General features: G+C 45.2%; 1 protein-coding gene and 1 non-coding gene across 2 annotated transcripts; both read left to right on the top strand.

The window, feature by feature from the left end:
- The first annotated feature begins 18,351 nt into the window (after positions 1 to 18,351).
- On the top strand, positions 18,352 to 18,433 carry TRNAS-AGA. The gene has a single exon. It is a non-coding gene; the product is annotated as a tRNA-Ser (tRNA).
- A 16,226-nt stretch (positions 18,434 to 34,659) lies between these two features.
- On the top strand, positions 34,660 to 67,556 carry LOC124646992 (avenin-3-like). The gene is made up of 4 exons (XM_047187008.1): positions 34,660 to 34,850; positions 37,628 to 37,860; positions 60,494 to 60,568; positions 67,516 to 67,556. The coding sequence occupies exons 1-4, from the start codon at positions 34,660 to 34,662 to the stop codon at positions 67,554 to 67,556; spliced, it is 540 nt and encodes a 179-aa protein (XP_047042964.1).
- The last annotated feature ends 4,533 nt before the right edge of the window (positions 67,557 to 72,089 follow it).

Genomic DNA, 72,089 nt, shown 5'->3' with positions numbered 1-72,089 from the left:
AAGGATTTTGTTAGCAATAGCTGCATTTTTCGATTATGAGATTTGGCGGATGGATGTCAAAACGGCGTTCCTTAATGGAGACATTGAGGAAGAGTTGTATATGGTACAACCCAAAGGTTTTGTCGATCCTAAAAATGCTGACAAAGTATGCAAACTTCAGCGTTCAATCTATGGACTGAAGCAAGCATCGAGAAGTTGGAACCGACGCTTTGATAAAGTGATCAAAGACTTCGGGTTTATACAGTGTCATGGAGAGGCCTGTATTTACAAGAAAGTGAGTGGGAGCTCTGTAGCATTCCTGATATTATATGTAGATGACATATTATTGATCGGGAATGATATAGAACTATTAAGCAGTGTTAAGGGTTATTTGAATAATAGTTTTTCAATGAAAGACCTTGGTGAAGCATCATATATATTAGGCATCAAGATTTATAGAGATAGATCAAGACGCCTAATAGGGCTATCACGAGTACATATCCGGACAAGATTCTAAAGAAGTTTAGAATGGACGAAAGTAAGAAAGGGTTCTTACCTATGTTACCAGGGCAAGGTATTGAGTAAAACTCAAGGACCGGCTACGCGAGAAGAAAGAGAAAGGATGAGTAACATCCCCTATGCCTCGGCAGTAGGATCTATCATGTATGCCATGCTATGTACTAGACCGGATATAGCACATGCTCGTTAGTTTGACTAGCGAGATATCAAAGTGATCCGGGAATGGAACACTCGGACAGCGGTCAAGAATATCTCGAAGTACTTGAAAAGAACTAAGGATATGTTTCTTTGTTATGGAGGTGACCAAGAGCTCGTTGTAAACGGTTACACCGATGCAAGTTGGAACACCGATCTCGATGACTCTAAGTCACAATGCGGGTACGTGTTTATATTGAATGGTGCTGCGATGAAGTCTGGGCAAGCTCGAGCGGTGCACGGTGGCGAAGTCTTCAACAGTAATCGAGTACATAGCGGCTTCGGAGGCTTCATCGAAGCGGTATGGATGAAGAGGTTCATTGTAGAGCTCGGTGTGGTTCCTAGTGCATTGGACCCATTAATCATTTATCGTGATAACATGGGTGCCATCGCCAATGCACAAGAGCCAAGGTCACACAAGAGGCTGAAGCATATCAAGCTGCGTTACCACTCGATTCGCGAGTACATCGAAGATGGAGAAGTAAAGATTTGCAAAGTACACACTGATCTGAATGTAGCAGATCCGTTGACTAAAGCTCTCCCTAGGGCAAAGCATGACCAACACGAGAATGCCATGGGTGTTAGGTATATTACAATGTAATCTAGATTATTGACTCTAGTGCAAGTGGGAGACTGAAAGAGATATGCCCTAGAGGCAATAATAAAGTGGTTATTATTTATATCTTTATGTTTATGATAAATGTTTATATATCATGCTAGAATTGTATTAACCGAAACATTAGTACATGTGTGATATGTAGACAAACAAGAAGTCCCTAGTATGCCTCTTAAACTAGCTTGTTGATTAATGGATGATTAGTTTCATAATCATGAACATTGGATGTTATTAATAACAAGGTTATGTCATTGTGTGAATGATATAATGGACACACCCAATTAAGCGTAGCATAAGATCTCGTCATTAAGTTATTTGCTATAAGCTTTTGATACATAGTTACCTAGTCCTTATGACCATGAGATCATGTAAATCACTTATACCGGAAAGGTACTTTGATTACACCAAACACCACTGCGTAAATGGGTGGCTATAAAGGTGGGATTAAGTATCCGGAAAGTATGAGTTGAGGCATATGGATCAACGAGTGGGATTTGTCCATCCCGATGACGGATAGATATACTCTGGGCCCTCTCGGTGGAATGTCGTCTAATGTCTTGCAAGCATATGAAAGAGTTCATAAGAGACCACATACCACGGTACGAGTAAAGAGTACTTGTCGAGAGACGAGGTTGAACAAGGTATAGAGTGATACCGAAGATCAAACCTCGGACAAGTAAAATATCGCGAGACAAAGGGAATTGGTAATGTATGTGAATGGTTCATTCGATCACTAAAGTCATCGTTGAATATGTGGGAGCCATTATGGATCTCCAGATCCCGCTATTGGTTATTGGTCGGAGTGAGTACTCAACCATGTCCGCATAGTTCACGAACCGTAGGGTGACACACTTAAAGTTGGATGTTGAAATGGTAGTACTTGAATATGGAATGGAATTCGAATATTTGTTCGGAGTCCCGGATGAGATCCCGGACATCACGAGGAGTTCCGGAATGGTCCGGAGAATAAGATTCATATATAGGATGTCATTTTATGTGAAATAAAATGTCGCGGGAAGGTTCTAGAAGGTTCTAGAAAAGTCCGGAAGAAACCACCAAGGAAGGTGGAGTCCACATGGGACTCCACCTCCATGGCCGGCCAGCCCTAGATGGGGTGGAGTCCCAAGTGGACTCCACCATAGGGAGCCGGCCACCCCACATGGGAGGTGGGAATCCCACCTTTGGGTGGGAGTCCTAGTTGGGCTAGGTTTCCCCTCCTATGGAAGGTTTTGGTTTCGGGTCTTATTCGAAGACTTGGACACCAACACTTGGGATCCACCTATATAATGAGGGGCCAAGGGAGGGGCCGGCCACCCCAAGACCATAAGCTGGCCGCCCCCTTGAGTGGCCGGCCACCCCCTCCCAAACCCTAGCTTTGCTCCTCCACTCCATATTGCCCGCGTAGCTTAGCGAAGCTCCGCCGGACTTCTACACCGCCACCGACACCACGCCGTCGTGTCTGTCGGATTCAAGAGGAGCTACTACTTCCGCTGCCCGGCCGGAACGGGGAGGTGGACGTCGTCTTCATCAACAACCGAACGTGTGACCGAGTACGGAGGTGCTCGCCCGTTCGTGGCGCCGGAACCGATCGTGATCAAGATCTTCTACGCGCTTTTGCAAGCGGCAAGTGATCGTCTACCGCAGCAACAAGAGCCTCCTCTTGTAGGCTTTGGAATCTCTTCAAGGGTGAGACTCGATACCCTCTCGTTGCTACCGTCTTCTAGATTGCATCTTGGCTTGGATTGCGTGTTCGCGGTAGGAAAATTTTTGTTTTCTATGCAACGTTATCCTACACCTAAGGTTAGGCTCCATAGAGAATGATGTGATCATCAATATCTATGTTTAACATAAATGGGTTCTCTCTCTAGGAAATATCTTGAATAATATCCTAGGGTTTCTCTTAAAGATGATGATTTGAGCATATGGATGTATATCCAAGGTTTAGCTCAAAGTTGACATTGCTTCTCTAATAAATATAGAACTCTCTCTCTTTTCTAGGTTTTGATGTATTATAATTTGCATAGAGAAGAATATAGCAAAAGGAAACTAGGGAACATTTCTAGAGTTGAGCTCCTTGTCATGATTCCAAGATTGAAGTAGAATGATTACCATGGTTTTCATGGTAGGAGCATAGGTTAGTTTAAGACATGAAAAAGATAAGTTAAGAATAGTTTCTCCATTTTATTGTTACTTAATTTCCAATTCAATAGATGTTCATATGTTATGCCAAGAAATACCATGTTATGATCTTTGATAAGATCAAATAATTGATCATTGATTAAAGTGTTGTTGTGTTGGTTTTAGTTCCATTTGATCTAACCCCTTAGATCAAATCATTTTTACCCAAAACAAGGTTTTAGCAAAGGTCACATTGAGGTTTATAACGCTTGACTTGATGAGCTACTTCAATTCCATCATGGTCAAGCGAAACTTCCGTTACTGTGACATGTTTTACTTGAAAGCGCGAAAATTCCCCGGATTTTCTATGCATGAATGCAATGCACACATCTGTTTCCTCTCTTTTCGTAACCCCAAATTCTGGGATATTACACCTGCCGCCTCCGGCTGTGGCGGCAGGCAACACGTGTCGCCTGGCACGCGTGCCACCACGGCGTAGGTGGTCCTTTTTGATAATAATTTTCTGAGATGGTCCTTTTTGACAATTCACTCGGTCAGCTGGTCTCTTTTGTCAAAATATCTCCACATGCATGTGTACAGGTCCATGTGACTCGCGCCACATGTTGATGCGGCGACGAATCAATTTAGATTGGATCTGGCGGCACGTCTATACGCAGATGGAGAAAATTTTCCAACCGGTCGCTGCCTCCCGCGGGAGTGGAGGCCGGCTGAAATCCGCGCGCCGGCGCACGGGTGTTGTGTGTCGTGCCGCCCGTGGCTGGTGATGCACGCGACTGAGCCTACGCGATTGGGTGGTTTCCGCTGCGTCCAGCCGCCATGGTTGGCTGCCGATTTCTGAAGTGCACCCGGGGATGTTTGAGGCTAATTTGATCTAATCCCTACATTTGGCTAATTTGTCTAATCTACGGAATTTCAAAATTCGAATGTAGGGATTTATTTGGCTAATTTGATCTAATCTATAGAATTTAAAATTTTGAATTGATCCAAGATTTAATCTATAGAACTGATCCAATTTTTGATCGAGACCAGGTGCCGCGTCCACGATGAGAAGAGATTGATCTCCTCGGGGACGGCGCGCAATGCGGAAGTGTGAGAAACCCTAGGATTTGCCGGATGTTCTGCGCGCTGCTCTGGTCGATGCCCCGGAAGAAGCTGCGGATTCGAGTGGAGCATGCTCCAGATCGGTGGCTGGTGGAGCTTGGATGCCGCAAGGATCAAGGAGTCGGAGAGCGACATTCAGCGGCGGCTATCGTCACGAGTTGATCCCATCCCAAGTTCTTCGCCGCCGTGAGATCCCCTGGCCGAGCTCTTCCACGGCCGTGATGTGGCTCGGTGTCGCGGCCATCTACGAGAAGCTCCGATGCAGATTCTCACCTGGAAGCGGCCCCGGCCCCGGCGGCTGGTCCGCTGTGTGGCCGCTCAACGACGACAACGGTGATTTGCATCTTGGACAGCAGTGGTTCCCAATGCCGCCGTTGGTTGGTCGTCTCCGCGTGCCCCGATGGAGGTCCTCTCACTACTGTACGGTCTATATTTAGGGGCATTTCAAAGTGCCCCAATAGGTAGGCAAAGTGCCCCTAATTACTTTTAGGGGCACTATGAAAAGTGCCCCGGATGCTTGTGTCCCTAATTAAAATAGGGGCACTTTGAATGAAATGCCCCAAATACATTTAGGGGCAGTTTGAATTTTGCCTCTAAAGGTTTTAGGGGCAGTTTGAATTTTACCTCTAAAGGTTTTTAGGGGCAGTTTGAATTTTGCCTCTAAATGTTTTTAGGGGCAGTTTGAATTTTGCCTCTAAAGATTTTTAGGGGCACTTTTAGATTTGCCTCAAAAGAATTTCAGAGGCAAATTAAATTTGCCTCTAAAGGTTTTTATGGGCACTTAGTGTTTTGCCTCTAAAGGTTTTCAGGGGCACATTGAGATTTGCCTCTAAATGTCTTTAGAGGCAGTTTGAGATGTGCCTCTAAATGTCTTTACAAGCTAGTAAACAAAATGCCTCCAAAACTACAGGCATGACAGTGGTTATATTACAGTACTAATAACATTACAGTACTGGTTACAACAATATCCTTCATCATATAAGATTTGGTCAAAGTCAGGGTATAAGACAATCACAGTGGTCACATTACAGTACTAATGCATAAGACAATCACAGTGATCACATTACACTACAGATGCATAACTTTGCAGTTTTGGAGGCATTGTCTTGCACAGATGCATAAGACAGTATCTAAGCAGTTTTGATGTAACTATGCAGTAATTTGATGACAGTATCTAAGCAGTAACTTTCTGACTTCCACCCTTCCTCTTCTTAGCAGTAGGTGCAACTGCTTTCAACTTCTTCTCAAGTGCACTTCGTGATGCACTTATTTGTGTATTAGGAAATGAACATATTAGGAAAAGAACCCTGAGCTTACCTGTTCAATGTCAGAAGCCACGACCGATTGTGTATCTCCTGGTGAGCCAATTGGGACTGGATCATCCTCGTCAACATGCCTTATTGTAAGAACAAATCATGGACATTTTATGCTTAGTAGTCTATCAATCCAAGTTACTTTTGAAAGATAACAAAAGCAATGTTGGACTGTTGGTAGCAGTTATGTGGACAAATAGTTTTGTTGAGATTTAAAATTAAACATTTGTAGATTTGATTGTCACATACTCACATTGCTATACTTGTTAATATCTAATATTACAAAGTATGAGAAATTGCATGAGGAAGAACAGTTGGAGTGAGCATGGAACAAACATACTCAATATGTAGCAAGAGTACGATACATGCTTGTTAGAAAGAAAAGAACAGTTAAATCGTGTGGTACACGTGATAACCTACTCTCAAACAAAAAAAACAGTTAAAGGGTGCAAGTGGCAATGCCTTTTAGTGAATCAATAGCTTTGAACTGACATGAGTAATAAATAAATAAATTATTCATATATCTAAATATGTTAAAAAGAAGAATTTAACTATGAAAAATGTCAACAGCAGGCAAAAGTTTGAAATATATAAGTTAAAGCAATAAAAACAATCCAGAACATCTCGCGGAAGCTGCGTTCAAAACTAAATCAAATCAACTAGTCCTGCAACCTAACCTATAGACAATTGTTCACACCAGATCACTAACAAATAACAAACTACCATGATTTTACCAATACTTGAAGAAAAATTGACAAGTACAGGTCTAGCGTGCTGACCAGACTAGTTAAGTAACTAAAAAATGTCCAATTCTGGGGCTGTCAGGTGGTTCCACAATGTTTTATTTTTCTAGATTGCATTGGTTTTTCCTGTCACGGTGTGTTGGTGTCACCTGTAACATTAGAATGAAATGATCTTATAAATTTTGAGCTACCTCGGTGTTTGAACAGGCTGCCGTTTCGAATTTTGCAGCCACTGATGCATCAGCAATGTCTTTGCATCAGGTCGTTGTATCGCATCCTACAAGAGCTTCTTCAAGTCAGAACAAGGAATTAGAAAAAATAAATGAGCCCTCTGAAATAGCAAGGTACAATATAGAACCTTTTGAAAACATTGACGCAGAAAATCAGTACTCTCAGGAGAGAATCTGTCTGGTATTGGTGGATGCACATCCTGAATTACATGAGTAAAATAATTTTTAGGTAAATAGCACTCATAGCTGAATGAACAGTGTCTTTCGAAGGGAAGAGAGATGAAACAACTGCAGCTAATCAACCTGAAAAATGCGAAACAGTGCAGGCATGGGATGTAGTTCATAATATGGTGGAGAACATGTCAGTAGCTCAATAACAGTGCAACCAACACTCCAGATATCCGATGCAGCACAAACACCAGACATTTCAATGACCTAATGCAGAAAAGAGATGATGAAGAATGAAGAGAAGTCAAATTATCAATAATAATATGATATAACGGCAAGAAGTTCAAATCTAATGGAACCTCAGCCAACAGTTATAACTTCCACATACTAGCCTTGCAATAGTAAGTATAGTCAAAAGTTAAAAGATTTGATCAATTTTGTCGGGTAACGCCTGCTGTGATGGTACATATCAGTGGTATTGATTTTACTAGTATATGTTATAGTATTAAGGATGTCAATAACACTTTGTGCAATTTAGGAAATTTATTACTCCCTCGATCCATCATATGGGTCACCAATTTAGTACAAAGTTGTAATAAACTAATCATGGATCGGATGGAGTAAGCTTTTTTTTTCCTGGTCTCCTAAAGCAGATCTAGTGGATGAAGTCTTACTTTTGCACCATACAATTGCTGGTTCTGTGTCAAAATTAACGCCATAGAAAAGGAAATAGTAGTGTAAATCGCTCAACCCATCTGCCACACTAGCATAATTCAGTTCATTGACCTCATAATCACAGTTTCAACAAATAAAGGGAATTAGCATACCTCGGGGGCCATCCAGTATGGGGTTCCAACCACTGAATGTGTTTTCACATCAGCTTCAGTTAATTTAGTAGCAACTCCAAAATCAGCAAGTTTAACTAGGCCCTAAACAAAAAAAAATATAGACAGATAACAGCTTTAGAGGTAATCCCCGCAAAATATGACTTTCAAGTTTGATCATGCACCTCATCAATCATATTACATATTGCCATGCAAATATATTAGTGGCTAACTAGCTATTCCTCCATGTCACTGCAACTGTGGAAATATGCTTGTGGCTATTAGATACACACATACTAGTACTGTATTTTATGTCTCTATCAAGTGGAAGAAGTACAATCCAATTACTGCAAATATACTCAAGTTGTGTGCTTCCTTGATTATGCACATAATATTCACTATACAGCAACAAAAAAATATCATAGGTTCCAACATGCCAACATTTGCATCAAGGAAAGGAGGAGTGAAATAGATGTTAAAAAATCAAGGTACTTGTAACTATATGTTAGGAGGGATAAAAAACAAGGGCATTATATTAGTATCCAAATATAATGCAAATATCATAACTAGGAACCCAGTGTGCTTAACAGAAGCAGTTAAGTAGCAGGCAACCCACCTTGCAGCATCTGTGCTACTAGACAGCCTTGTATTCACTAAATTTAACTAAGATCTACTAGATACCGCATTTCATGTAACTGTGACTCGGGCGGGGCGCTACACGTCAGCTGAGAAGGCAGAAGAAGCAAGAAGGGAATCCTCACCATGATGATGTTGAGATCCTCCTGCGGGATGTTCTCGAGCGAGACCTGCTTGATGGCCACGAAGTCGCCGTTCTCCAGGTCGAGCCCCTTGTAGACGCGCCCGTACGCCCCCTTCCCAATCTCATCTCCGAGCATCTGCAGACACCCGCCCACACACAGAGAGTGAGTGAGAGAAGCATTCCCCCGAAACAAAACGAAAAATTCTCAGCACGAAACACCAATTCCGCCGCATGGATAGAGCTACCAGTCTGGGGCTTGGGCCTAACACATGGCAGTGCAATAATGGGAGGTTAACAGGTACACCACAGGGCCGAGGAGAAGAGATAAATTGCAAATATTTGGTTTATTTTTGTTACAAGAATTGATGAAAATGTTGATGATTATATAAAAGGCAGCTACCAAACATCCCAATCAATTTCCCAACTAAGAAATACAAAACTTTGTGGGATAAGAAGACCCTATCCCTGATATAGGCTCAAGAGAAATAAGGATTACAATGACGACACTTACTGTTACTACAGAAATAAAAGTATCAAACATATCTTTCTGCAGCTCTTGAAATTAGTAGAAAGATTTTCTATAACTGAATGCTTGCCTTGTGGAGATGAATCTAATATGTTTCTAATAAATAAGCACAGCTTAAGAATAGCACAACATTTATGGTCTTGAGCCATGTCAATACTAAGTACACAGACATTCTTGGGTACATGAGGGATCACCAGGTCAGACAATATTCTACATTTAACTAATTTTATAGTCATACAGGTACAGAAATATCAGTCTGGAGGTTACCCAAAAAAGAAGAATATAAGTATAGAGTTGATTTAGCCATATGTTTAAGTAGGATTATTTATTCAGCGCACATGGACTATGGAATATATTCGGCAGTAACTAAATTTCGCACTTTCTATAGTGGTAAGAGGTTTGATACACACCAAGTGTTGGTCTGCGGAACTAATAGAGTAGTGTATGGCCCTGCAATTTCTACGAGCATGAATATTCCCCTTAAACTCAGAAGTTGCGATTACAACCTAATTTGATCGACTCAGGAGTTTGGATTAGTTTTCCAATAAAATACAAATCGACCTAACACTCACGAATTGTAAAATTTTAAAGCCAGGCCAACAACCTCTGACTGAATCTTGAAGTGCATCAGGAATCGAAAACCATTTCTAAATATTGCTGCGCAGCGAATCGAAAATGCGTGATGGGAAAATTGATCTCACCTCTGACCTTGTTGCAGAAGGGGCAGGCCTGGTACTGGTAGAGCACGACGTTGTGCGGCAGCAGATCCGCGGGCAGCCGCTCCTTGTCCTGCACCTCGGTGGCCGCCACGGTGCCGAAGGTCAGGGAGAAGGATACCGCGCCGGCGATCCCGCCCTGCTGCACCCGCGACGACGGCACCAGCGACGGAGGCGGGGGGTTGTTCCCCCAGCGGCCGCCACCCGCGGCCGCGGCCGAGGCGGCGGGGGAGGCGGTGGCGCCGTGGAGTGCGCGCGCGGAGAGGAGGAGCGAGAGGGAGGCGAGGGAGTGCGCCACGCGGAGCGATCTCATCGTGGCGGGAGGGCTAGGGTTTCGGGGCGGCGGCCTCGTCGGCGTCGGGGGGCTGCTTTGATTTGGGAGGTCGTACGTGTACCTGGACGGAGCTGCAATTTTAATTTAATCCCCAAATCAAGCATTTTTACCGATTATTTTGGTCCTTGGCGTGCCGCGAAATTACATTTCAGTGCTACGTCTGCAGGTGAGAGGAGCTGGTTCACACGGAGATCAGGAATAAGTTGAACTGGAGGGGCCTTGGTGCTTTTTCTCCTATTCTTCTTGCGGAAGAAGAAAGAGATGGCGTAAATTAAAAGGTCATCACGGGCTCGAGTGGCCAAGACCGGATGAATGTGACAACAGGTGCACGCGGCCAGCTTTGGAGCACATGCCCATTTCTCTACACATCTTCACCCATTTCTTGCCGTTAAGAGCAGAGCCGGGACAAAAAAAATATATTTTTTCCCGTTTATCTTTTTTCTTTTTATTTGACTCGTTACTCTCTTACTTGGACCATTGTTAACCGTAATTACACTTAATCTATACTCAAATTTTAGATTTGGTCACTTACCGGTCGGTCACTTATCCTCACACTACTCCACCCTCAGCAAGCTTAACTCATCGGTTCTTTCCTGCTGTGCTACCGCGAATGTAGTTGTACCTTGTTGTAAATACTACCATCAGATAATAATATAGCATACCAATGTGAGTAATATGAATATCTTTAAATCTTTAAACCGCAAGTGGACAAATAATATATGCATACCTATTAGAAAAGTGTGAGGAATTTGAATATGAAATAATTTTATTTTTATTCATTTATTAATATTATTATCAAATAATATATGCATTATTCATATAATAGGACCAAATAATTAATATCTTTAAATCGCAAGTGGACAAATAATATATGCATAACTATTAGAAAACTGTGAGGAATTTGAATATGGAATAATTTTATTTTTATTCATTAATTAATATTATTATCAAATAATATATGCATTATTCATATAATATGGCCAAATAATCCTCACCGCCGCCGACCGCGTCGACCGCCGAATCCGGGCCACCGTCCCCGTCGTCTCCGACCGCCTCCGCTGCGCGCAGGAGGCATTCACCTCCGCCAAGGTGGCCGGCGCCGCTGACCTGGAGGCGTTCTTGGAGGATCTCAAGGTCGTCGCCCTCGAGGCCAACCGGCTCCGTTGAGGCGTTCTTCGGAGCTCGTTGCCGCCGCCAGGGGGCAGCAGGCGGCGCTCTTCCTCGAGGCTCTCCATGCACGACCCGGAGATGCTCCGCCGCTTCAACCATTGCCGCCCCTCGCCCGGTAGTTAGGCCCTCTTCTTGCCTCGAAGAGAAGGTGCAGGTCCGTCTCTTCTGCCCGATTCCCCTTTATTCATATTTCTGCTGGATCTGCCTCGATCTGCTCATGCCCTTAAATGTCGTTCAGTTGGAATGAAATCTTGAGCGGGACTTGTAGCTTCGTGCTTAGGAAACAATCTATGCTTGTTAGGATTGGAGGCAGTGCAATATTCACCTGAAAAACTTGTACGGTTCTAGCAGTTTTCACTAGTACTAGTTTCATGAACAAGCAATTGTACTGCCATTTTTGTGCATTTCCTGAACTGGTGCATGTGTGCCTTTGAGTGCTAGTTAATAGGCATTTTGTTGAATATCTCTACTGCCATTGATAGGGAATTATATCACTATGATGATGATATGAATAGGCATATGTTCCTTTCAATGCTTGCATACTCAATTTTACTCAAATTGTTCCTGAAAATTTCCAAATTATTACCGCCAACTTGCATACTATATATATTTTACACAACTTGTTCATGTCAAATGATAAGACTGTGTTCCTGTCTGCTGATTGCAATTTTATCTAGCTAGTACTAGTTGAGATTTAGGTGAATGGCTGGTTTGCAGTAGGTGGTCTTGATTAATTGCCACTGCTGTCCCTTTTGATCCTGAAATCTGTTGTATAGGCAAAACCTATAATACATTGTCTGATGGTTTCCAACCAAAGTAGTCTAGGTATTCTATGTTGATAATTTAGAGGATCTGGTGCTTGCTTAATTAAGTTTTCCCTTATTGTGCTTCTTTTCTTGAAGTATAATATGCTTGATTGGCTACTATCATCTATCTAATGATGACTTTAGAGTGGCACGTGGTTTTGGTTTAGACAAAATAATGCTACACCATTTTGATCAGCTCGTGCTATTTAAGGCAATGCTTTGGCTACCTAATTGTTAATCATTAGCTGCAATTCTCATAATTGGTGTACCTTACTGTAAATCTTTGTTTAACAGCTATTCCCTTCCAACAAAGTTGACATTGACGAGTGCATCAGACCCAGCCGAGTAACTAACCGTCAGGTAATTCATTTTTGTGTGCCTGCCTTATTGTTAATCATTAACTGCAAGTCTCATAATTGATGTCCAATCCAGAAAATGTTTGTGTACCAGAGTAGGGCTATGTTGAGAAGGACAGTTTTGGTTAGTATTTTATATGGCATGATTTTTTTCCTTCATTGCTTTCTCTAGTCAACAGAGAAGGACAGCAGCCACAAGGAGAAGCCCTTGTTGAATTCTTATGTTTTTCATGCATTTGAATGCAATAATTAGATGCTGACAAATAATTTGTTGCTCTTATGTCAGTACATGCCTAGTGAGGCTGTGGATGGCTACAGGTACCCGGTTTTTGGAAAAGCACATCTTTCAAGGAATGGACAACCCCTAGAAGGAGAAGAAGAAGATTTTATTGACTGCATCTACAAAATTGAATGGGACCTTAGACATGTATCATTTCAACATGGTTGGACAGACTTTGCTTCTGCTGCTCACATTGGAGTTGATTCAACTGTTTTGATCAAGATATATACAATGCAGGAGTACATAGGTCTCAACTTTGTTCTAGAGTAATTCTTTTTTCTAGAGATTCTAGAGGAAGCGAGACAAAGTGAAGCGATTGAGTTTTCTTTATACTAGCAAGGAAAGGCGCGGCCGCGCCAGGCTGACAATTAATGTGAGAATTGATTCAAGAATGCATGGTGATAGAGCAGTGCAGCGATGCAGTGTTGTGATGTTTTCGCTCTATTAGATCTTTGCGGCATACAGCTAGATAATTGATGACCAAATCCCTATAAACTATGCAGGGTAAGGAAATGGTATAGTTGTAGTACTTGGTTCACTTGAATGATACATCACCATATAACTTACTGACATAGTGCTTATTTTCCCTATCTAGCTCCAATTCTATCCAATATCCAAGGAAAGCTGCAAGGCTGCAACTGGTATACTAAACTGCAGGTGTAGGACACAGTGGCAGCATAAATAATCATGTATTCTTGCCATCTATGGTATAGGACTGTAATAATCGCCGTGGTTCTGCACAAAGGGCATCACTTATTGAGAATTTCAATGATACCCAGCTTCTTGACATCAATATTCATAGACTTTGCACCAATTTCTCAAAGGCTGAGTCCTGCTATACGTACGATAAATTCCGTCCGATTCCTGTACGATCGGACTTACCACAGGCTGGGCGACTAGCGGTTTGGCTTTGGGCGCACTACTACTGGGGATGGAAAAAAAATACCAAGTCTATTCTCCCATGAAGATAAAAAAATCTCAAATAAGCTCTGGCTTTCTTCCTCCTCTGACCTCTGGCTCATCCCTTTCCAGCGGTAGAGGCGAGAAGGACTGCTCAATGCGTAGCACATGCTGCCGCCGGCGCGTGCCCTTCTGAAATTTTCACTTATCACATGAGGGCATTTCCAATGGGGCGACCATTTGGGATGTCGAAAATGTCCGCGCGCAGTCCGTTTTCGTCGGCCTAAATGGTCGAAATCGATCGCGCGTCCGTTTGCGTCGGGTAGCTCCAGCGGCACGACGCATTTTTTTTTCGATTTTGCATTTTTATAACATGAAAACATAATTTACATAATAAAAGAAAGGAAAATAAAAACCCTAAGAACGCCTGCGCCTACTGGTTCTCGTCGTCGCTGTCGATCACGACGAGCTCCGGTACCACCCACGGCCAGTTGGGAAGCGGCGGAACATACGCCGGTGCCGCCGGCGGTGGTAGAGGTGGAGGAGCCCAGGCCGGTGGTGGAGGTGGAGGAGCCCAGGCCGGTGGTGGAGGTGGAGCAGCCCACGCCGGTGCTGGAGGTGGAGGCCCCCACGGGTTGTACGGCGGAGTTGGAGGCGGCGGTTGAACCGGTGGCGTGGCCGAGTCCTGGAGCGCCAGTCGTAGGGCTTCTTTCCTCCGTGAGGCCCGGCAGCATGATGCCGGTGGCGTACCAGGGGCAGCGGCGGCTGCACCGGTCGGTCCACCTCCGAGACGAGGACCCCGTCGTCGTCGCCGTCGTCGTCGTCCTGTGCAGGCGCTGGCGCCTGCCGTGTTCGATGACGAGGCGCCGGTGGACGGTCAAAGGGGAAGTCCCTGTCGCCCAGGAAACCCGCCTTCCTCCTCGGATCCTTCTCAGACTCGCGATAGGTGCGCCAGCTGTCGGAGTCGATGGCGTAGGCGGGATCAACGCGGAGGTCCGGCGGCAGGTACCGCCGCCTGCGCCAGATCTCGGCGCTCCTATATGGCTCGCGCGCAGGCACGGGCGGGACGGGCACCCGGAGGTAGCTCGGCCGCCAGCCGCCAGGCATGTGCACGTCTCTCCAGCCGTCGCACGGCGTCCAGTTCGCGTGCATCAGCCGCACCACGTTGACGGGCAGTGGCACCCCGTGCCGCCACTCCTCCTTCTTGGTGCCGCTGCCGGACGCCTCGAAGTCGGTCTTCTTCTTCCCCATGGTGCTGCGGCGGCGCACGGCAGTGGTGGTGGGAATGGAGATGTGGGCGATGGCAGGAACGACGCCAGTCGACTTTTAAGGCCGGTCGCGCGCGGGAAACGATGCCATTGAAGGCGGCGCAGAAGCCCAGCCGCCGCCCGCAAATGTGCGCCGGGTTTGCGTCGCTGCGGACGGCCCGGTCACTATGCGTCGCCCCGCTGGACGTGTTCTAGACGCATTTTCGGCTTGGGCAGACGCAAACGGACTTGAGCGACCGTTTACGTCGCCCCGTTGGAGATGCTCTGAGATTCTCATTGTAGCGCTCTCTAGCACTTTTCTCTTCCTCCATGGCGGACTGATCAATCGGCAATCGTGGCAAGAATAAGCTAAATTGCTTTAGATCGAGATTCAGGAACAGCTTGGCAGTATTGAGGGTTTGAGTTTGGGCTGGACTTAGCCACTGGGGAATTAACTAGCACTGGTGGAAGGAGTATCGTACACACATCGGACGGGAATTGTCGTGTGTGAAGCATTTTCGTTTCTCAAAGACGCTTATGCAAAATCCCAACTTTTCATCTGGTCTATACCTCTATGACCAACTCCTCGTGTACACAACCAGCAGTCGCTTCCGCTGACTACACAAGAAATTTATCATTCCAACATTATTATGACAACAAAATTTCTCGAATACTTTACGAAAATAGAACGACATTGTAATAGATGAAAAGAAAATCTTCTAAATCTTCAGGTTCGCTCCATCCAAATCACTTCATGTGGAGCTCATCTTTATAACTTATGTGTATCATCGCTCAGTGTCTTGATACGTTCAACATTGCAAACTGATACAACACAAGCTCATTGCATTGGATCTATAGTTTTAAATTACCATTCGTTACTGTTTTCCATTAATAAAAGTATTTGACTGCAGAAGTCCACAACGACAGAAACCTTTTTAAGCAGAGCCACAGCTAACTTTAAGGACCGTGAATGGATAAAATCGTTGCACGCAATCCACAATTTTTTACTTGCTTAGCTATTTCAAATTGAGCTGACAAATGAAAGAGCGAAAAATTGAAAAGGAACCCATATATACAAAATGTGTACTATTAATCTAAGAGAACACTTGTAGCCCTCTACTGTACTCACAAGTAAAGAAGCACAGGCTGTCAGCCACCAAAAGATGACCCTTTTGGGTGTTTAAGTCCAACCCATATATCACGCGCCAAGAGACCAAATTAAAAAAATTAGATATTTGGATACCTGAACAAATTTTAGTCTACGAACAAATGCATAACATGTACACTAAGTGAATTGTTTTGCAAATTGAACAAATAAAGTTCAAATGCCAGCGACAATGGGACAATATATCTTCCAAAATCTGGTTGTAAAGTGACGAAGCAAAAAAAATAGTGAGAAGTAGAATTTCGATTTTCTGAAACCATGCACTAATGAAAGAGATAAAGAAAAAAAGCAGGGTTGTCATCAGTTTAGTTAATCCAAAAGCGAAGTAAACATATAGCTTAGGTTAAGAACCAGTTGCAAATACATATATGATCTGATATCTGCAAGTAAGTATCTCTCAGTCATGTTCTTTCAAATGTGATTTAGAAAACGCTAAGTCAGCATAGTTTGTGCTCAATTAGTTTGCACTCTTTATTTGTTGCCACCACGGGGTTGATGCACAAGATGGTCGAAATGTTCACGGTATATGAATATCGATTTTAAAACATGCTTGCAGTTAAGGAGAGAAGATCAAGCTTCAGATAATGAAACACTAAATGAATGGCAATTATTGCCTTAGATCTTAATTTGTTCGCAGCAGAATACAAAAGGAAAGTATCAGATCACAACTACTAATTAGGGTTTAGGCAGGTGAAACTAATCACAACCTTTCCTGCCATGCAAAAGAACTACCCATGCTGTAAAATAGATAACATGAAACCAATCCTTTCTGCTCCCACCAGAAGAAACGATAAATCATTAGATTGATCAAATTTTCCCTCTATCAAAAAATTACACTGAAACCTGCACGGAAAGACTGGAGTTTTCTCTGAAAAGAAAGAAGAATTGTTCTGCTACCAAAACAAAGCACAAGAATGTAAAAAGAGATAGCTAAAAATAAATCCATTAAATGTGCATGTACTCCCCCTTAGGCTTCCATATTATCTAGAAAGAATATTTTTTGTTCTTACTTGAACGGTGATTCATCCCTCATGTAAGAAAAATCAGTATAAATGGACACTTGCACATGACTAAAATCACGGAAACTTCTTAAATTTAAAAGTTCATGCCAAGCTTGGTTTCAGCAAAATCCATCTTATTATGCTTGCACATATTCCAGATCCTCTCGTAAAGACAACCATCTGGTTTCAGCTAGCTAGGAAATATAAATTACTTTTACGCAACCAGAAAGACATTGTCTACATGATTTGATATTAGAACATACCTCTTGTTGACCAGCCAGAAACACCGTGTTCTGATACAGCAAACTCACAATGTACATCTTTGTTGCCAACATCTCAAAATTAACATTTCAACAATTTATAAATCTGAGGCTTGTCTGTCCGTGTAAACAGAACAACCACATGTCAGCCAAATGACTTAGCAGCACATCAATCTAGAAGAATAAGGTATACCCAACTAGTACACTGAGGGTTGTTCTAGACTCTATTTTATTTCTATAAACTAACTAACTTTGTAGTATTGTACAAGATACTAAGATAAACTAGTAGATAAATCGGTCACTTTCAAGACTCATGGAGTCCCATTTTTACGTCAATGATTGTAATGACGTATGGGTTATTAATACATATCACATTAATATGGATTTGCGTGACTTGGATCATTTCGATCTTATTAAGTAAATGCGGAGATTCATTTTGCATTTTTTATTTGTCGAAATAATTAAGTTAGTTTGTACGTGTTATATGTAAATTATTCAGATGATCTCTACATTTTCTTTTGCTGAAATTATTACAAAAAATATATCCATAGCATGTACACATCCTAACAAATAATTGTATTTTATCCATATTAATCTTGTTCCCCCTATATATATACATATATTGTAAATGCTAACCAGGACTAGAATAGCCCCATTCTGATTACATCTCACATGTTTCTCCTAAGTAGTCACATATATACACTTTTGTTTTCCTTTCTTCCTGATATGCTTGTTCTCATCAATGCTTGAAGGGAGTCGCAAGACACACTCCTCCCAAAACCTGCATTCTTCGACTTGTGCAATAGATAAGCCATCCTTTTCCCCCGTTTAGCATTCCGCCGCACCTGCAGCCAACACCCTAGGCGATCGCATCCCCCAAGTGTGACATTGTCTTCTAATATCTAGATGTATTTGTGGCAGCACGTGCCTATATGCTGTACTTTGAGAAACTGCAGCATATAAAATGAGACTTATATATAACTATCAGTGATATTAACATATTGTGGTCGTGCCGGAGTGGTTATCGGGCATGACTAGAAATCATGTGGGCTTTGCCCGCGCAGGTTCGAATCCTGCCGACCACGATTTTTAACCGTATTTTTTTTTGTTGATGATGGGGCATTTCAGCTACCAACGAATTAGTTAGAACCCTCTCGCTGCTCTCTACACTGCATGTGTCAACCGACTTTTCTACTACAGTACATATAGTTAAGCTATCAAAAAAGTACATATATTGATATTTGTTCATCCGCAGATCATATAGTTACCCTCACACACACAAACACACAAAAGAGAGGTAAACGGGAAACGTGTTACTCCCTCTTATTTATACTAGATGATATCCCGCACGTTGCTGCGAGTTTAAAAGGCTAGACATTAAGAGTTTTGGTAATTGATTTTCTCATTGCAATGATGATTAATATGGGTAGCCTCGGACCACACATTGAATGCTTGATCAACCGAGTTCCCAAACAAACGTGGATTTGGCACTCGAAATATATTACATATTTCTCGTGGCAACACGGAAATAATAGAATGCCAAATCAGATTTTCAAAAAACCTAAGCGCAATAATTTGTCAAATGGTAGTAGAGTAGGTATATGAGAGATATATCAACCTTCTATCATGTGGATTACCAGTGCTTGATTACCAGATTTGACTTTTTCATGTAGGCTACTCCCTCCGTCCTCAAATAAGTGTACTTCTAGGTTTAAAATTTATCCCAAAAAAGTATACATCTATACTACCAATGATGTTAATTAATGCAATTAGCTTCTCGTAATCACTCCCCTGGTCCATCCTCCAATCCCCGTTCCTCTTCTCCACCTCAACCACCAATCATCCTTCATCTCCTTCAATTAATAGGTTGGAGACTCATAAAAGATAAGAGAAAACTAAGTTGTCTCACTAGTGGAAAACAGGGCTTCCGTGGGAGCCTTTTGTCGCGGGCGCGCCTGCACCCGCGACAAACGGCCTGGCCACGTCGCCCCGAAACCATGTGGAGCACGCAGAGGCTTTTGTCGCGGCCTTTTGTCGCGGGCCGTATTACGACCTGCGACAAAAGGGGTAGGAGCGACGTGGCCACCCCTTTTGTCGCGGGTCGTAATACGGCCCGCGACAAAATGTCCATGCCTATATATATAGAAGCAGCCAGCCACCCCCCACCTCATTTTTTCCTTGGTGGTGAAGGTGGAGGTGTATGCTAGCTCATTTTTTCTACATGTGCACAAGAGGTGTTTGATGGAATGCTTGTGAGAGGGATGCCACTTGGTTTTATTTGATAAGATTTCTCCTCTTTTTGATCCTAAAAGGTTAGCAACTATTTTCTCGACTATATATATATGCATAGTCCGTACAATACTAATTTTAGCAAGGTGATTGCATCGATACATATATAATTGTACTTATGATGCGGATGAGTCATCCATGGATGTACGGTAACCGATGTGCTCCCGCTTTCGAGAGAGGGCGTGAATTCTTTCCTGCTTGTGGCCGAGGCCAACAAGTCGAAGCAAGGTTTTATGTGCTGTCCATGTCTAAAATGTAAGAACGAGAAGGATTACTCTTGCTCAAGAGATATTAAGAGCCACCTGCTTCGGTTTGGGTTCATGTCCAGCTATAATGTTTGGACCAAGCACGGAGAAGAAGGGGTTATGATGGAAGACGGCGATGAGGAAGAAGATAATGATGAGAAGTACCGATCTATGTTCTCTGAATGCTTTCATACCGGAATGGACGACAATGAAGAAGAAGGAGGTGAAGAACGAGGCATCGGATGATCCCGTTGATGATGATCTTCGTCGGGCCATTTCGATGCAAGAAGAGATCGTGACACGGATAAGGAGAGGTTGCGGTTCGACAAGATGTTAGAGGACCACCACAAATTGTTGTACCCGGAGTTGTGAAGATGGGCATAGAAAGCTGGGTAGCATATTGGAATTGCTGAAATGGAAGGCAGAGGTCGGTGTGGTCGACTCGGGATTTGAGAAATTGATGATAATATTAAAGAAGTCTGTTTCCAAGAAATAATGAATTGCCCGTCGGTACATATGAAGCAAAGAAGCTTGTCCGCCCTCTAGGATTAGATGTGCGAGAAGATACATGCATGCATTAATGATTGTATCCTCTACCGCGGTGAGAAGTACGAGAATTTGAATAAATGCCCGATATGTGGTGCATTGCGGTATAAGATCGAAAAGATGACCACTGGTGATGTTGAGGGCGAGCCACCCGGGAAGAGGGTTCTGCGAAGGTGATGTGGTATGCTCCAATAATACCACGGTTGAAACGTTTGTTCAGAAACAAAGAGCATGCCAAGTTGTTGCGATGGCACATGGAAGAACGTAAGAAAGACGCGATGTTGAGGCACCCCGGCGATGGTCGGCGGTGGAGAAACATCGGGAGAGAGTTTCCGGATTTTGCAGGTGAGGCAAGGAACTTATACTTTGGTCTAAGTACGGATGGCATGAATCCTTTTGGGGAGCAGAGCTGCGATCACAGCACACTGGCCCGTGACTCTATGTATCTACAACCTTCCTCCTTGGTTGTGCATGAAGCGGAAGTTCATTATGATGCCGGTGCTTATCCAAGGCCCAAAGCAACCGGGCAACGACATTGATGTGTACCTAAGGCCATTAGTCGATGAACTTTTGGAGTTGTGGGCCAAACCAGGTGTACGTGTGTGGGATGAGCACACGGAGCAAGAATTTGACCTACGAGCGTTGCTATTCGTAACCATCAATGATTGGCCTGCTCTCGGTAACATTTCGGGACGGACGAACAAAGGATACAATGCATGCACACACTGTTTAGATGAGACCGAAAGTAAATATTTGGGAAAAAGAAGAAAAGTTGTGTACCCGTTCAATCGTCGTTTCCTTCCGCGCAAGCATCCCTTAAGGAAAAAAGGCAAGCATTTCGATGGCGAGGCGGACCGCCGTCCGAAGCCTGTCCCCGTAGTGGTGCTGATATATTTGACATGGTCAAGGATTTAAATGTTATCTTTGGAAAGGGTCCGGGCAGTCGACCTGTTCCGAAAGACGATGACGGACACGCGCCCATGTGGAAGAAGAAATCTATTTTACGGGAGCTAGAATATTGGAAAGTCCTGGAAGTCCGCTCCGCAATCGACGTGATGCACCTGACCAAGAATCTTTGTGTGAATATTCTAGGTTTTACGGGCGTGTATGGAAAGACAAAAGATACAACGAAGCACGGGAGGACCAGGAACTTCATAAAGGACGAAACGGCAATCATCCGGGGCGGTTTGTAGGGCCTGCCAGCTACGCTCTTACCAAACAAGAGAAGGAGATCTTTTTTGAAGCCCTATTCAGTATCAAGGTTCCGTCCGGTTTCTCGTCGAATATAAAGGGGATAGTAAATATGAAGGAGAAAAAATTCTAGAACCCGAAGTCCCATGACCGTCACGTGCTTATGACACAATTGCTTCGATTGCATTGAGGGGACTTCTACCAGAAAATGTTCGACTAGCCATTGTGAAGATATGTGCATTCCCGAACGCAATTTCTCGGAAGGTAATGGATCCAGAAACTTTGTCGGGATTACGGGAAGATGTGGTCCAATGTCTTGTCGGCTTCGAGTTGTTGTTCCCACCATCCTTCTTCAATATTATGACGCACCTCCTCGTTCACCTAGTTGAAGAGATTAGAATTCTCGGTCCTGTATTTCTACACAATATGTTCCCCTTCGAGAGGTTCATGGGAGTCTTAAAGAAATATGTTCATAACCGAGCTAGGCCGGAAGGAAGTATCTCAAAGGGCTACGGAGCCGAGGAGGTCATTGAGTTTTGTGTTGACTTTCTTCACGACCTTAAGCCGATTGGTGTTCCTGAATCTCGGTATGAGGGGAGGCTGACTGGAAAAGGCACACTAGGAAGGAAAGCAACGGTGTGGAGGGACAAGATTTCTTTCAATCAAGCACACTACACGGTTCTATACAATTCCAGCTTGGTGGCTCCGTACATCGAGAAACATAAGAATGTTTTACGAGAAATAAACCCGGGCCAGCCCGAGTCCTTGATTACACGTCAACACATGAATACCTTCGGCGGTTGGTTGCAAAGACATCTCATTAATGACCCATCTACGGTGGAGCAGCTGTACTTGTTGGCCGAGGTTACCATCTTCAAACATATGTACATTCCAAGGGTACGAGATAAATGGGAATACATTTTACACGATCGACCAAGATAAAAAGAGCACCAACCAAAACAGCGGTGTCCGCTTCGATGCAACAGTACGAGAATGGGCGGACCACCACATATTATGGATACATAGAGGAGATATGGGAACTTGACTATGGTCCCACTTTTAAGGTCCCTTTGTTTCGGTGCAAATGGGTGAAGCTCAGCGCTATACATATTGACGATAAGTACGGTATGATAACAGTGGATCCCAACAATCTTGCGTACCTGGACGAGCCTTTTGTCCTAGCCAGCGAGGTGGCTCAAGTTTTCTACGTGAAGGACATGTCTAGCAAATCAAGAAAAAGAAATCAACAAAAGAATACATCAACCGAGGAGCCAAAGCGCCACATAGTTCTTTCGGGGAAAAGAAACATCGTGGGAGTGGATGACAAGACGGACATGTCGGAAGATTATAATAAGTTTAAAGAAATTCCGCCCTTCACGGTGAAAATTGACCCAAGCATCTTGCTAAATGATGAAGATTCTCCATGGCTACGGCGTAGAAGATCACAACACTAGATGGCGATGTAATAATGTATTCTTCATATATAGTTCCCAAGACAATCTCTACATTTATGTAATAATGAGAACCCTTTCCCCAACAACTGTTAGAGGAGACGGAGTCTTTCACGGGCTTGCATGGAAATTTTTCCGAGGAGCAGCTTCCGAAGATGCCGTAGGGCGTGTGCACCAACGACATCTTCGAGAAGCTGCGCCACGGAGATTTCCCAACCCTTTCCTTCATCCATGGGAATGAAACTGTGCTTGGCTTGTTGATGCTGCTTGGCAAGGCGTATCGATGCTCCTTTTATAGGCACGGCACCGCTTCTACTTTGTCTTATTCCTTCGACGGGCCGTCGTGCGCTACATGCTTTATCTCATCGAGCGGTGCGTCCACCCATGCGTCCTTATCCTGCCGACACCTTTAGTCGCGGTTGCAGCCACCAACCGTGACAAAAGGTTACCGACACATCCTTATCCACTGCCGACAGCTTTAGTCGCGGTTGCAGCCACCAACCGTGACAAAAGGCCCTCCTAGATAAGCCTCCCCCGATCTTTTGTCGCGGTTTGAGCCTCCACCCGGGATGAAAGTTTCGCGCGCCACTTCGTTCCCGCCTATTTTCTTCCCGCATTCCCGCCATTTTTCCACTATATATATGTAGGCTTGGACTCATATCCGCAAACCTCATCACTCTCTCCCATGGCTTCCATCGTATGTCTAACACCCCGGGAGGCGGAGGCGCTTTGCGCCTCGAACTACCCCTGCCCGCCCGGCTACCGCGTCCCAACCGGCTGGTTGCTCGAGCGTCGGAGGCGTACCGGTCCCTCCTATCCCTCTTGGTGTGCCACGCGAGATGGCCATCACGAACCACTACTATTTCGAGCTCACGCCCGAGCGGCGGAGGAATCCCCAGTGGCATCCCGACTACAGCCCGACTTGGGACAGCTTCTTCATCAATCGGCGTGAGAGGGCGGTTGCCAGGTACGAGGAGGACGGCCCGCCTCCTTCGAACTTCAACGAGGCCGGCCGTCGGATGTGGTGGCGCGGCCGGACTCTCCAGAGCGTCCCGGCCTATCGTGGCCCCCGCCGCGCTACCCTCAATCCCAGCCCACGCGTGCTCACCCGCCGAGGTTGGACAACCGCGACCCCGATGCTAGCGATGATGACGTCGGCGACTATGATGACTACAGTGGCGAGTATTATAGGGCTAGGCACGACTATGATTGAATGGCTCCAACATTCGAATCTGGCCATGTATCTTAATTTTCAGTTGAGCTCTGTACTTTAATTTCAGTTCAGTCGTAATGTAATAAATTTCGTGTCAACCACTTTATTAAACAAACAACCGTCAACGACTTTATAAACTAAATTTGAACTAATAGAACCGACAACGACTTTATTGAAATTACAATAAAATAGATAAATTACTAGTCTAGTCTCAGTCGTCGTCGGAGGTTGTCTCCGTCCAAATGTCATCCCACCGAGGGTCGTCTTCGGTCCAAGTTGTATTCGGGTTCTCGAGCTCGAAGTTGGCGACGGCCCGACGGTGGCGCTCGTTGGACCTGCGTTGTGCCCTAAGGATAGCGAAGAACGCGTCGGTGTTCTCGACGTCGTTGGGGAAGCTGCGCCCTCCACCGGCGCATCAACGCGCTCGTCGTGCTCGGCGATGGCGATCCTGCGCTGCACTCGGCGGTGCTGCGTCGACGGTCCTCGTCGTCGACGAGGCACGGCGGTGGCGCGAGGAACTCTGCCTCCTCTAGCGATTCAACATCCGGGAAGTTCGTGTCGCGCCGTGGCCGCCGAAAACGCCACGCCGCCGCGTCGTAAGCGCGCGCCGCCAGCTCCGGCGTGTTGTACGTGCCGAGGGTGAGGCGGAAGCCACCGGTGCGTATCTCGGCGTAGAACCTACCGCTCGGACGCACTCGAACGCCACGGAAACCGGACGCCCCTCGACGACGTGGAGGCATCCCGGAGATGAATGAGCGGAGGAGGCGGTGGCGACGTGTGGTTGCACCCGCACTCATCGCTATATATAGCGCACGCGGGGCATGGCACGTGTAAGCCACGGCTACACACGTCGCACGCCGGCGTCGACGGGTGAGGCACGTGGAAGCGGTGGCCACACGTCGCACGACCGGCGTCGGCGGGTGAGGCACGTGGAAGCGGTGGCCACACGTCGCACGACGGCGTCGACGGGACGCGACACGTGTGGCACGGCGGCGGTGCACAGGGGTGAAACATACCCGACTATCAACGTTTCATATGACGCGAGATGTAAATAGGTATATGGATGTCATATTCATGCTCATTACCTTTTTCTGATCAATATTCATATATAAAACATTTGTATTTGAGTTACCATTCAAAAGTTATTGAAATAATACTTTTATTAATTTAAAATACAAAAAATAAAGGGTGAAGAGGCCTCTAGATGGGCTGATCCGTGGCACAGCCCATCCAACGGCTCTAGGCCGTTGGATTCAAACGGCCAGAGCCGTTGGATGGGCTGTGCCGCGGATCAGCCCCAAAGGCCTTTGTCGCGGGTGGGGGCTTGACCCGCGACAAAAGACCCCCTTTTGTCGCGGGTGGGGGCTTGACCCGCGACAAAGGGGGTCTTTGTCGCGGGTCAAGCCCCCACCGCACAAAAGGGGTAGGTATAAGAGGGGCCGTCGCGGGCGGAGCCGCCACCCTCGACTCCTGGAGGCCAACACTTAGACAAATTTGCGCCGCCAGGCTGCCCAAATTCGCCGCCGCCGCCGCCGTTCGCCGGCGTTCCCTCGTCCTCCGACGCGCCGCCTCGACCTCCTCTGCCACGCCGCCGCGCTCCTCCTCTGCTGTGCGCCGCCTCGACCTTCTCCGACGCCGCGCCGCCTCGACCTCCTCCTCTGCCGCGCCGCCGCGCCCCGTCGACCCCCTCCGACGCCGCCGCGCCGCTCGACCTCTCAGGTAGCACACCACGCCGCGCCACGCCGCCGCCGCCGTGCCATTGGCTGCGAGCGCGCGCGCCGCCGCCTCGGCCATTTTTTTAATTTTTTAGTTTTTAGTTAATTAGTTTTATGTAATTTTAGTTAATTTTAGTAGTTAGTAGTTAGTTTGTAGTTAGTTAGTTAGTTAGTTAGTATAGTTTTAGTTTTAGGTTTAATTAGTTAGTATAGTTTTTGTTACTTACTATATATAGTTTTAGTTTTAGATTTAGTTATTATAGTTTTAGGTTTAGTTAGTATAGTTTTAATTATAAGTTTTAGGTTTAGTTAGTATAGTTTTAATTAGTTTTAGGTTTAGTTAGTATGTATTAAGTTAATTAGTATATGTATTAACTTAGTTAGTTTAGTTAATTCTTATATTTATGTATTTAGTTAGTTAGTATATGTATGGATTTAGTTTGTAATTTAGTATATGTATGTACTTAATTAGTTAGTATATGTATTTTGTATAGTTAGTTTATAATTAGTATATGGATTTAGTTTGTGCTTTAGTATATGTATTTGGTATACGGACGACTCCTCCACCGACACCCTCTCTCGCAAACTAGCTAGCGTCGCCGACACCCTCTCTCTCGCAAACACGCGTCCACCGACACCCTCTCTCTCTCTCGCAAACACGCGTCGCCGACACCCTCTCTCTCTCTCGCAAACACGCGTCGCCGACACCCTCTCTCCCTCTCTCGCAAACACGCGTCGCCGACACCCTCTCTCCCTCTCTCGCAAACATGCGTCGCCGACACCCTCTCCCTCTCGCAAACACGCGTCGCCGACACCATCTCCCTCTCGCAAACACGCGTCGCCGACACACTCTCCCTCTCGCAAACACGCGTCGCCGACACCCTCTCCCTCTCGCAAACACGTGTCGCCGATTAGGGTTAGGGTTTGGTTTGTGTTTGATTAGGGTTAGGGTTTGGTTTGTGTTTGATTAGGGTTAGGGTTAGAACATGTACTTATCGATTTAATTCTTTTGCAGAAACAATGGATCCATTCGAACGGGACTTGGAACAGGAAGACATGTTCGCGAAAATAATCCGCGATGGTACAGAAGCCGACCGAGAAGACCGCGACTCCGGTGATGGAGAAGCCCGCGGCTCCGGTCATGGAGAACCCGACGGCTCCGGTCATGGAGAAGCCGACGGCTCCGGTGACGGAGAAGCCGACGGCTCCGGTGACGGAGAAGCCGACGACGGCTCCGGTGACGAGGTATTAATGGAATTCTATATGTACATATGTATTGAGGCATTAGTATAGAGGCATTAATGCAATTCTATATGTATTCTCTTAGGCCTCCGAAGATAAGATAGAGAAACGAGGCCCGGCAAAGAAGTTGACCAAAAAAGACCACTTCACAATTGAAGCTATATCACCGGAAGGCCAACCGGTGGTACCCGAGATTGTCGGAGTGAAGTTCAAAAATCAGTGCGGAGTTGTGGTTAGAGATCGTATCCCGATCACTGTCAGAGAATGGAACAAGACCAAGAATGTGTCCGAAAATCAGGTTGCCGATAGGTACAAACACACACTTTTCAGAGACCTCATGGCACATTTCACTTTGCCAGATTTGGGATCGGAGTCTGAGAATGCTAAGCAGCGAGCGCTAGTGAAGAAATGGGCTCTTAAGAAGATGGGGGAACTTTTCCGGGCGTATAAGAACCGGTTATGGAAAAATTATAAGAAAGACAAGAAGCCTCCATTATTCGAGAACTACCTAGCGAAGCGAGGAGCATAAGCGGGAAGAATTTGTGAGGTACAAAGAATCGAGAGGAGGCTGTGAACCTGTCAATGAAAAACAAGAAGAATGCAAGCGAGAAGAAATATCACCATCATATGGGGCGAGGGGGCTACGGAAGAGCCATGCCTAAGTGGGATGCACAAGAGGCTGAGATGGAGCTGAACGGGATCACTCCAGAACCCACGCGAGAAGGATGGGACACAAGGGCTCGAAATTGGTTCCTCGCGCATGGCTGTGAGTATGACATGAAGACGGGGAACATTGTTGAAAGTGACACCGGGGTTAGGGTACCCGGGCAAAAATGGATTGAAGTGACGACAGATATAAAGGCGGGAAAACTAAAGTTTGCTCCCGATAGAGAGAAAGACTTGTCGACGCTTGTCCTCGGTAATCCTGAGAAGGGAGGACGAACAAGAGGCTTCGGCCCTAGTGTTCCGTGGTCGCTTGGGTTTTCGGCCGACGCGGAGACTTATAGAAGCCGAGCGAGAGCTAAACAACGCCAGCTGGAGGTGCAGAATGACCGGATGGCCGAGTTCCAACGCCGACTTGACCAGCAGCAGCGGGAGCTTCGGCAGACGGCAGCGGGAGATAAATGAACTAAAAGGACAGCGCCCGCTAGATAATACCGCTGAAATATCTCAGCGACGAGACAGCGAGCGTGGCCGACTCGGAGGCCCCTCCTACACGGATGATGATAGATGCCGGTCCTGGCGACCCCTTGGATGGAATCAAGGAGCAAACACCTTGTGATCTCCATGAGGTGTTCAGGAAGGTTTCGTTAAGGTGGCGGTCGGCTATGTCTTACCGGCATTTGGACCTGAAGGTGAGCCGGCAACATGGCATGGCAATCCGATTCCAGCTGGCTATGCTCGTGTCGGGGTGGATTCGGTTGTCCCGTCGTGGGAGACATTGGAGCTCGATATCCCTGGAGGTGATGGGGGGCTTACACTCGGAGAGGTGGCTCGGGAGAAATCATTATCCGGGAAAAGAAGAACATCGAGGCTGCCGGGCTGGGTAGCACCTAGTACCGGTCGTCCCGACGAGTCGCCATCACCTCCTCCGGGTGATCGCAGGCCACCATCACCTCCTCCTACTGATCACATGTCGCCACCATCACCCCGTGGGTACGACGTCGACCACGACATCGGTAGTCCATCTCCATCTCCAGCGCCGCCGCCTCCGCCCACTAAGACTCGGAATGCACCCAGCCGGAAGCGTTTCAAAAGTCCTGTCCGCAAGAAGTCGCCCCTCCCAAAAGTACCAAAGGTTCCTCCCCCCCGTCCTTGGGATCTTACTGTCGAGGAAAATGCGGCCGCTGTTGCGAAACAAAACTATGATCATTTCCATAAGCCAAAACCTCCGAGCGCCGAGCCATACACGAGAGAAGCAAATAGAATATGCTACTAGTTTTCCGAACACACCATCGCGGTATGAGTTACACGAGAAGAAGGATGACTATACACGCACTCTTGCGAAGGTAATTGATCAAAAGAAGGATGAAAAGGCTAAGGAGAAGGACATTGCTGGCACGAGCAAATCATCGGCTAGAAGTGCAGTGCAGAAAAAGTCAAGTTCAACAAGTGCACCCCTCAAGGCCAAGCAAACGACAAAAGGCAAAAAGAGAAAGGAAGTTCCCCTCCTCGGTGCTCAGCCCAAACAATCGATCCCGAGCACTCAAAGTGCTTAATGTTCCCAAGCTGTACCAGGGAACATCAAGGTGGTATCGATATGGAAGAAGCTCGCAAGGCTAGCGGCTGCTTGTTCGATTACCGTGGAGGAATTGCCTGTCTGCAGCGAGATGCTGCAATACCCACTCGCTGATATAGCTCCTAAATTTGTCTACGGGGCCGACTTGGTCAGCAGAGAGCAGCTGCATAAACTGCCAACACATATGCGGAATTTGCATCGGTGGTACCTTGATGCATGCAAGGAGAACATAATGTACATCGTGGCGAGTATACCATGGGAATATTACTACCGAAAGGAGGAGATCCATATTGAGATGAATGAACTCGCGCAGTTATTCAATCTAGAAGCCCTCGACAAATCTCTCATGAGTTGCTATTGCTTGTAAGTTGTTAACTACATATAAGTTCATTTTCATTCAGTTCATGTTCGTTTTCATTGCATATATATACTCATTATATCTTATGGGTTCTCTTATGCGGATCGAAGATCGGTGAATGCAAAAGTAATAATATTATCAATGTTGGGTTTGTTGACCCGGATAAAATACATGTTGAAACGGTGAAGCATAAAAGAGAAGAAACGGGGGAAACCTACTAAGGTTTTTGGGGGAGCAATATTTCGTGATTCAATATTGTTTCCTTACAACTACGAGTGAGAGTCTTAATGATCTTTTATGCACATTCAATTTTTCTTACTCGATGTTAAGTGTAATTCCTGACGTATATGCATAACATGTGCAGCTTCCATCTGGATTCTACTAGACATTCAACCTGATAAGGGAATAGTTGAAGTAAAAGACCCATTGAGTAGAGGCCTGGACGGGTTCCGGGACTTGCGGAAGTTGCTCCAAGTGTAATTTCCTTCATCGCCGCGCTTTATCTTTTGTGAGATATCAATTAATTATCCACTCATTCAATCATTCTTTTGCCCGGCAGGGCTTGGCAAGCTTTGAAGAATCATCATAAGGAGATTACCTTTGCAAAGAAGCTAACATTTACTCCTGTACCGTGCCCCCGAGCAGCCACAAGGGACGAATCTATGTGGATACTACGTTTGCGAGTCCATTCGCATGTTAACCACTGAGAAGCAGAACAAAAATAAATTCGACGTAAGCAACAACATTCACAACTTTATTTATTATCATCAATATTTCGTTATCAAGACTGATATAGTCATACTCATCTCATTTTCATATATAGGTCGACTTCATGCGGGACAGACTCCAACCAAAGGAACACGCACTAGGAATCGCGGAGGAACTGGCGGGACTTTTGGTTAGAGAAGTAATAAACAACAAAGGCTTGTTTAGTCCAAATAGATGCTCTACCTCCAAATAGACGGTCGTTAGTACCGCTTGTCGATCGTGAGCTCCATGTATATATGTAGGGAATCTACGAATATGTGTAAGGGGAATCGACTTTTGCTTCCAATATTTGTTTGATCGATCTATATATATATAATGAATGAACGTGTACAACTTCTAGTAGCGTACAAATATATGCAACTTTTATTTTCGAACGAAAAAATGAAATAACAGGCGGTCGGTGGCGGGGGGGGGGGGGGGGGGGGTGCTGCACCCCTCAAACCCTAAAGCAGGGGCGTTGTGCGCGCGCCACGTAGAGGGCCTTTTGTCGCGGGTGGTAATACCGCCCGCGACAAAAGGGCCTGTGCCCTGCGCGCCCCGCGGCTGCCACGTGGTGGACCTTATGTCGCGGGTCGTAAGCGACCCGGGACAAAAGGCCTCCCTTTTATCGCGCCTTGCTTGTCGCGCCTGGCCGCCCGCGACAAAAGGCCCTTACCACCCGGATCAAAAGGCCTGTTTTCCACTAGTAAAATGTAAAGTAGTTTGAAAATTTACAGGTTTGCGGCGTACATCATTGGCTAGGTAAAAAGTTGGCATGAAAGTGCTAACTGATCTTACCTTAATTCTAGGAGCAAGTGGAATGTCCAACCATATTATAAGCTCTATTAATTTCTATGCTTTGTGATAACCTTTCATATTACTACTGCAAAGAAGATTTTTCATGAGAGAGTAGAACATTGATTTACGGGTCACTAAGCATATTAAATAAAGCAAAGTAGATAAGTACGAGGGAAGAAGCATTTGATTATCCAGAATGATCGGTTTCATAAGTTCAATTGTGCCACAAGCAAGAGTGGCTTTTATTAGTGGATAAGGGAGCGGTTCTTATAACTACTATATTAAAGATCAACAACTTTCTTTTTTGTCAGATTTGCCACATATGTTTTGGTTCTCGCCGAGTTTTTCTCTGTGTACACTTCGGGGGTCTGCAGCATTTTAACAGTATGTGTTGCCTCTTCGTGTAGTCCTTCCTTGTACTTCCAATGTAGGTGGATTTGGTGTCTTACGTGTGTGGCCGTAGCTAGATGTGGTTTAGACGATCGTGGGCCATCATGGGATGGGCAACTGATGGTCTGAACAAGATGTCGGGCGGTGGTGTCGTTATCACTTGTTGTTTTTGTTTCTGGCATCACACCCATGGATTTGACTGTTTTTTTTTTTAAAACCTTCCAATTTTTTTTTTATAGATATGGGAGCATAGCCCCGGCCTCTGCATCAATCGATGCACACAACCATTTATTAAATAAAACGTCAACGTCAAATACTTATTACATAAAGATAGTCTGGTAACCGAAGAAAACTAGAAATATCGAAACAAAACAAATGCCGATGGAAGGTATACAAAGAACTATCCATCTAGAATTCTGCTAATGTGTCGCCATCCAGTAGCCTGGAAATAGCAGTCCTCAGTGACCTCCAGGAACCGGTTGCATCCAGTAACCATGGTATCCCGCTGGTCCGCCGGGAGCAAATATGTCCATAGTTGTAGCCAATGCGCCGCACGAAGAATAACCTGCAAAAAAATTGTGCGTTTTTGTTTATTAAAGATAATATCATTCCGGCTAGTCCAAATCGACCAAAAAATTGCCGAAACACCAATTCGAATATATGTTTTATCTTTCTTATTCACTCCATTTAGCCAATTACCAAACATATTAGTTATATTGGAAGGAGATGGAATATTATATGTAAAGAATATCATTCACCAACCAATTCTTGCAAAAGGACAATGAAGAAAAAGATGATCAATAATTTCATTATTGTTACAAAAACAACATTTTTGACATCCTGTCCATTTTCTCTTTGCCAAATTATCCTTAGTAAGCAGTACTCTATTACTTAAGAACCACATGAAAATTTTAATTTTTAGAGGAACCTTGATCTTCCATAAGTATTTCCGTAAAAATCCAGTATGACCAATCATAAGATCAATGTACATAGATTTAACAGAGAATAGACCATATTCATTTAGGTTCCAAACAAACGTGTCCGGTTCATTAGATAGATGAATAGACATAAGCCTTTGACATAAGTGTAACCACAAATTGTATTTATAATCATTGAAAGTTCGTCTAAAACCAATATTCAGCGGTGTATTTGCCAATACCGTAGAAACCAACTCATTTTTTCGTTGGACAATATTATATAATGACGGATATTGTAAAGATAGAGGACAATTACCAAGCCAAGTATCCTCCCAAAACCTCACCGATATCCCATTACCAACTTTGAACCTTCCTCTCTTAAAGAACTCCGGTTTAACCCGCATAAGCCCATTCCAAAAAGGTGAATCTGTAGGTTTAGCCTCTACCTGAGCCAGCGTTTTGTTTTTGATATACTTATTGTGAAGTAATTGTTGCCACATCCCTTCCTCATGTAACAATTTAAAAAACCATTTACTTAAAAGACACAAGTTTTTCAACTCAAGCACCTCGATTCCCAAACCCCCCTGATCCTTAGGCCTGCAAACTATATTCCATTGAGATAATCTGTATTTCTTCTTATCATTCTCCTCTTGCCAAAAAAAGCGGGAACGATAATAATCAAGTCTCTTGCGCACCCCTTTAGGAATTTCTAGGAAAGATAACATAAACATAGGTAGGCTCGTAAGAACAGAATTTACAAGCACCAAGCGATCCCCATAGGACAACATTTTTCCCTTCCAGCATCCTAATTTTGAGGCAAAACGGTTCTTCCAATGTCGTCTCTTGCATCTCCCGAGCCACAAGAAATTTCTCGGCTATTCCCACCGCACCCTCACCTCCTCCCAATCCCCGGCCCCCTTCATCGCATCGGCGCCCCACTAACTGCCGGCCATGGCGACGAGGAGCTGGACCATGGAGGCAAGCTGGTCGCGGGCGTCGGCGCCCCGTCCACCGCCGGCCATGGCGACGAGGAGCTGTACAACGGAGGCAAGCTGAAGAGGCATCGCGGCAGCCCGGAGTCCTCCCAGGATCCTCTCCCGTCGACATCCCGCGCCGATGCGTTCCTTGGCGCGCTACGCCGAAGGTGTTGGCTGTGACGGCATGAGGCGTCGAGCGCCAGGAGCGCAACGAGCAGTGGGCGTTGCATATTAAGGGCACCGGGTTCGGCTGCATACCGCTCAGCTACTACGCGCTGGTCCAGGTGCTAGGCGGGCATCGTGGCGCTGAACTGGCGTCGTGGCGAGCTACGGGCGGGCTCGGCACTTCTCCGGATAGATATCGCTGGTTGGCCGTTTCCTCGTGCTCGGCCTGCCTCCCGTGCGATCTGCCCCATCCGACGCCCCGCTCGCGCAGATGGAAGGGCTAGACTCGGAGAGGAGGCAGTGCGGTGGCGGCCGATGAAGCTGCGAACCCGCAAGGATGGAGAAAAATTGGAGCGCAACATGAAGTTGCGGACGCTGGCGACTAAATCGACACAGGTCAGTGCTCTCCGGCCATCTCCTCCCTATTTCCTCTTTATGTCCAGCTAAATTTTGGTGTGCATGTCAGCTCTCTCTCTCCCCCCCCCCCCCCCCCCCCCCACATAGCTTCCATGTATGTGATGCGAAATCTTTCGTGAAGAGCACCTATGCCACCTATCCGTTCCTTCCAACTCCCATCTATGGAGAAGCCAGAGGAAGAGTCGGATGATACAAAAGGGCCTAACAACTTTGAAGATCAATTCAAAATTAAATGTTGTAAGTAGTGTCACCAAACACAACATACCAAATGATCAGTTGGACAAGCATCCGAGAATTTTTATCAAAAGCATGTGCAAATATGAAAAGAAGCCATGCCATGGTAGCTATAAATTGGCCATGGTAGAGAAAAAACATCAAAGCCTAGCAAGCACTGGTAAACACAAATCCACCATGAAGACCTTCCTCATCCTTACCTTCCTTTCCATGGCGGTGACCATTGCCACCGCCAATGTGCAATTAATATCTAGTTGCCAATATCAGCCGCAACAACCATTTCAACCATTTCCCGGGCAACAAATGCCATTTTCCGGGGAACAACAACTAATTCCAGGGCAACAACTGCCATTTCCTGGGCAACAAGAGTTAATTCGAGGGCAACAACAACCATTACCTGGGCAACAATATCCATTTCCAGGGCAACTGCCATTTCCCGGGCAACAGTTTTCCTTTCCCTAGCAACAACAACCATTTCCCGGGCCACAACAGATAATTCCAGGGCAGCAACAACCACTTCCTGGGCAGCAGCAAATGCCATTTCCCGGGCAACAACGACCATTTCCCGGGCAACAACAGTTTCCAGGGCAACAACAACCATTTCCAGGGCAAGTGTCATTTCCTGGGCAACAATTTCCATTTCCCCAACAACAACCATTTCCCGGTGAAAGTGCATAGAGCCCCCATGTGTGGTTTTGGTAATTAATGACAATCCCTATGGACTAATGGTTGAATTGAGTTATATGTGTAGGAGTTGTCCATAGGCAATGCTTGAACGATTAGTTGGCGTCAAGGTTGCAATACGAAGAAATGAGGTGCAAGTTCAAAATGAGTCAACTCGAAGAGTTCACATGCTTGAAACTTGACATTCATATGTGTCCATGGATATGTGAAGTTGCACCTAAGAAGAAGTTCATCCATAGTGGAGTATGGGGGAGCAATCCGCAAGACCTCATCTTCATCAAGCAAGCACAATCAAGAACGGAGTTTCATCTTGTTACGGTCAAGATCACCATCATCGAGCTCAAATGGAAGGCGCAAGGTTAAGATTTGCTCTTGATAGGGTTTCTCTCTTACCAGTCTCGTGGTTTAGTTGGGAGACCGGTTTATAGGATAATGGTCGTACTATCAAGGGGCTCTCGAGTAAGTAACTCGATCGTATCGTTCGGAGTGCGGTCAAACCTTTGCATCCTTGCATCATATCTCTTGGTTGTTATTTGAATCTTATCCATGTAGTGTTTTAGAGCTTGTGGTTATTTCTATGACAAGCTCTAGTTCATCGAAAATGGATTTCGCGTATATCACTTGTTGCGTTTTCAATATCGGTGTTTTTCCAGGTTTCTCGTATTGAGAGGTTTCACTCTAAAAATCATATAAAATCACCCCCCACTAGTTTCCATATTTGTGGGGTAGCTTTTGTCGTCCTCTTTCCAACAAAATTGGTTTCGTCTCATTTGGATTTTCCAATCTCAAGTTATTTACATTTCAAGTTTGAGTTTAAAAGGAAAAAAAAAAGAAATGGAGAGGAGGGGCCAGCAGCCGGAGCTACCGCCGGCCACGGCTGGAACCACCGCCATGCCCTGGCCGGAGCCTCCAGGCGAGGTACCGCTCGTGGTGCCGCTAAAGCGGCCTGGCTCACAGCATACTTCCAGGACTTTGGGAGCTCTCTCCGGTACCCCGACCGGTACCAGGGCCGGAGGTACCGCCCAGACCAAGCCGGAGGTACCGGCCGCCCAGGCCAGAGGTACCGGCCTCCACCTGCGCGTGGCCTGCTCCCAGCACGCGCCCGCTGGCCTAGGCCCCGCCCATGTGGGCTGGTCAGCCTCTAGTCCGCCACACGCGCACCGCTCGCCACGCCTCCCCGCAGTCGCTCGCCCAGCTCAGCGTTGCGCTGCTCGCTCGCCCCGATCCCCTCGCGCGCTCACGTTCCTGCTCGCCATGCGTCCCCGCTCGTCGCGCGCGCCCCTCGCTCGTTCCCTGGCTGCCGTCCCGCGCTGGGCCCAGCTCGCCCAAGCCTTTTTCTTAGCAGCCCAACGGGCAGAAAAATAGAGCCTGCTATTTAAGCCCCTTTTCTATCTCTTTTTGGATTGCTTCTTCTTCCTCCTCTCTCTCAAGCTCACCACCATTGTTGTTGACTTTTTGTGAGCTTGATCTCTCTCTCCCAACCAATGATTCTTGCATCTATTTGAGAGAAAGGTTGAGGAGATCTAGATCCACACTTTGACCAAACCAAATCATCTCTTTGTGAGTGAATCTTTGGGATCTAGATCTTGGGGAATTTGGTGTTCTCCTATTGGTTCTTCCTCTCTTATTCCCCCAATAGCTTTAGTAGGTTTGTTGGAATTTGAGAGTGAAGAATCTGGACATCTTTGTGGTGTTCTTGCCATTGCATTTGGTGCATCGGTTTGACTTCTCCGCGGTGATACGTGGAGGTGAAAGTTCATGAGATATTCACTTCGGGAGCTTGTTCCCGGAGCTTGTTCCTCTTGGGTCTTTGAACCCTAGACGGCTTAGTGGTCTTTGTGGTATTCTTGGGGACTCCAATTAAGTTGTGGAGATTCTTCAAGGGCAAGGCCTTTGTGGCGATTTATTGGGAGCCTCCAATTAAGTTGTGGAGATAGCCCCAAGCTTTGTGCGGGTTCGGTGACCACCCTAAGGTTCCATAGTGGATCGAGGACATCTCTTTTGGTGGGAATTCGCGAGGAGAATACGGTAGCCGTCGTGCATTTGGAGTGACTTGTCCTCCACACCGCTCCAACGGAGAGTAGCACTCGCAAAAGTGTGAACTTCGGGATACATCGTTGTCTCCGCGTCACTTCGGTTATTCATATACCCAAGCTCTTTACTTATGCACTTTACATTGTGATAGCTTTCGTGTTTGAAGTTATATATCTTGCTATCACATAGTTACTTGTATTGCTTAGCATAAGTTCTTGGTGCACATAGGTGAACCTTCGTTATATAGGTTTTGTGCTTGACAAATTAAACACTAGTTTTATTCCGCATTTGTTAAGGCATATTCGTAAAAGTTTTAAACTATTCACCCACCCCCTCTAGGCGGCATCCGTGTCCTTTCACCTGGGCCACAAGAGTTAATTCCAGGTCAACAGCAGCCATTTCCTGGGCAGCAACAACCCTTTCCCAGGATGCCAATTCCCTGGCAACAACTGCCAATTTCTGGGCAACAACAACCATTTCCCGGGCAACAACTATCATATCCGCAAGTACAACAGTTGAACCCGTGCAGAGAGTTCCTCCTACAGCAGTGTAATCCTATGACGGTGATGACGTTCCTCCGATCTCAGATCTTGCAGCAGAGTAGCTGTCAGGTGATGCGGCAACAGTGCTGCCAGCAGCTGGCCCAAATCCCTGAGCCGTCCCGGTGACAAGGTATTAACTTGTCAATGCCTACAAGTTGTAGACTAGGGTTTTAGCGGAAGTAGAGGGCAAGTAGATCTCGAGGGTTTCAGCCGGAAAAGTACTCGACTGCTAAAAAGCTGGGGTTACGTTGACAATGGAATCGATCCCCTCTTTGTCCCTCGACTCCCCCTTATATAGGAGGCGGAGCCGAGGGTTTCGCGATGTACAAGTTACAAAGTCTGGGAGATTCTTTGAGTTCGTCCCGTAGTATTTACAAGTCATTATTCCTAGTACAACTCTATCTTTCCAAACTATCTCTTAGTTGGGCTTCCAGACTTCATAAACTTCGGGTCGTGGGCTTTCGGAAAACCCCGGGTACTATCTTCGGCAGGCCCATTGGGGATGCCTATGTCAGTAGCCCCCGAGATTTTGCTTGAATCGAAGAATCAAGGAAAATCTCCATCATTACAATTAACACCTAATTTCTTCGAGCTATCAAATGATTTTTATAAGTCAATCATATATTGTACAGGGATACGGTAATTGGGGCTGGTTCATCTGACGGATCAGGTACCAGTTAACTGCTCTCGTGGCAATCCCGCAAATACCTACTTCAAGATCAAGTCCCTGGACATGATCTCGGTATACTGGCGTAGTTTCAACATGCGCCGCTTAAGGTCTTACCATATGCCGAACTCCAGTCGCGTTTTATCGGGTACCTAATGCGTCCGTTAGGATTTTTCTTCGCATCTGTTGATACGGAAAAAAGTAGCAGAGCGCATTCGGGTGCGGTGCCACGCCGCGCAGGACGGATCCTGGGGTCTTACCTTCGCAAAGTATTGCGGCATTCAGAGATTAAATCGCGACTGAGGCGCTCTGAGAATATATTGTCGAGTGCCTTTTTCGGCTGCTGGAATAGCACATTTGTCCGAGTCATATGATGACTTGTATATATTTTTTATCTCGTCTTTCCGATGGGAGTATATGAAGAGTTATATCGTAACTCGAAGTATGCTTATCATGACTTCCTTAATTTCATCGGGTACACAAGCAGCGTTCCCGATGGGAGTAGCTCCCGAGGCTACAGCCAAGTGCTTGTACTTGGTTGTAGGCTCACCTTTTTAGGATCTCAATCGCTATATTGTCGACTTTTTCCAGTGCTTCCATCTTTATCGGGTGCGCGACCAGCGCTCCCGATGGGAGTAGCCCCCGAGGCTACAGTCGAGTATTTATACTTGGCTGTAGGCTCAACTTTTCTATCTTTGCCAAATACTGCATATCAAACTTTCTTCAAAAAGTAGCCCCCGAGCATTTGAACAAAAACTTGTATTTGATCAAAAGCTCCCAAAATTATTTTGTCTGTATCACAAGAACTTCTTGTCGCCAAACTTCGAACAACTGAAGTCGTAATATCCCAATTGATGACATCAATGCTGATGATTGCCACGACCGCTACGTTGGGAAGGTGCGAGTTCTGTTCTTAGGCTGACATGCGGGCCCTTACCACTTCGTCGTTTGACACGTTACGTAAGTGGGGGCACGTCCTCCACTTTCCCGGGCACGTGCGCTGTAGCGCCTGTGTAGTTACTTCTTAGTAAAAAGACCACTTTACCCATGGTCACACGTGTAGGGTGCTGGATCTATTTCTCCATCATCTAACGGCGCGACAGTTGAATGGCTCAATATAAGTAGTCATCTTCTTCCTCAGAAATCCCCTTCGCTGCGCCGCACTTTTATCCTCTCTCTCCACAGCTTCCATTGCAAATCCCAAGCTCCTGCGCCCATATTCCTCCTCAATCTCTCCCGCACTCCCTTTGATGCCACCACGGGCAAGACTCGCAAGGCACACCACTCCAGAGACCACCATCGCGACGGAAGGCTTCGAGATCTCCGGGTGGGAGAGATCCAAGATCTCCAACCAGGATGTCAACATGCTGAAGAAGCTCGGGCTGACCAAGAAGGAAGAAGGACTACTCTTCCCTGGGGAGGAGAGCTTCCCAACACCTCGCATCGGCTATCGGGTAACATTTATCGACCACCTCATCCGTGGCCTGTCTCCCCCCATCCACGAATTTCTCCGTGGATTGCTTTTTGTTTACGGGCTGCAGCTACATCAGCTGACTCCCAATTCCATCCTCCATATTTCCATCTTCATCACTCTCTGTGAATGCTTTCTCGGGACCCATCCGAATTGGGCCGTGTGGAAACGCATCTTTTACATTCGCCGCAACAACTCCCACAACACCAACTACAATGTAGGGGGTGTTGTTATCTGTGTCCGCCCTGATGTCGATTATTTCGACATCAAATTCCCTGACTCCATCCAAGGGTGGCGCAAGAGGTGGCTATACATCCGCGAGGAATACCTTGACTCGCAGGAGTAGAACATCGAGCCCTTCAATGGTGACGCAAAAATCCTTCGGCGCCGTTCATGGGACGCAGAAGCTACCGAGGAGGAGAAGATGGCGACATATGCGCTAATGAAGCGTATCCGCAAGCTTCAGAACACCCGCGGCAAGGAACTGTCGGGTGTTCAAATTACTGTGCATTTCCTTAGAATTAGGGTGCAGCCTCTACAGGCTCGCAAAAACCCTCTGTGGCTATATGCTGGCGAGAAAGATGTCGACCGCATATCCAAAGACCTCCCTGTGAAGGATTTGGAGAGGCTTATCCGACGCTTTTCGTTGCTGAGCAAGAAGGATTCAGTTCCAACCTCCTGCCGCGTGGAGCCATACAACGGCACCAACGCTCTCCCCAAAGTAAGTAACTTGCCTCTCGAGTTCATTTTTTTCGACTGCTATCTTGGTTAATTTGCTTTGTCGACCTTGAGTCAAATTTCGACTGCTATCTTGCTATCTTGCTGCCTTGCTGTCGACCTCTGTCCTTAATTGTCCTTTGCTGTTGGCATTTGTTATGCAGAACCACCAAGTCATTTCTTCTCTTACTCCCCTACCTGAAGGTGGGGAGGTTGATGAATGAATCGTCGTTACCAACGATTCTCAGGGCCCTTCTCGCCCTGAGAGTGAAGTCGCGGGATCTCACAAATCTGTGGCTTCCTCTGATAAAGAAACAGAATCGGAAGCTTCGGAATCTGCTCGTTCACCTCCTTCCGCTGCTTCTCCAAAGAACAAAAGGAAAAGAGGTGAAACTGAAGATTCCGGCACTTCCAAACTCAGCGGGTCACCTGTCGAGGAAGCTTCTCCCGAAGAGGAGGGTGCCTTCTATCCTTACGCTGATGCCCTCATTAGCTCATAAGCTATCTTGCCTTCTTTTTCTTTTTATATATTGTTAGAATATTCTCATACTATCTTTTGTGGACAGAGGCGAAGAAGAGGAAGAACCCGCTGTTAATGTGACTGCTCCGACGAGCACGTCGCAAACTTTGGTTCTTTCGGAAACTCGTCGTGCAACGGAGGAAAACTCGCCTCCTCATCAGGACTTGGAAATGTTGACTCCTGTCGCCAGCCCCCGAGCCCCCGAGCCGAAGAGAGCGAGGATTGAACTTGGCGAAGAACAAGGCTTCTTGGCCGGGAGTTCGTCGGCTCCTTCCCTGGATGATGTAAGTACCCTTACCGCTATTTTGTGTCTTTAGTCGAGTTTTCCCCTCAACCTTTCTATCACCTTTTTGTCTACAGCCTCTGATGGAGCACTTCATCAGTCTTGGTACTCAATTTATTGGGTACCGTGACACTGTCGAAGACTTGAAAGGTAAGCCTTCATACGATTGTGATGTTTTTACTCATCATCAAGTAGATTATTTTGCAGTTTTTGACTTGACTTTCTTGCGTTGTTTCCTTCCGTTAGAGGCTCTCGCCAAAGCCAACAAACGCGCCGATGATCTTGCCGCCAATCTTGAGCAAAGCGAAAAAGCTCGCAAGAAGGCCGAACAAGACGCTGCCTCTGTTGGAGATCTTCGGAAGGGCTCCACCAAACTGAAAATGCCTTAAGCGAGAAGACAACCCAACAAATAGCGCGTGAAGAAGCTATCATCGGCCGCCTTGAATCGCAAAATCGGCGTTTTGCCAGTAAGTTCACTAACCACTTTTCTCGAGTCCCTTCCAAGATGTATCCTCCTTATATTTGTTGATAACCCGGACTTTGTTTCAGCAGGAAAAATGGGTCAAGATTTCGAACTGCAGGAGCCTGAAGGGGACCGTCTTCTCGACGCCCTTTCCCTCCCTGAAATTCACGGGGATCTGGCACGCCGCAGTATTGCTGATGCGCGGACCGCATTTACGCGCCTCTTCCCCTACTTCTTCCCGAAGAAAAAACAACCAGACTCCTTCCCCGATCTTGCCAAGTATTTTATCCCGGAGGAGGATCTTGGATTGGCTTTCCGGCAGGAGAACTTGAAAATCAGCGTTGAGGGTACCATAGCTTTGGTTGCCGAGAGCCAGCAGAACGTCGACTGGGCGAGGACTGGCGAGACGAAGAGGATGAACAAGGATAAGTGGCAGTCTCTAATCAAGGCCGCCAAGCCGCACTCGAAGAAGATTCTCTCCTTCCTCGGATACAAGCCAGCTGCTTCTTCCAGTTCCGCCAGGCCGGAGGTCAAGTAGACCAACTTACTCATCCGTTTGCTGTCTTTCTTTTGGTAGATGTCGATATCCTTACGATATGCGACTATTTTCGTCAACTCACTAGGAGCTGACCTTTTGTAATGGACCATCACTTGTAAATATCCCCGCTTATCAATGAGAAGGAATGATCCATTGTTTGTTTATTGATGTCGATATTTTCTTTCTTCCAGTTGATATTTGATAACTACTCTAAGACTGCTGGACCATCCTCTGCTTCCCCTGCGACTTCTTACTCCAAACGGATAGCTGTCGACGATTTGCTGGATGATTCTTCGTCTGTGAACCTGAATCAACTAGAAATAGCTGAACTTCGACAACAACTCCAAGCCATGAAGAAACAATCCCTTATTGTCATGGAACAATCCCACAAATCTTCCGAGCGGGAAAAGATGGCTCTTCAGCAGGCTCAAGAGGCTTTAAAGTTGAAAGATGCTGCCATTGCCGAGGCTTTGCAGGCCACTTCTCGGGAGAATTATATGCTTGACCTGCTAACTGACGCAAGTCTGGATATGGCGGGTAAGTCTCGCCCCATGCGTTTTTTGACTTTGCGTACGAGTTCTCCGGTCCTCATATTTCTTGATACGGTTAGGTTCTTTCTTGGATGCTGCTGCCGAAGACCAGCGTGTTGATGTGAGGGCCGAGGTTCTTATTTGACTTGCTCAGCAGAACAACTCCAGCTTTTGGTCTTCCCCGGACCGGACCCGACAAATTGTATGATTTTAGGATCGTGCTTCTCAGGTTCGGGAATATCTCGACTTCTGCACAAAGACACTCGCCATGGTTTACAATGCCATGTTTCCTCGGAATCTGCAACCCAAAACTCTTCCTGAATTGATGAACAAGTTTAAAAGTGTTCAGCGAATTCATGGATTTGTGAAGGCTCAATTGATGGCTGGTGCTAGGTTCTCTATGATCATGCTCCAGATCTGCTACCCGAAGCTTGATATGTCCAATGTTGTGACTCTTTGCCATGAACGATTAAGAAAATGAAGGAGGAATGTTGACAAAATCAACGAGGCGGTGACACCCGTAGCTGAAAGGATGATTGAAGATCTTCTTCGGATGGATGCTGCATACTTCACGGAGAATCATTACGCTGACTCCATGGGTACCTCTGCAGGAGAGGAAAGGGTAAACATAGATGACCTTATAGGAGGTGATTGAAGTTCTTTTCCTTCTGTCGAATTTTTCCTGAAATACAGAGATATCTTGTATAGTGCGAGAAATATATTGTAAGTTGCGAGAACTATGTATTTTTTCCTTTAGCCCCCGAGTGTATGTATGTTATTTGCGAGGTTTTTAGACCAAAGCAAATTAATTGAGTTTATATTGGAAGGACCGAATATATATTGTTCAACTCGCGGGTTGCAAGCCCCCGAGCCTGTCGAAGAAAAGACGTGTGTCACCAATATCTTTACTATATTGCAGCATCGCGAGCCCGCCTCATTAAAAACCTTCCAGCCCCACTCGGTGCCCTGAAAGGAAAAGAGTGCGTCTGAAAACTCGCGAGCTTTTCAGTACATTGTATGTTTATATGCGTATCTCTATTTTGATTTCTACGCGTAGAAGCGCCGAAGCTGCGCCACGTTCCATGGGTTTGGCTCTGCGACCCCTGTCTTCTTGTCCTTTATTTTGTACGCTCCTCCTGTGATCACCTCTGTGACGATGTATGGTCCGACCCATGGTGACTCGAACTTTTCATGGCTATCCTGGGTGAGTCGAAGAACTAGGTCGCCAACTTGGAAGGACCTTGGACGCAAACGTCGACTATGATAGTTTTTCAGGTCTTGCTGGTACTTGGTAACTCTTGACAGCACCTCATCTCTAGCTTCATCGAGTGCATCGACATCGTCCTCTAGTGCTTTTCTTGAAGTTTCTTCATCATATTCCACCACTCTCGGGGAATTGTGTTCTATTTCTATCGGGAGTACTGCATCGGCCCCATGGACCAAAAAGAACAGAGTTCCTTGTGTTGCTGTATTGGGTGTTGTCCGTATACTCCACAACACGCTAGGCAGCTCTTCTTGTTGGAGATATGCCCGAGAGGCAATAATAAAATAGTTATTGTTATATCTTAGTGTTCATGATAAATGTTTACACTCCATGCTATAATTGTATTAACCGGAAACATTGATACATGTGTGTTGTGTAAACAACCGAGTCCCTAGTAAGCCTCTCATTTAACTAGCTTGTTGATTAATAGATGATCATGGTTTCCGATCATGAACATCGGATGTTATTAATAACAAGATCATATCATTAGGTGAATGATGTGATGGACACACCCATAGTAAGCATAGCATAAGATCAAGTCATTAAGTTCAACTTGCTATAAGCTTTCGATACATAGTTACCTAAGTCCTTTGACCATGAGATCATGTAAATCACTTACACCGGAAGGATGCTTTGATTACATCAAACGCCACTGCGTAAATGGGTGGTTATAAAGATGGGATTAAGTATTCGGAAAGTGTGAGTTGAAGCATATGGATCAAGAGTGGGATTTGTCCATCCCGATGACGGATAGATATACTCTGGGCCCTCTCGGTGGAATGTCGTCTAATTAGCTTGCAAGCATGTGAATAGTTCACAAGAGATGACATACCACGGTACGAGTAAAGAGTACTTGTCGGTAACGAGGTTGAACAAGGTATGGAGATACCGATGATCGAACCTCGGACAAGTAAAGTATCGCGTGACAAAGGGAATCGGTATCGTATGTAAATGGTTCATTCGATCACTAAGTTATCGTTGAATGTGTGGGAGCCATTATGGATCTCCAGATCCCGCTATTGGTTATTGGTCGGAGAGAAGTCTCGACAATGTCTGCATAGTTCACGAACTGTAGGGTGACACACTTAAGGTTTGATGTCGTTTTAAGTAGATATAGAATATGGAATGGAGTTCGAATGTTGTTCGGAGTCTCGGATGGGATCCAGGACATCACGAGGAGGTCTGCAATGGTCCGGAGAATAAGATTCATATATAGGAAGTCACTTTCCAAGTTTGGAAATGATTCGGTGCATTTATGGAAGGCGCTAGAATGTTCTAGAACCTTCCGGAAGAAATCACCATGGAAGGTGGAGTCCCGGAAGGACTCCACCAACCCTAAACCAGCCAACCAAGTGGGAAGGTGGAGTCCATAGTGGACTCCACCTCCTTGGCCGGCCACTAAGGGGGGAAAGGGAGAGTCCTTGTCCCCCTAGGTTTCGTCCATATGGCAGTTTTTGAATTGGGGTCTTATTCAGATCTTTGGGCAAACCCTAGGGATTCCACCTATATAAAGAGGAGGAGAGAGGGGCTGGCCGGCCACACCAAGAGCACCACCAGGCCGGCGCCCCCCAAGCACCCCTCTCCCAAAACTCTAGCGGTTCCCTCCTCCCTCTCTCTCCCGCATAGCTTAGGCGAAGCCCTGCAGGAGATCTCCACCACCACCGCCACCACACAGTCGTGCTGTCAGGATTCTGAGGAGGATCTACTACTTCCGCTGCCCACTGGAACGGAGAGAAGGACGTCATCATCAACATCGAACGTGTGACCGAGTACGGAGGTGCTGCCCGATTGTGGCACCGTCAAGATCTTCTACGCGCTTTTGCAAGCGGCAAGTGATCGACTACATCAACAACGAGATCTAATCTCGTAGGCTTTGGAAATCTTTGAGGGTTAGTCTCATCTTCATCTCGTTGCTACCATCTACTAGATTGGATCTTGGCTTGTTATTCGTTCTTGCGGTAGGAAATTTTTTGTTTTCTATGCTACGAATCCCATCAGTGGTATCAGAGCTAGGTCTATGCATAGATTGGTTGCACGAGTAGAACACAATGGTTTTGTGGGCGTTGATGCTTTTGTTGTCTTTAGTTAGTGTACTTTGCATCTTGCGGGATGGTGGGATGAAGCGGCCCGGGCTAACTTTACATGACCGCATTCATGAGATTTGCTCCACGCTCGACATGCAACTTGTATTGCATAAGTGGCTTTGCGGGTGTCTGTCTCTCTCACCATAGTGAAGATTCAATTTACTTTTTCTATTGACAACACTAGTATCACCGTTGTGGTTCATGTTCGTAGGTAGATTGGATCTCACTTGAAAACCCTAAACCACGTAAAATATGCAAACCAAATTAGAGGCGTCTAACTAGTTTTTGCAGGGTTTGGTGATGTGATATGGCCATGATGTGATGATGAATATGTATGAGATGATCATTATTGTATTGTGGCAACCGGCAGGAGCCTTATGGTTGTCTTTATATTTCATGTAGTAGTATTATTTCAAAGTAGTTGTAATAGTTGCTACATGTGGTGAACAACCATAAAGACGGCGCCATGGACCTTGATGCTACGCCGACGATGATGGAGATCATGCCCGTTGATGATGGAGACCATGTCCGTGCTTTGGAGATGAAGATCAAAGGCGCAAAGACTAAAGGGCCATATCATATCACATTATGAATTGCATGTGATGTTAATCCTTTATGCATCTTATCTTGCTTAGATCGCGACGGTAGCATTATAAGATGATCCCTCACATTAATATCAAGATAATAAAGTGTTCTCCCTTCGTATGCACCGTTGCTACAGTTCGTCGTTTTGAAGCATCTCGTGATGATCGGATGTGATAGATTCTACGTTCACATACAACGGTTGTAAGCCATGTTGCACACGCGGAAATACTTGGGTTTGCTTGACGAGCCTAGCATGTACGGACATGGCCTCGGAACACGAGAAACCGAAAGGTTGAACACGAGTCATATGGATGATATGATCAACATGTTGATGTTCACCATTGAAGCTACATCATCTCACGTGATGATCGGTTTTGGTGTAGTGGATATGGATCGTGTGCCACTAAACAACTATGAGGGATGTTGTATTAAGTGGGAGTTCATTAGTAATTAGATTAAAACTTGAACTAATTATCATGAACATAGTCTGAATAGTATTTTGAATTAAATTTGTAGAATTGGCATCCGTTATCTACCATGCGCTAGTCTTATAATTGAGATACAAATAACTGTTAAATCTGACAAGTAACTTTACGGACTGGTACCGTATTGTTAAAGAATCAAGTAATGATTAAGTCCTATTGCAAACTTTTGGTAAAACTCATATTAGAGCAATGGTTTCAATTAGTACCTAAAATCATCTTGTCTCCATGAAACTTGAAGTTCAAATCTGTTTGAAAAGAAAGGAGCTGGAAAGTTTGTTTTCAGAAATAAGCAAGGTGTGCGATATATGTGATATCTAAGACATTATTACAAGATGATAGAATATAATTTAGTGAGACTACATAAACTCATAAGTTTTATGGAAATGTACGAAGATTGAAGACGCTAGGCGTCCCAATCCCCCAACTAGTTGGGCACTAACGATATTCGCATATCCATGAAGTGATCGTCCTTAGTATGCACCGTTGCTAAGACTCGTCGTTTCGAAGCATCACGTGATGATCGGGTGTTATAGATTCTACATGTGCATACAACGGGTGCAAGCCAGATTTGCACATGCGAATACTGAGGTTAAACTTGACGAGCCTAGCATGTACAGACATGGTCTCGGAAAGACGTCATAATTTGATGGATAAAAATTATGAGTGAAATTGTTCATCACATTAAAAGGTTACTAATAGTGAAATCCGGAACACTTGTCATGTGATGATCAACTTCAAAGTAAGAACCTCAAGGTTATTGGTAATTGACCAACAAACCTAGAAGTTATTGATGTTGAAGTGTTTTCTGAAATATGAGGAAAGCCAAAAGAGAAACTACAAAAGTTTTTGGCGAAAAGAAAGAAAAGACTAGAAAGTCTAGCTCAGGTGTATATAGATGATATACATGTTATGAATGTATTCTTTGATTGGTCACACAATGAAGTTCTTGGGTATTTGTACCATATTGGTTGGTATGAGATGTCATACAACACAACGCAATACAAGAATACAATGGCCTAAGTGACTGATAAGGAATGTGGTAATAATGCACGTCTGGAACAAAATAAAATGTTATTATGTTCGTCGTTGGCCTTCTACCTAGCCCTTCAGATTTATAATAAAGAACTTAATAATTGTTATTTAGCTCTGGTCAAATGAAGACAATGAGTTGTTAAAATTGTGGCCTTACTCCATGTACGATGGATAAGTTATTATAAATCTTAATGGTGAAACACACATACATAACACTGACGCTAAAATGCCATAAGGCAAATGATTTCAATTCCACTTATTTGTGGAACCGCCATTTAGGTCATGTTAGAAAGGACCGCATGAAGAAACTCCATGCAAATGGATTTTTGGAGTCATTTGATTTTTGAATTGTTTGGCACTTGCAAATCTTTTCTAAAGAAAATGACTGAAATACCGTTCATAGGCCAAGAGTTGAACGGGCAACTAACTTAGTGGAAACATACATGATGACGTATGTGGTTCACTGGGCATAGTTGTATGCGGGAGATTCTTCTACTTCATGAAAACTTCCAAACAATGAATTGAGTGTATATATAAGGATATATTTATTCAATAAGGAAGAAGTTTGAAACATTTGAATAGATTCAAATAAATTTCAGCATGAAGTGGAAATCATCGTAATAGAAAAGTCAAATATCTATGATTGGATCATGGTGGAGATATTTGGATTACGAGTTTTAGCGAACATCTAAGAGAGTTATGAAATTGTTCTACAACTCACATTTCTTGGAGTACCATAGTGATGATGGAGCATCCGAGAGACGTATCCAAAACTTGTTGGATTAATGATGAGATAAAATGAAGCCAATATATTTTTGTGGATTATGCTTTAGAGACTACCGCTTTTACACTAAATAGAGCGTCATCATAAATCCGTTGAAATGACACCATATGAGTTATGGCATGGGTATAAACCCTAATAGTCCTTTCTTAAATTTTGGTATGCATAGCATAAGTAAATAAGTTTACGACCAAAATCGGATGAATGTCTTTGTTGGTTATCCCAGAGAATGATTGGGAATTCTTTCCACTATGGAGACAAAGACAAAAGTGTTTGTCGATGTTTCTTACTTATTTCCAAGAAATTGTTTCTAGCGAAGTATTTGAGTGGGAGGACAATGGAACTTGATAAGGTTGATGAACCTGAGCATGATGATCAGAGTAGCGCAGCATCGGAAATGGTTCCGGAAGCAGCCACGACGATCATGGCTCCCATGTCTACAAAGTGTTATAGTCATGGAGATCGAAGTACCTATTGAACCTTGTAGGTATGGTTTACTTTGTGATCAAATAAATGATTTGTGAACAAAGGATTGATTTTGAACAATGATAAACCAACTGCATACAAAGAAGTTATGATGGGCCCCGACTCCGTCAAAATGGCTAAGAGCCATGAAATCCAAGATAGTATCTAAAATACTTTTTGAAAGTAAATAGATCTTTAAATAGACTTGGATATAATATCCTTGAAGAAGCTCGACTTGTCAAAAGTTGTTTACGACAAAGTTCAAAGAGTTGACTGCGATGAGATTAGATCTTCAGCAGCGATGCTTATAGTCTATGCGGATTGTTCTAGTAATCGCTACATATTTTTTTATGAGATATGCTAGTAGGATGGCAAAATACATTACTTAACAGAAGTATGTATTGAAGGTGTATACAAGATACAACTGAGAGTTTTGCTAGTCCGTAGAATACTAAAAAGGTATACGAACTTCACTGGATGAAGTAAGTATCACGGAGTTGGAATCTTCACCGGATGAAATGATCAAAGAGTTATGATTTCATCAGAAACGATGAAGAAACTTGCATTTGCAAGAAAATAAGTGGGAGCGCTGAGACATATTTATAATACTTTATGTAGATAACATATCGTTGATTATAAATAATGTAATCATGTACTTAATATGATTAAAAGTTTTCATTGAGAATTAACTTCAATGAAAGAATATGGACTGAAACATATTTAGTGTCAAGATCTATGAAGATAGATTGAAACACATAATAAGTTTAAGTTAAAGTACATAGAATGAATATTGAAGTAGTTCAATATAAAAATATTAAGAAGGTGTTCTTTTTATGTGAAGGTTTAACAAGACTTGAGTGTATCTGACACTCAATGAGTAAAAACACATGAGTGATTTTAGATCACGAATAATATGTACACAATCAGATGTTCTGTGCTCTAAAGAGTTAGGAGCATATACCAGAATGATTCATGTGATGATCATTGAACAACAGTAAGAATATCCCTGAGTGCTTTAGAAGAACCAAGGATATTAGTTTTGTATGGGGAAATGACAAATAAATCGTTGTAAGGTGTTGCACCGATATTAGTTTGGTCACATATAAAAATGAATTTCAAATCTCAATTAGGCTAAGTGTTCATTAGAAGGTAGCACAATGCTAGATTTAGATGAGTTCTAAATATTGTGACGGATTCTACAAACGAAGGCAGAGTATGTCATTGTTTTGACAATGACTGAGGATGTTAAAGTCAAAAAGTTCTTTGAGAACTTGGTGTAGTTCCGAAAGTGTCAGAACTTTGAAGCTATATTGTGTGTGACAATATTAGTGACATATTTCAGACCATGGAATTAAGGTTCCACCAGAAGACCGAACATATACGATTAATGCCGACTCATTTGGAAAATGAGTGATGCGTGAAGACGCAAATGAATTGCAAAAATACATACATTTCTGAGCGTGTCAGATTCGTTGACTGGAACCTCTCCCGTGAGCAAAACATGATAAGCACCAGAAGGCCAAGGTGTTATATCTTTACAAATGTAAACTAGATTATTGACTCTAGTGCAAGTGGGAGACTGTTGGAGATATGCCCGAGAGGCAATAATAAAATAGTTATTGTTATATCTTAGTGTTCATGCTAAATGTTTACACTCCGTGTTAGTGTAAACAACCAGAGTCCCTAGTAAGCCTCTCATTTAACTAGCTTGTTGATTAATAGATGATCATGGTTTCCTGATCATGAACATCGGATGTTATTAATAACAAGATCATATCATTAGGTGAATGATGTGATGGACACACCCATAGTAAGCATAGCATAAGATCAAGTCATTAAGTTCAACTTGCTATAAGCTTTCGATACATAGTTACCTAAGTCCTTCGACCATGAGATCATGTAAATCACTTACACCTGAAGGATGCTTTGATTACGTCAAACGCCACTGCGTAAATGGGTGGTTATAAAGATGGGATTAAGTATTCGGAAAGTGTGAGTTGAAGCATATGGATCAAGAGTGGGATTTGTCCATCCCGATGACGGATAGATATACTCTGGGCCCTCTCGGTGGAATGTCGTTTAATTAGCTTGCAAGCATGTTAATAGTTCACAAGAGATGACATACCACGGTACGAGTAAAGAGTACTTGTCGGTAACGAGGTTGAACAAGGTATGGAGATACCGATGATCGAACCTCGGACAAGTAAAGTATCGCGTGACAAAGGGAATCGGTATCGTATGTAAATGGTTCATTCGATCACTAAGTTATCGTTGAATGTGTGGGAGCCATTATGGATCTCCAGATCCCGCTATTGGTTATTGGTCGGAGAGAAGTCTCGACCATGTCTGCATAGTTCACGAACCGTAGGGTGACACACTTAAGGTTTGATGTCGTTTTAAGTAGATATGGAATATGGAATGGAGTTCGAATGTTGTTCGGAGTCTCGGATGGGATCCGGGACATCACGAGGAGGTCCGGAATGGTCCGGAGAATAAGATTCATATATAGGAAGTCACTTTCCAAGTTTGGAAATGATTCGGTGCATTTATGGAAGGCGCTAGAATGTTCTAGAACCTTCCGGAAGAAATCACCATGGAAGGTGGAGTCCCGGAAGGACTCCACCAACCCTAAACCAGCCAACCAAGTGGGAAGGTGGAGTCCATAGTGGACTCCACCTCCTTGGCCGGCCACTAAGGGGGGAAAGGGAGAGTCCTTGTCCCCCTAGGTTTCGTCCATATGGCAGTTTTTGAATTGGGGTCTTATTCAGATCTTTGGGCAAATCCTAGGGATTCCACCTATATAAAGAGGAGGAGAGAGGGGATGGCCGGCCACACCAAGAGCACCACCAGGCCGGCGCCCCCCAAGCACCTCCTCTCCCAAAACCCTAGCGGTTCCCTCCTCCCTCTCTCTCCCGCATAGCTTAGGCGAAGCCCTGCCGGAGATCTCCACCACCACCGCCACCACGCCGTCGTGCTGTCGGGATTCCGAGGAGGATCTACTACTTCCGCTGCCCGCTGGAACGGGGAGAAGGATGTCGTCATCAACATCGAACGTGTGACCGAGTACGGAGGTGCTGCCCGATTGTGGCACCGTCAAGATCTTCTACGCGCTTTTGCAAGTGGCAAGTGATCGACTACATCAACAACGAGATCTAATCTCGTAGGCTTTGGAAATCTTTGAGGGTTAGTCTCATCTTCATCTCGTTGCTACCATCTACTAGATTGGATCTTGGCTTGTTATTCGTTCTTGCGGTAGGAAATTTTTTTGTTTTCTATGCTATGAATCCCATCACTCCTGGCCAAGTATGTCGAGCTTTCTCCAAGGGTGCCAGCAATCGTTTCTTGATACCATTACACATGATACCGTTTGCTTTCTCGACTTGACCATTGGTTTGCGGGTGCGCGACTGATGCAAAGTGTAGTTTGATACCTACCTCTGCGCAATATGCCTTGAATTCCTTGGAGGTGAAATTGCTGCCGTTGTCCGTGACGATGCTGTGAGGGATACCAAAACAGAAAACGATGCCCTTGACAAAGCTTACTACTGATGCTGCATCTGGCGAAGTTATTGGTTTTACCTCAATCCACTTAGTAAACTTGTCGACAGCCACGAGCATATATACGTATCCCCCTGGCCATGCCTTGTGTAATTTCCCCACCATACCAAGGCTCCATTGTGCAAAAGGCCATGACAAAGGTATTGGCATCAACTCTGCTGCCGGAGAATGAGGTTTTGCCGCGAATCTTTGGCACTCATCGCAAGTACGCACTATGTCCTTCACATCTTCTATTGTAGTGAGCCAATAAAATCCTGCCCTGAAGACCTTGGCTGCTATTGCTCGACTGCTTGCGTGGTGTCCACACACTCCTTCGTGTACCTCCTTCAGGATAATTCTTCCTTCTTCAGGTGTAACGCATCTCTGCAATACTCCCGATATACTTCGCTTGTACAGCTCTCCTTTGACCATAGTAAAAGCTTTGGATCGTCGAATAACTCGCCTTGCTTCTACTGGGTCTTTGGGTATCTCTTTCTTTAGGATATATGCGACGTAAACCTGCATCCAAGGAACTTGAACCATCATCACCTCATGTGATTCCCCTATTTCTTTCGATGTATTTGCTTCTGATTCTGCTGGAGCCCCCAAGTCTTTCTCGAGCTTCTTCTTCGGCTGTTTCGATGTTTTCCTCGCCTTAGTTGATCTTTCGCTTATCTCCTCCCAAAATACGCCTGGTGGTAATGCTAAGCATTGCGATCCGATGTTTGCCAAAACATCGGCTTCATCGTTGCTGAGTCTACTAATGTGGTTTACTTCACACCCATCAAAGAGTTTCTCGAGTTCATTATATACTTCCTTGTATGCTATCATGCTGTCATTGACTGCATCGCACTGATTCATCACTTGTTGAGCCACCAATTGGGAGTCACATAAAATTTTTAGTCGGGTTGCTCCACAAGCTTTCGCCATCTTCATCCCATGTAAGAGTGCTTCGTACTCCGCCTCATTATTGGATGCATTGGAAAACGTCATCCGCAGCACATATTTCATCTTGTCTCCTTGAGGTGATACTAATATCACGCCTGCTCCAGCTCCTTCTACCCTCTTGGACCAGTCAAAATTCATAGTCCAGGTACTCGACAAATCTGGAGGTCCTGTACTTTGCAGCTCCATCCACTCTTTAACAAAGTCCGGCAGGATTTGCGACTTTATTGCTTTTCTTTTTTCATACGTGATGTCCCGAGGGGAAAGCTCTATTCCCCAAAGGGAGACACGGCCTGTAGCTTCTGGATTATTCAAGATGTTCGACAGAGGTGCCTCATTGACTACTATGATCGGGTGTGCCAAAAAATAGTGCCGTAACTTTCTTGCTGTTGTGAATACTCCGTATGCGAGTTTCTGATAATGCGGGTACCTCTGTTTTGAAGGCGATAAAACTTCACTGATGAAGTATACCGGCCTCTGGACTCCATGAAGTTTCCCTTCTTCTTCTCTTTCTACCACAAGTATCGTGCTGACCACCTGAGGTGTGGCCGCGATATATAACAGGAGAGGTTCCTTTTCTTTTGGCGCCACCAGTATTGGAGGTGTCGAGATTGTGCGTTTGAGGTGCTCAAACGCCCTATCCGCTTCTTCGTTCCACTCGAACTTCTCTCCTTGCTTGATCAGCGCATAAAAGGGTAGCGCTTTTTCTCCTAGCCTGGCGACAAATATGCTCAGAGCCGCGATACGTCCTGTCAGCTGCTGTATCTCCTTAAGCTTCATCGGCTTTCTCATTGTCACAATTGCTTGTATCTTCTCAGGATTCGTCTCAATGCCTCTGGCTGATACCAAGTATCCAAGGAGTTCTCCCGCGGGAACGCCAAAGGAACACTTCGTCGGGTTTAGCTTGAGGCGAAACTTGTCGAGGTTGTCGAAGGTTTCCTTAAGATCATCGATTAAAGATAACCCCTGATTTGTTGTAATCATGACATCATCAATATATACTTGAACGTTCCTGCCGATCTATACGGCAAGACACTTTTGCATCATCCTTTGATAAGTAGCTCCCGCGTTTTTCAACCCGAAAGGCATTGTTTTATAGCAGAACACACCGTAAGGTGTTATGAAAGCTGTTTTGATCTCATCCTCTTCTTTTAGGCGGATCTGGTTGTAGCCAGAATACGCGTCCAGGAAGGAAAGACGTTCGCATCCCGCTGTGGAGTCGATAATTTGATCGATCCTTGGGAGGGGAAAGTGATCCTTTGGACAATGTTTATTGAGACACGTGAAGTCGACGCACATGCGAAGGACGTCAGTGTTTTTCTTCGGGACCAGGACTGGGTTAGCGACCCATGTGGCCTCCGTATGCAGCTCCTTGATGAAGTTTGCTTCTCGAAGTCGATTAATTTCTGACAGCATAGCTTTGCGGTTTGGTTCCGAAAAACGCCGCAAAGTTTGTTTAATTGGCCTAGCCATTGGATCCACATTAAGAGGGTGCTCGGCAATTTCCCTGGGTACTCCTGGCATGTCAGCTGGACACCATGCGAAGATTTCCCAGCGCTCACGGAGGAACTTGACGAGCGCGCTGCTGACGTGCGACGAGGATTGCAACGGCGCCAGAAAGTAGCTTCCTTGTGACGGTAAAGCACTCGTCCGTTGGGAACCCCAAGAGGAAGGTGTGATGCGTACAGCAGCAAGTTTTCCCTCAGTAAGAAACCAAGGTTTATCGAACCAGTAGGAGATGAAGGCCACGTGAAGGTTGTTGGTGGAGGAGTGTAGTGCGGCGCAACACCAGGGATTCCGGCGCCAACGTGGAACCTGCACAACACAATCAAAATACTTTGCCCCAACTTAACAGTGAGGTTGTCAATCTCACCGGATTGCTGAAAACAAATGATTAAACGTATGGTGTGGAGAATGATGTTTGTTTGCAAAGAACAGCAGAGAACAATGATTGCAGTAGATTGTATTTCAGATGTAAAAGAATGGACCGGGGTCCACAGGTCACTAGTGGTGTCTCTCCAATAAGATAAATAGCATGTTGGGTGAACAAATTACAGTTGGGCAATTGACAAATAGAGAGGGCATAACAATGCACATACATATCATGATGACTAATATGAGATTTACTTAGGGCATTACGACAAAGAACATAGACCGCTATCCAAGCATGCATCTATGCCTAAAAAGTCCACCTTCGGGTTAGCATCCGCACCCCTTCCAGTATTAAGTTGCAAACAACGGACAATTGCATTAAGTACCGTGCGTAATGTAAACAATACAAATATCCTTAGACAAGGCATTGTTGTTTTATCCCTAGTGGCAACGAGCACATCCATAACCTTAGAACTTTCCGTCACTGTCCCAGATTCAATGGAGGCATGAACCCACTATCGAGCATAAATACTCCCTCTTGGAGTTACAAGTATCAACTTGGCCGAGCCTCTACTAGCAACGGAGAGCATGCAAGATCATAAACAACACATATATGATAGATCAATAATCAACTTGACATAGTATTCCATATTCATCGGATCCCACCAAACACAACATGTAGCATTACAAATAGATGATCTTGTCATGATAGGCAGCTCACAAGATCTAAACATGATAGCACAAGAGGAGAAGACAACCATCTAGCTACTGCTATGGACCCATAGTCTAAGGATGAACTACTCACGCATCAATCCGGAGGCGGGCATGATGATGTAGAGTCCTCCGGTGATGATTCCCCTCTCCGGCTGGGTGCCGGAGGTGATCTCCTGAATCCCCCGAGATGGGATTGGCGGCGACGGCGTCTCCGTAACTTTTCTCGTATCGTGGCTCTCGGTACTAGGGTTTTCGCGATGGAGAGTTTAAGTAGGCGAAGGGGCCGAGTCGGGAGGCGCCCGAGGGGCCCACCCCATAGGGCGGCGCGCCCAGGGTTGGGGCCGCGCCCCCCTAGGGTGTGGCCGCCTCGTCGCCCCTCTTCGTCTCCTCTTCGGACTTCTGGAAGGCTCCGTGGAAAATAAGACCGTGGGCTTTTGTTTCGTCCAATTCCGAGAATATTTCTTGTGTAGGATTTCTGAAACCAAAAACAGCAGAAAACAGAAACGGCACTTCGGCATCTTGTTAATAGGTTAGTGCCGGAAAATGCATCAAAATGATATAAAGTGTATATAAAACATGTGAGTATTGTCATAAAACTAGCATGGAACATAAGAAATTATAGATACGTTTGAGACGTATCACGCGCTTTCCTATGCGCTATCCATATTTGTTGCGATAGCTGTCGTCTTCTTGGGATCTGTCGGATGAATCTGTACTTCCTTCGAGTTCTTGGTGGTATTGAAGGTTGGCTCCTTCAGTGGCCTTCCTCCATCAGGCAACACATCATAATCAGTTGTTAGCCTTGACGCCATATATTCCGCTTGCATCCCGAAAGTTTCTGACAGCCGATGAAAATCCTTGTCGCACTTATCCGCCAGCGCGAAACTGCCTTTTACTGTGATTGGGCCATTGGGTCCAGGGAGCCTTCACAATAAGTATGTGTAGTGTGGTACCGCCATAAATCTGGCATAAGCGGGTCATCCTAGCAGAGCATGATACTGTGACGGGAAATCCACAACTTCGAATTCTAGTTTCTCTCTTCTGTAATTTTCTCGGGTACCGAACTGAACGTCGAGACTGATTTTTCCCAATGGATAACTTGGCTTCTCCGGGGTGATGCCATGGAAACACGTGTCAGTTGGTTTTAGATTCGCCAAAGATATGTTCATCTTCCTCAATGTATCCGTGTACATGAGGTTTAAGCTGCTGCCTACATCTATGAACACCCGTGAAACGTCGAATCCTGCAATCACCACCGGCAAGATCAAAGCTGATTGTCCTGGTCGTGGAACTTGCTGCGGGTGGTCTGCTATGGTGAAGCCGATGTCTTGCCCCGACCAATTCAGGTACTCAACCGTTGGTGGAGGCATCTTCTCCGCCATGTAAACTTGTCGCGAAATCACTTTTTGAGTTCTATTGGAGGGTCTGCCCTTCTGAATCATCGAGACTGTCCCATTGGTGTAGATATAAGGACCGTTGGTTGGAGCTGCCGCCAACTGCAACTGGTGTCGATTTTCGTCCGTAATTGCGGGTGGAGGTGGAAGGTGAATCTCACTCCTTGGCCCCTGGGGGTTTCTGTTTGCTGCCTGTGCATTGGCGTGACCCGCATATCTATGCAATGCTAGGAAAGTTTGGCAGTCTTTCTGGAGGTGACCCGACTGTCTCTTCCCAGTATTATCGAGAAAGAAATGCATCCGACAAGGTCCGTTCAAAAGGTCCTCGGGTGATACATACGGTCTCTGGAACCTTGGTCCACTATTTTGTCTGTTAGAATGGGGAGCATCCCTATAGTCGCTGCGCTGTTCATTACCCCTTTTATAGTCATCTCGATTATTTTCTCCATTATTTCCTTGGAAGCCAGCCGATATTTGGCCAGGACCGTCATAATCTGAGAACTGTCGAGAAAAACGCCGTCTATTTTGATTATTTCGGTTGCGGTCGTCCTCAGGCGACCTGTGCCGTTTATTTTGAACAGCATCTTCTCCATCTGCCCAGCGATTCGCTATTTCCATGAGTGCTGCAATTGTTCTTGGATTGGTCCTTCCCAAATCCTCGATTAGATCCTTCCTTCTAATACCAGCGACAAACGCGTCTATTGCTCTTTCGTCAGATATATTCTCTGCCAAATTTTTGATGATGTTGCATCTCTGGATGTATGTCCTCATTGGCTCACCATACTTTTGTCTGCAGGCTCTCAGCTGCTCTATTGATGCTGGTTTCTTGCATGTGGATAGGAAGTTCTGCACAAACATGTCCTCGAAAGTTTCCCAGCTGTCGATAGATCCGGGTGGTAACTTCTTTATCCATGATCTCGCCGCTCCACTTAAGTGTACCTGAATACTCTGCATGGCAGTTGCTTTGGTTCCTCCCGTCAATTTTACTGTCTTCAGGTAGTCGACTAACCAGTCCTCAGGATCTTGCAAACCATCGAACTTCTTGTAGTTGTCGGGTAATTTAAACCCAGACGGGACTCGAGTTTTACGAACTCGTCGAGTGAAGCAAGGGAACCCGCACATATCTTCCTCATCTACTTCTGGTGATTGCCGACGTTCTCTTCTTTCTTGCCGCACTCTGTCGATCCGCGCCTGTGTTGCTGTATTTCTCGCATCACCCGTTCTTGGAGGATCTTGCACTGTCGCCGCAGGTCGTGGACTATTTTTGCCTTGGGGCACCTTCGGGAGGCGTACTTGTACCCGCAAACGCTGTTCCCATGACGCCAACTCCTGCCATAGCCATATTGTACAATGCTTCTCTTGGATCTCCGGGAGGTGGCCTGGATGCCAGTATGTAAGCCTGAGTCGCCATGTATCCAGCTTCTGGTGTTTTGGGAATAATGTTTCCTCTCGTGTCTATCGACATAAAAGACATGTCGAGGTTTTGGACCAGATGCTCCCTCTCGCCCTCTGGTATGTGCTGCAGCCGAGATCTTCCTCTATTATGAGCTTCCCTGTGATTATCTCCCGAAGTTCCTGATTGTCGACTCAGCTCAGCTCTTCGCCAACTCGACGCGGAAGCTGCCGCTTTTCTTTGCTCAAGTATCACCCTTTGCTTCTCCAGTTCTCGACTAGCACACGCGAGCCTATATTGGTAAGCTTGCAACTCTTCCACCGTAGCGGCAGTGGTCAACGGATTGGTACCGTTCAAGGCTGTTGTCGCTCTATCCCAACCTGCTTGCGGTAGCTGCAACTTCTGGCGTGGTGTAGTCCCGACATATTTGGTCCCTAAACCTCGCGTAAGATCAGCGGGATCGACGTATGGATTTCCCAAATCATCGAAAGCCTATGATGTTTCGCTCTCCGGATGACTGGACTCGCCAATCACGTATACTTGATGATATGTTGACCTTGAGTAGTTATCCTCTGGGTCGGTGACACCGTCGTAACGATCGGCGAAGACCTCCCGAATAAGGGTAGATTTGTCGATGAAGCTGAAGCTGTCGATGCTTTCCGAGTCGCTGTCCAGATCGGAGTCCGTGAACGACCCGAAAGACATCCCGCCAAACAGATTGGCGAGATCTCCGCCAACGGCGGGCGTGGTGCTGCTTGTCGACGAGGTTTTTCCGCTTGATTTTGTTGTTGATGATGACCCCGAGGAATCAGAACCAACCGCTAGCGGTCCCGAACGGGTCGGTGCCGCTAAACGACGTGATCCTTCTCTCCCGACGCAGAACTAGAAGCTCCCGAACTTCATCTCCATTGGCTCTTCCAAATAGGCATATGCATCCAAACGGGCGGGAGGGTGAGGAACAAAATCAACTAGACCAGTTTCGATCTGTTTACCATTGGGGATGCCTATGTCACCCGGTGCCCAGCAATCCAGAGCATCATGGAAGCAATCTTCATACAGCAGCAACAACAACAAAAAATTGCTCTGGGTTTACTTCATCCTCAACAACAACAATGCGGTCATGGTATTTCTGTCCAACATCAGCAGCAATACCATCTCATTCAGAATATCCTCCAACCTCAACAACTAGCTAAGTTGGAAGTGATAAGGGCTTTGGTGCTAAATACCTTACATGCGATGTGCAAGGTGCAAGTCCCGTTGTACTGTTCCACCATCACCTCGCCATTCGGTGCCACTAGACGGGCCATCACTATGTAGACGATGGACCAATCGGTGTATCGGTCAGAAATAAAGTGCGATGCACCATCATGTATGACCTCAACCCTACCGTTCCAAACTTGGGAATAAATGACAAATAAAGTTCTTTTTCGCATAAGTGTTCCGTTCATGAGTATGTTCGGATGTTCTTGTGGTGACCATAGTCTTATGTGTTAACTAGCTGTTTATACTGAGATCGTTGTCCAGATGCAATTTGGTCGTTGGTTTACATACAGAGTGAATTTATGCTTTTGTTCCTCTTTCACTTTCCTTTCACAAAACGTGTTTCAGTAATTAGTATTTTCAATAAAACTAGTTAACTAGAAGAAAATGAAACTAATTTTGTCATGCACTTTATGAGAAAACGGCTAGTTTCCTTACAAATACAATACTTTCTTTTTGTGTTTTACATAAATAACTTGTCATATTAACATTCATAATAAGGGCATGTACAATAGTTGATAAGACTGTCTTATCATAGCGACGCCACGTAATTTAGATATAACAATAAAACATGATGTACAATGGGTTATTTTTTAGTCTTATCTCTAGTAATTAGATATCCTAAATTTGTGGTGAGAGAGATTGTGCTAAGAGATCATCTCTTAATTAAGAGAAGGCAAACCCTTTTTTCAACATTCTCTCTCCTTCACCTCAGCATTTATCCTACATGGCACTGCTAAGATATCACCATTGTACATACCCTAAGCAATGGAATCTACACACAAGATAATAAATACAATATTACCTCCGCTTCGAAATACAAGCCTTTTTAGAAAGTTAGTTTAGTTTTCTAAAAAAGCTTATATTTTAGAACAGAGATAGTACTTTCTAATTATGCAGTACATATATAACTTCCCATTTTAGCTAGCACAATGCACGTGAGGCTCCTTCCGCAAACAACGGGACATGAGGAGCCAGTTACCCAAAAACGAATAAAAACTGAGTAATAATAAGATCAGGCTCATTCGGCTCAATGCTAGAGCTCGTGGTCACCGCCAAGCCGGAGCTCAGCCACCGCCATTGTAATGGTGCAGTTTGCCCATGCGCACTTTCTCTCCCGCTGGCGAGACATAAAGATTTCAGGACTTCTTCTGCCAATCCCCCGATTCTGTTCAAACCCTTAATCATACCAAATGGGAGATTGATGGCTGACAAATTATCACCGTAGGAGAACTACCCATCCACATCTACATTTGGTCCATCCATCTGTATGTTCCAGGAATTCAGGATACAGGCAGACTATAAGCTATATTCAAACAATCTCTTAGGAACACTACGGGAAAATGTCAATGTGCCGATGACTTTTTGTCGGGGCCGTCGGTACCAAATAAGGGCAACCTGTGCCGATGGTGGCCATTGACACACAAAAAAGGTCGTCGGCGCAGGCTTGGTCTGGCTGTCGAAAGCCGTCGGCATAGGGGTGTCCGCTGTGACTGTGAGGCGAAGCCGTGATTTTCCCCCCTAGTCCTATGCCGACGGCCAAGTCGTCGATATAAGCCCTGAGCTTTTTTTCCTCCACGCACCCCCTCCTAGTGTATCGCCCTTTTAAGTTTCAAATGAACGATAGAAAATGATAAAAAATTCTAAAAATAAAATATTTTGAGATTCATATATGATACGCAACCTACTATTAGGGAAAATTAAAAAAATTGAATTTTGACTTTTATTTGCAAAAAAAGTTTATTTGTAGGTAAAGTGGCATTATCTTTTGCATACGACGTCGGAAAAATGTATAACCTATCAAAATGATCGTCTCAAAAAGTTACATCCGATTTCAACAGCCTTCGACTATTTGCAATTTTTGAAGATTGTTAAAATTTCAAAGGGAAATGCGAAAGTAGGAAGATTTTAATTTTTGCAAGAAATTATTTATTTTTATTTTTTAAACAAATTAAAACTAATAATTGAATTCTACATAAATAATATTATTACTTAATCATTGATGTTTATTTAAATAATTATTTAAAATTCAAAATAATATAGAGTTGTGATATCATGGTCTAATGGTCAATAGTATGTACGATTCTGGCTACTTTTTTTTGCAAGTACAAAGAAGTGAAACAGCACGGCAAATTACAGAAAGGTCCCTACAGAAAACAAAAAAAACAGTCCTGCCCTTCTGCAACTCGACCACGTCGTCGTCCCGGGCGCCGTCGGTGGCGCGCCCTCGCTCCTACCCTCCTTCACGCCTTGGATCGAAGGTAGTCCCCAAGCGAGCGGGAAGTCGCCGATCGCCGGCCCCGAAGGGCCTACACCGAAGGACGCCGTCGTCGCCGAACCGAGCCGCCCCAGCTTCTTCGTCGAGATCTTCAACAGCTGCCAGATCCGCCACCGGACCACCGAATCCGGCAAGGGGAAGTCGAGACCAGCAGTTCCGCAGAACCGCCAGCTCGACGAAGGCGGCAGATCGACGTCGGAGCCCCACGGAGCGCCGCCATCAAGGAGAAGAACCACCGCCAGCAAAACCACTCTGACCGCGCCGCTTCCGCCCCGACGCCGCCGGCTGGACACCCTAAACTCCTCTACACTATGTACACGACGTGAATCGGCGTTCCCCCGTCCTCCCGCGGCTGGAGCGGCCGGCGGAGGGCGAGGCAACCACCGATTCGGCGCCGGCGAGGTGAGAAGTCTACGGTCGCTCAGAAAATCGCCTCCCTGGTACTGTAGGTGGGGAGGAACGGTCCAAGGTCTACGATTCTGGCTACTTACAACATTAGAGTACACTGGCAATAGCTAAAGCTTTAAAAGGTAGCACCAGTTTGCTTCTTGGCAATGCGCAGGATTACATGAACATAGTGAAAGGACTACATGCGTAAATAATAGAAGACTTTTTAGATTTAGTTCACCAATTAAATTTTAAATATTAAATATTACTCATTTTGAAGAATTCGTCGCGAGAAAGTTAAATATGCAACAAAAAACTCATTTGCATTTATTGCTTGAAAGTTGTGCTTGTTTTTCAATTAGTAGTGCATTTGGAGAAGAAAATCTTCTCATATCGGTGGCACATGTGTGGATCCCACGGATGGACATCCTATGTCATGCAATGATTCAGGCTGGTCATAGTGCATAGTATCATATTGTAGTATCATGCGTATGATATTTGTCTATGATACTATCACTATAGTGGGTGGTATTATAGAGTAGTATCATAATCTTCTAAATTTATTATTTTGTAGAATCCCAATACAAAATGTGTATACAAGATCTATTTAGCATTAGTTTTTCTCGTAACGTGCGCTATGATACTGTATCCACCTATGTTACTCTAATATTATCTCTCCTCATTAATTAGATGCCACATCAGCATTTTTGTGGGCCTAAGATGCATGATACTACCTAAGATACTAACACTATGGCTAGCCTCACGTGTAATACCAGGTACGACAAAAAAAAGAGGTGGCGAATAAACAACTTCAGCGTTTCTTCTTACTTCCTTTCGCAGCGCCAGATTTCGATAGGCTCGCGACCAGGTAGATGAATGCGCCAACAAAGAAAATGATGGCAGCTAGCCCATATTTCCCAATTAGAGGTGAACGGTTTGTTAGTTGGCGGACTTCTGGGCTTGGAACTATGATCAAAGGGTATGTTCTCCGTTTGATCGGCGTATAGAATGATGATAAATACTAAGATCAACAGGGAGAATTACTATGAAGGAAATCCGGGGTCCTCAAATTCAGAATCGGTGACGAAGGGGTGGTGTTCGCTGTCGAAAACTTCGGTTCCATCAAAGATCAGAGTATTCCTGTGGAGGCTGGTCCAACAGTCATTACCAACTACTGATATTTTGGAGCATCGAAATATGTCCAGGACTAGCTCATGCTCTGCGTGTGGAGCGGTTGATTCCTGGAGACACTCACTTATTGAATGCAATATGGCTAACAGTGTCTTGATGTTGTCGGATGAGCTAATGGTGGAGCATATGATTCCATGTAGAGAAACAAGTGCAAGGAACTGGTTATTTCATATGATGGAGACAGTGCCACATGATGAGTTCACTAGAATGTTTGTCACCCTCTGGGCAATTTGGACGGCGAGGAGAAAGGCCATTCATGAGGACATCTTCCAGAGTCCCTTATCAACCCACGGTTTTGTAACTTCTTTCTTGGATGAACTAAACGGTTTAGCTACCGGGAAGTCACAGCCGATCATCAGAGATCAAGTGCCACCCCATGGAGCTCAAGTAAGTTGGATTCCTCCTGATTCTGCCATGCCAAAGATTAATGTAGATGCAGCATTATCGAAAACTAGTGCAAAGGGGGTTGCTGCAGCTTTTTGCTGCAATAGCAATGGTGTGTATTTGGGTGCATCGTCTGTAGTTTTCAATGGCATTACTGATCCGGCAACTCTTGAAGCGCTCGCATGCAAGGAAGCATTGGCTTTAGCAGGTCCTCAACCGGTTTCATGTGGCATCGGACCGCAAGCAAGTGGTAACAAATGTGAAGGAATGAAGTTTAGGCAAATATGGTGATGTTATAACGGAGATTAATGCCCAGACAACACAGTTCATTCAGTGTAGTTTTGCCTATGAAGGAAGAGCTCACAATTATGAAGCTCACAATCTAGCTAGACATGCCCTTACTCTTGATGCTGGCCGCCACCTGTGGATGGTCACGCCTTATTCTATCAACATCCCTGTAAACATTGTGATCAATGAATAAAGTCTAGCTGGTTTGTCTCAAAAAAAAAAGAGTTGGCGGTGTGCTAAGCGATGATTCTGGCGATTTTGGCATCCTACTTGGATGTAACAGGCCAGGACGAGCCCTTCCCCGGCCACCGAGTGGTCGCTGCCGCGCACTCGACCGTGTCGGCAACTAGGGCTAGGATGAGCCCCCCCCCCCCCCTCGGCCATGGCCTGTCAGGCCACCGAGTGGCCATTACCGCGTACTCGGCCACGTCAACGACTAGGGTCATGTCGATGGTCTCCGGTTCGGTGGCACTGAGTTGGGCGCTCGATTGCTTGCGCTCTGTTTTAGCCTCTCTTGTGGTAGCGTGGGAGGAGGAGACGTGGGAAAGCGGCGAGCGGGAAGGTGATGGAGGACATGCAAGATTTTGGCCAGAGATTTTCATCCGGCGTTGCTATGGAGGAGGCCACGACTGGGCGGCACAATTTTGGTGAACTGGAATTTTCATCTCGCAGCTCCAATATCATGTTAGGACTGTTGCCACAGGCAGTACAGGGAAGACATGTGGAGATACTCTTAGAAAAAAGTTAACATAATTCGGAGTTTGCATCTAGCACCCTGTACCTTTAAACAACTAGCGTATTTAGGCTCAGTTCTTTTGCTAGATTAATAAATAAGCTGCCCCTTCCTAACTTCTCCCATAAGGCATTTGACTTTCTAAATTAGTTATAGGATGACTAGTTCAGAAGCCTCGGGTAATAAGCCGGATGCCTTATGAGAGAAGCTAGGTAGGAGGAAGCTTGTTTTTTTAAGTTGGCAAAAGAACAGGGCCTTAGTCCCTCATGTTTACAAACCGAGAAAAAAACCCTAATTTAAGTGCTTTCTCCGGGTGGCATTGCATATAAGTGGCAGTTGAATGGTCAATATCTGGTTTCATGCTAGCTAGGACCGCATCGATCTCCGCCTTGGAGAAGGCTAGCATGATGTTGTTTAAGCCTCTCATCATAGACATTGCCAATGATCTCGCTCTAGGGGGAGTGAATATTGATAGGCTTAATTTTGGGGCCTTAACCCTGATCCCGAAAGTCCAAGGGGCTTAGGACATTCGAAAGTATAGACCTATAGAGCTTACCAATGTATTTAAGTTTGTCGCTAAGGCTTATGCCATCACCATTAATGGGGAAGTGTGGAACTTCTTCTGTAATGGGCGGGGTGTGCGCCATGGGGCGTTACCCCCTTGTTCTTTGACTTGGTCGAGGAGGCACTGGATGTCATCCTTGATAAAGCGAAAGTGGCAGGTCACATCCCGATGTTATCCCTCGTCTTATATCTGAAGGGGTATCTCTCTTGCAATACTCAGATGGCACGATCATTATGATCCAACCGGAGGACCTGGCAATTGCCAACTTTAAATTCATCTTCCTGTGCTTTGAGAGCATATCGGATCTTAGGATTAATTTCCGTAAGAGCGAGGCCATGGTTTTGGGGACCTCTGGCCTTGAGAGTCATCGGATTGCCAATATGCTTAACTGCAGTCTGGGATCATTCCCTTTCACCGTAATCTTTACTATTAAATTGCTATCAGACCAGTACGTCGTAGATCGTCCCGAACGATTTTCTCTATCGCTGGTGGTTTCCTTTCCTTCGTCCCGCGGACCCAGGTGGGCCAACTGGCAAGGCCCAACAAAATCACATAAAGGGTTTTCGTTCCCGGCTCTCCCTCGATCTCCTTTTTCGTCTCGTGTTCTCTAGGATAAAACGTATCCAAAACGATCTTTACTGGAAACGCCTTGCCTGGCTGCTCGTGGTTTGTGGCAGAATATGGACTCTGCTTTCTCCATTATTTTTTTGCTTGGTCTCTTGCTGCTTGCCATAGGCGTGGTGGGTGGCCGTGGTGGCTCCAGTTCTCTAAAGAAGTAGGACTACAACAAACGGAAGCAGAAGGCGATTAGTACCAGGAGTTCTATTTTTAGTTATTTTCAGTCAAGTATCATCGCTGTACTCATGCTCCATGCATCAATTTTTCAGCCAGCAGAATCACTGTCACTACGTATCTGTGAAATCACTTTACATAATCAATTTTTAACAGGCCTGCATCCAATAGAGATTGCATGGAATACTGACGCCTGATAAGAATTTCTAAGTTCCGGCCCAGCAACATATATCCCGTGTAAATCGGACCGGATGAGATAATTAAAAGGCCTAGCTCTAAATCGGTGTCACCAGGTGAGATAAAAAAAAACCATGCTAATCACATGGGTCATTTCATCAAGAATCAAATCGGATAGGTTGACCGAGGATCTGATCGGTGTCATTGGGTAAGAAAAACACAACACCATGCGAGCATGTCATCCATCTAAAAAACACATCCTAGGAAAAATAAAAAAAATAGAAATTGATTATCACTTGTTGACCCGTCGCAGCACACGGGTATTGTGCTAGTAGGTTTATTAATTTAAAATCGAGCTCTGTTCTAGCATTTTGTCTAAAAAAACAATTGAATTGACAATGAAAACTTGTTTGAATAGGAAATTCAGAAACCGCTTCTGCCCTCATACTCCGCTGCTCCCCTCGTGTCGTGGCTCCCGCACTCCTCCCCTCCCGGTCGATTGGGTGCGGGCGCTCCGACCTGTTGGCGCTCGTCGGCGGCATCTCCAGTGATCCTCACCGGAGGACGACCGGCCTGTCTCCCCATGTCTACCTTCTTGCCTTTGTAAGTCTAGCTGGTCCACTCGTCAGCTGGAAACGGTTGGCTCTCCTTTCGGGCTCGATGTGGCCATTGGGCTAGCCCATCTTCTGGCCCATGTGTAGGTGGGCTCATGACAGAGCTTGTACGGACTTAGCTTCCATTGGTGGCACAACCAAGCTGAGTTCACCTTCGATGCTATCATCTTAATTACGATGATTGAGCATCGTCATCACCACAACCAAGCTGTGTTCATTCAGGTCAATGACTATGAACCAATATGGTCTAGCCGGGACTCCACACCAATTTAATTCCTGTCCACATCATCTCTGTCTTAATTTTCCTACTTCCCAACACCACCAAAATGAAGGACATCGTCGAGGTTGCCCACCGATGTCATCGTCACTCCTTCTCAAACCAGAGGCTCCGACTTCACTGAAGAATGACCACCTAAGAAGTCCTCACAACAGCAGCCTCGTGAAGCCCACGTCGGCCCATGCCAAATAGTCAACCTTTCATGCAGAAGACTGGCAGCTCTGATTCTAATGACGAGTTCTACGGGGAAGATGTGCAAAACTCGCGCCGAAGAAGGCATTCATGACCGGATCACCTGCCGCAGGGCATCGTTGCCACTCGGACGACGCAACAGCAACTCTGACTTAACAGCGGGAGAAGTCCAACACGAAGACCCATCGGACACGCTGGAACAAGAGCCGAGTATCAATGTCTTGCCGCAATCAAATCTTCATTCATCAGCGTCATCGATGCCGCGCTAGTCACCGTGCAAAACTTGGCACCTACCACCATTGCCACCCACTGGTCCCTCAGGCCGATGCACATCTCTAAGGCTGATGCCCCCAAAGGGGTGACAACGCTGGATTGCCGCCATCATCCGATCCATGGATTTAGAGTTTCCACCGGAGATAGCGGAAGGATGTTGCAAGGCTTCACCTTGGTGATTCCTCCAAGAAAGGAATGGTACACAAGGCGTCATCATCTATGACTCGGGCTACAAGCCGAAGATAAGTTTTCACCCGGATCTGCCCGACCAAGACCTCCAACCTGCGCATCATGCCGACCCCTGCAAACCCCACGGCCAGATCGGGGCAGAGCTGGCCCCAACCCCTACCGCCACCAGAACTCGGCCAACAGGGCCGAGCCACTAGAACGGCGGCCCGCGCCACCAGCGACCACCACACAACCTTGGGAAGCAACATCGCTGATAAAGAGAGGGAAAGCAGCGCCGCCAGAGCAGCACGGCTCCTCCCCATGACACAACTAGCACCATCCAGGTGCCGTCGCACCTTGCTGCCCAACAGCCACGTGCAGCACGCCTCAGCACCAACGAGAAGCTCCGGGGGAGCTCCGCTTGCAACCGCCAACATGCCTAGGGCACCATCCAGAACGTCGCCCGGCATCACCGCAGATTCTCGGAAGAGCACCCGCCGTCGCCAGCCACCTGTGGGCTTTGCCCATCGGCACTAGCCAAGTGGCGATGAAGGGGAGGAGGATGGGGGTGGTGGCGGTGGCTGCGGGGGATTAGGGTTCCGCCTGTGGCGCTCCCTGGGAGCGACGTAGGGGATGGGGGAAAAACTCCCCGTGAATTTCTTCTAGATATGGTAGCCATGTGAATGTAAAATATCTATAGTCCATGTGAATGCACGGGTTGTCCACTAGTTTTTTAAATGAAGCTGAGGTAACTAAGGGCCACCCATCTGGATTTTCGTACAAACTAGCCAACGAAACAAATTTGCGGAACCAACGCGTCCATGGTCGTGACCATTGATCTTTGTCTCGTATCCTTTTTTTTTTGGAAATATCTATAGGCCAGATGTACGTATTATTTGTTATAAGCAAATAATGCTTACATGCCATGTATTATTTGTCGTGTGCAACAATGTATGATGCTCAGCCAACTAATAAAGTAAGGAATAGTGGAGAGAGTATATGAATCTATAAAGCAAAGCATCTTTGGTGGAATAAAGTAAGGAGTATCATGTCCAAATTGTTTATGAGATGATATAGAGCTCCACTAAGTGTATGATCCTACCATCCTCACGCACGGTATATCATGATAGTTGAGCATCATAAATTTTTTTGTGTAACAAATAATACCTGGCATCTAGCCTCTAGAAAAGAAGAGGAAAAGAGAGGGGATAAATATCAAATGCTATGGTCACCAGAAAAGGCAAGCTCATCCAAAAACATTTGCGTGCTTTGAATTATATGGCCAAACCCACTGGCTGAAACTATTAGCTTTTAGCTCACCAATGAACAGAACGATGTTGTTAATATACGATTTCTGAGTTTTCCGTATTTGAAATTGATGCTGTTTTTAGAAGATTTTGAGCAAATTATTTTCTGAAAAATCCAAAAATTGACAAAATCAGCTAGTCATTCTATTATTCTCTATACAAGATTTATAATTAATGTTCAAATAATATAATGAGTATATGGATTATTAAAATTTATCCAGGTCCAAGCTAAAAATTATGGCTTTCAACATTCAATTAAGCACTGTCAAGAACCCCTCATCGGTTGCGTAAAAACTGATATCAGAGCACAGGCGCCCAAATACAAATCATGGTGGATACAACCAAGTGGGGTTGTGTGGTGGGTTTAGTCCCACATTGAGAGTTTAGACACAGTTTGACTAGCATATATATCCTTGTGTAACAAACATAGCACCTCCACGTTAACCCTTTTACACGAAGATCAATCGTATATATAAGCGAATGTAAAATATCTATAGTCCGTGTGAATGCTCAGGTTGTCCACTAGTTTTTTAATTGAAGTTGACGTAACTAAGGGCCACCCATCTGGATTCTCGTACAAACTAGCCAACGAAACCAATTAGCGGAACCAACGCGTCCATGGCTGTGACCTTTGATCTTTCTCTCGTATCCTTTTTTTTTTTGGAAATATATAGGTCAGATGTACGTATTATTTGTTGTACGCAAATAATGCTTACATGCCATGTAATATTTGTTGTGTGCAAAAAAGTATGATACTCTGCCAATTGTGGCTCAAATTAAAATTATGGGAGAACCTTCGTTGGTATTTACAGGTTTGTGGTTTGGTATCTACATTCGGCTGCCTTCAGAAAAGTATAAGATTGTGTCATAGAATAAGAAAGAGTTCGAAGATTCACTACTAGAAAAATGGTCATTGGTGGCGCACCAAGGCATGATGCGCCATTGCTATTATTTTTTTTGAAATTTTTCATCGAAAGCTAAAACCTGGAAAAACATGAAAACTTAGCAGTGGGGCACCCCAAGGCATGGTGCACCACTGCTAACTTTTTTCTTTTTTGGAATTTTTTTTATATCAAAATCTAAAACCTCCAAAAACTCCCATTTCCTTTTCGAATTTGATGATTCTAAAAAATCGCTAAACGGCCGTAACTTTTTTGGTAGATACATTTTCATATAATTTTTTTTTCATCGGAGGTCGTATGCAACTGGAAAAACCGTTTTACCGAACGGTAGCGACATTTTGCAAAAAAAAGTCAAAATTCATGTTTGTTAATTTTCCTTACAACTAGATGATATAACACATGGTCATCTCGAAGGATTTTATTTTTTAAAATTTCTATCATTTTCTTTTATTTTTTTCAAAACTGAAAAAGGCGATCCACATGGGGGGTGGGGTGGGAATGTTGGGCACCACTTAGCAGTGGAGCGCACCATGTATAGGTGCACCACTGCTACCACAAAAATAGCAGTGGCGCACCTATACATGGTGCGCCATTGGTATATCTAGGGGATGGATCAAACCTTGGTCTGCGCCACTGCTAGCGATATTGTGGCTATGCCTTTTTCTAGTAGTGATTGCTCTTTTTCTATACATTATTTTGTAATCGCTAGAGACAACTCATGTATCTCTATCATGTATTATTTGCTACTATAAATATATATCGTATTGATTGTCAAAAAAAAAGTATGATGCTCAGCCAGCTAATAAAGTAAGGAATAGTG

The sequence above is a fragment of the Lolium rigidum genome, chromosome 4 (genome assembly GCF_022539505.1).
Source record: "Lolium rigidum isolate FL_2022 chromosome 4, APGP_CSIRO_Lrig_0.1, whole genome shotgun sequence".
Taxonomy (NCBI): Eukaryota; Viridiplantae; Streptophyta; class Magnoliopsida; order Poales; family Poaceae; genus Lolium; species Lolium rigidum.
The sequence above is the reverse complement of the archived record's forward strand: the minus strand, read 5'-3'. Positions and strand labels throughout refer to the sequence as shown.

What these genes read in the sequence shown, in the direction of transcription:
- LOC124646992 (XM_047187008.1), top strand. Translation starts at nt 34,660, where the DNA reads ATGAAGACCTTCCTCATCCTTACCTTCCTTTCCATGGCGGTGACCATT. An exon ending in GGCCCAAATCCCTGAGCCGT is followed by an intron (nt 37,861 to 60,493) that starts CCCGGTGACAAG and finishes ATGCCTATGTCA; the next exon opens with CCCGGTGCCCAGCAATCCAG. An exon ending in ACAACAAAAAATTGCTCTGG is followed by an intron (nt 60,569 to 67,515) that starts GTTTACTTCATC and finishes AATTTTTAACAG; the next exon opens with GCCTGCATCCAATAGAGATT.